At 36.9% G+C, this 72,089-nt stretch overlaps 4 protein-coding genes across 4 annotated transcripts in view; 1 reads left to right on the top strand and 3 right to left on the bottom strand.

The window, feature by feature from the left end:
- Nucleotides 1–1,220, bottom strand: part of LOC149846334 (ethylene-responsive transcription factor ERF069-like) — a 1,676-nt gene extending 456 nt beyond the window's left edge. The window contains exon 1 of the mRNA XM_089997954.1: nt 1–1,220. This exon is cut by the window's left edge and continues 456 nt beyond it. Coding sequence (XP_089854080.1) covers nt 1–551 — 551 coding nt within the window. The 5' untranslated portion in view covers nt 552–1,220.
- An 11,808-nt stretch (nt 1,221–13,028) lies between these two features.
- LOC149846333 (ubiquitin-conjugating enzyme E2 28-like) lies at nt 13,029–19,475 on the bottom strand. Its single transcript, XM_089997952.1, has 5 exons — nt 19,273–19,475; nt 18,547–18,625; nt 17,119–17,246; nt 15,763–15,867; nt 13,029–13,417 (listed from the first exon to the last, which is right to left on the bottom strand). The coding sequence occupies exons 2-5, from the start codon at nt 18,614–18,616 to the stop codon at nt 13,274–13,276; spliced, it is 447 nt and encodes a 148-aa protein (XP_089854078.1). The 5' UTR covers nt 18,617–18,625; nt 19,273–19,475; the 3' UTR covers nt 13,029–13,273.
- A 5,301-nt stretch (nt 19,476–24,776) lies between these two features.
- LOC149846332 (large ribosomal subunit protein eL8y-like) lies at nt 24,777–29,325 on the bottom strand. Its single transcript, XM_089996302.1, has 7 exons — nt 29,242–29,325; nt 26,955–27,002; nt 26,570–26,771; nt 25,699–25,868; nt 25,472–25,600; nt 25,270–25,362; nt 24,777–25,174 (listed from the first exon to the last, which is right to left on the bottom strand). Exons 1-7 carry the CDS (start codon nt 29,242–29,244, stop codon nt 25,043–25,045), a joined length of 777 nt encoding a protein of 258 aa, XP_089852428.1. The 5' UTR covers nt 29,245–29,325; the 3' UTR covers nt 24,777–25,042.
- A 7,366-nt stretch (nt 29,326–36,691) lies between these two features.
- On the top strand, nt 36,692–56,927 carry LOC149846331 (CBS domain-containing protein CBSX3, mitochondrial-like). The gene is made up of 6 exons (XM_089996301.1): nt 36,692–36,828; nt 37,265–37,541; nt 37,636–37,717; nt 56,197–56,270; nt 56,382–56,442; nt 56,524–56,927. The coding sequence occupies exons 2-6, from the start codon at nt 37,284–37,286 to the stop codon at nt 56,664–56,666; spliced, it is 618 nt and encodes a 205-aa protein (XP_089852427.1). The 5' UTR covers nt 36,692–36,828; nt 37,265–37,283; the 3' UTR covers nt 56,667–56,927.
- Nucleotides 56,928–72,089: the final 15,162 nt, after the last annotated feature.

The following is a 72,089-nucleotide window of genomic DNA, read 5'->3' as shown; positions in this document are numbered from 1 at the left end:
TCCCCGATCGACGACGGGAGGACGGACGTCGGCGAGGAGACGAACGGCGTCGGGGGCGGTTTGGAGAAGTTAGTGACCGCGTCGGGGCCTTTGAGCCTCACGGCCGCGTCGTCATAGACGGTGGCCGCCTCTTCCGCGGTGTCGAACGTCCCGAGCCAGAGCCGCTTCCGGTGGGTCGGGTCTCGGATCTCGGCGGCCCACCGGCCCCACGGCCGCCTCCGTACTCCCCGGAACTTCTCCCTCCGCCCTTCCGACGCCTCTGCGGCCTCCTGGCGGAGTTGCGGCCGCCGCCGCTCTATCATCCTCCGGCGCTTCCTCTCCGGCGTCGGCTCCCGCGGGGCCGCGATCTTGATCTCGATCACGTGCTTCTTGACCCGTAGCCTACAGAAGCGGCCACCTTCCTCGTCGCTGGACGAGTCGGTAGCGTCTACGTCGTTGAAGCAGACCCGGACAACCTTAGGCCCGATCCTCCTGCCGGAAGTTGAAGCCGTAGAGAGATCGCTCCGGTCGTTGGCTTCTAGTCCGATCGCCGCCGGAAAACTCCTCGTCATGCCGTCGAGGATCCCTCTCCAACATAAAAAACGAACGCCGTCAAGAATCACAATCCGGAACTTCGACGACGAATCCGGTACTTCTAGAACTCTCTAGACGCCCCAGTTCTCGCTTCGCGGATCGGACGCTGGACGGTCATGAACGGGAAAAAGAGGAAGCTTTCTCTGCTTCCTCGTTTTTCTTCTATTTCAGTGCAAATCGATTAGGGTTTTAGGTCAAAGGAAGTCAAGGCCAGGGTTTTTAGCTCTCTTCTTCCTTTTTTACGCCTCTTCCTGCTTAGTGCTTTAAAACGGAAGATCGCAACCGAGAAAAGTTCTCGGAAATCGCCAAAAGGCTGACGCTCGCCCCCGTGCGTGCCTCCGCTTTCCTGAGCTAGGGAATACGATTCCCTCAATCCTCCTGCTTTTCCTTTCACCGATCTAAGCCTCCTTTGGATCCTAACAAGGTGAGGGAAGGAAAGGCGGGACCTTTATTCTCTCCCATCGAAAATCTTCGGAAAAAAGAGAGAAAAATAGAAAAGGAAGAAACCTTCAGGAAATTTTTTCCAAGGAAGGGAATCCAATGACCGGAAAACAACCGATCGGAGAATCCGCCCGCGGTTAAACAATGAAATCTCTTTCTTTCTTCTTCTACTTTTCTAGAGAGAAGATTTCTTCTTTCTCTCTTTTTTTTTTCTGGAGAGAAGGAGTAAAAACGAAGCCTGGAGGGTGCAAAAAGGGTCAGCTAGTGTATTTATATCCAATCTCTCGGGTCTCGGTTGAGTCAGTACGGCTTCTCAAAAAGGAAAAAATCTTTCACCCTGATTTAGTCTGCAAATCCTCGCCCATTTTACTGCAATACAACAAGGTTATGACAGTAGGGCTGGAAAACAAGATCAGCGGATCAACTCAGTTTGTATAGACTCCTTAATTAATATTTTACATATGTTTTATATCATAGAGTGAAAATAATTGAATTGTTTGGCTTTTGAATCCTATTGTTTATAAGTTGGTAACAAATATTTATTTATTTTATAAACAAGTTAATTCGATCTTGGCTTATAGGTTTAGTGTCCATATACTATTATTTTCAACTATGAAAAAATATATAATTTTTGTAAATGAGAACTCATGCTCCGCTAGCTTAGCTCAAGCTTGTGCATAAACTCGACTCGGATTGGCTCAGCATATGAAACAATCTGAGTTTGTAACACCTTGTTAGGTTGGTTTGGCTCCTTTACCAGCCCTATAAGCCGGGCAACCATTATACTGGTGTACAATTTTTCATTCTGACAAAAAATGTTTCCACTCATTGCTTTAATTAAGAACCTCAAATTTCTCATATACTGTTGTGCATTTAATACTTGTGGAATTTGTTCTGTTGGTTAACATTTGGGGGGGGGGGGAGTGGTTAGAAAGTGAAGTAATTTACTAAGCAGATCAGGTCATGCTGACATCGTGGCCATCAGATTTGCATTTTAAAAAACTCAAAACTCAACAAAACCATGTGGCATTCATCCAAAATACAAACAGACGGCCATGATGTCGGCATGAGCAAAAACACTCATGTTCAGCATCACCTGATCTGCTTCCAATAATTTAGGGTGTCTTAACAGATTGTCAGTAGGAGAGCAATCCCTTTCAAACAACCATTAAACTTGTTTTTTCCTTTTTTTCTCTCAAAGTGCATAAGCAACTCTTAGATATTGTTGGGATAGATATAATTGGTCTTCATTTTAGCAATTAATAGATTAGGGGCTCTCTGTCCAAAGTAAATGTGGCTCCTTTTAGAGGCTCTTGAAAAGTGGCAGATCTGCTTCACAACCATTTAACATGAGTTTCTCCATATATATATATATATATATATATATATATATATATATATATATATATATATATATATATATATATATATATATATATATATATATATATATAAAAGAGAGATTGGTTCCTCCTAACGGTAGAAGGGTATGGACAATCTCAATTTTCATTTTTTTGATACTTTGTTGGAAATCTGACCTTGTAGATGTGACTTACATTAAATTGGCTTTTGAATAATCTAAATAAAAAATATGAGCACGAATTTATAAGGATTCAAAAAATCAATGGCTCAAATTTATTATAAATATTAAAGCTCATAAAATTATATTTTCTCATAAAAAAAAGTATGATCCAAGAGTTGATTCCTAGCAAAGTGATCATGCTAAAGACATATGTGGGGTTAGATTTATTGGACATGGCATGAAACATAAAAGACTCACATTGTTCACACCATATGAACAATTAGGAGGAGCCAATTTCCACAGTCTCTCTTTATATATATATATATATATATATATATATATATATATATATATATATATATATATATTGATGAAAATATCCTTGACACCACTGATAACGAGTAGGACCAAATAATTTGATCGAGAAGTTGCAGAACTGTACCACATAGTTCCAACAACGACGAATGCTGCAAAAAATACAGCAGTGATACTACTAGAAAGCACAATTTCAATATTCTTATATATATATATATATATATAGAGAGAGAGAGAGAGATAGATAGATAGATAGATGGTAATGATAGGTGCTCCCAGAGTACACATTCCCACCTAATAAAAACTTTAGGTTTTCAAATTTCTTAAAACTTTTTTGGTTAATCAAACCCTATAGATATAATCTATAAGCATTATTTAGTAGAAAACAAGTTTTGGATCATGTGATTATAGCATAGATATATGTTTTTGAAGAACTTTGAAAATCAATGGCTCACGATATATCAAAATTTTATACTTTAAAAAAAACTATTTTTATGTCCAAAAACATGATCCAAAGGATGATTTCTATCAAATAAACTATGTTGAGTGTATCGATAAGATTTAATTGAGAATATACAACCTACAACCATTATTTCTAACATGGGAGTAGGTACTCCCATATATATATATATATATATATATATATATATATATATATATATATATATATATATATATATATATATATATATATATATATATATATATATATATATATATATATATTGAGGGAAACATGTTAAATGAATGTACTAAATGGGTTTTTCAAATTTTTTATTTTATTTTTAAATTATGATCATACATATGTGATCTACATACTTGATTTTATAAGGATCAGCTCTTGAAAAGTTTGATTTTAATGCATGAATGTGTTTTTATAACATTCCAAATGTCACATGTCCAAAATCTTTGTAAATTTTCAAGGCTCTAAATATCATTTTTTTTATCGAAAACACGTGGTCTGGGCATCGTTCCATACTAAATCGATCATGACAAACACATCTAAGGGGTTGGAATCGTGAAAGAAGCATCAAAAATTTTGAAAAACTCATTTAGCATGCTTCATTTTAACATATTTCACACACGGGCACACACACACACACACACACACACACACTATATATATATATATATATATATATATATATATATATATATATATATATATATATATATATATATATAAAGCAACAAAATGGCATGATGCTAAATGAAACATGCAAATGGATTTTCGGTATTTTTTCCAAATTTCTACCATACAGATGTGATCTATATGCTAGTTTTTACAGGAATCACTTCTTATAGAGCATTCGATTCCGATGCATTGATATGTTTTTATAAGGTTTAAGAAATCAACAGCTTACAATATATATATATATATATATATATAAGGGAATGAAAACCTCTCCAATGAAAACGATCCCAAACCTATCAAATAGAAATTTTTTGGTATTTTTTTTAAAAAATTTGACCATAGATGTGTTCAGCATGATTGATTTACTAGAAATCACACTTGGATAATGAACTTTGAATATAAAAGATGGTATTTGGAGCCTTGAAGATTTATGAAAATTGTATGTTGCTTATAAAAACATATCCTTGCATGGGAATCAAATGCTCCAAGAACTGATTCCTATAAAATTAAGCATATAGATCACATCTGTACAGCCAAAAATTTGAAAAAATTACCAAAAATCCAATAAAACGTTCATTTGGTAGGTTTGAGATGGATATATATATATATGTGTGTGTGTGTGTGTGTGTGTGTGTGTGTGTGTGTGTGTGTGTGTGCTACAATCATTTGTACCTACTAACGACTTAGTAAAGGCTTCTTTTTTTTCTTTGGTAATTCTGATCTTGAAAATGTGATCTACATGCTTTTTCAATAAGGATCGGCTTTTGGATGCCAAATTCAACTTGTATACAAGTCTCAGTGATGCAAAAATCAATTATTGTAAATGTACAAAATTTTGTCATCACAAAACATAAAAAGAAACTTTTTTTTAATAAAAAACATGATGCAAGAGCTGATCCTTAGCAAATCGACCAAGTTGAACACATATACAAGGTTAGATTGAGTCAAAATAATTTAAATCGTGAGATCCCAAAGTACAATTTCACACACACACACATTGAGTCATGTTGTTTCAACATAAAAACATGTTCTTTTGAATCGTGAAATCTTGGTATAGTATAAGCTAGATGGGTTTGTCAAAATCTTGATAAAAATATGCTATATCACAATGAGATGACCCAAAACGTTTACTAAATGACCAGTATGGACTATATTTGTAAGGTTTGATCAACAAGAACATCTGAAAAAAATAAATAAAATAATTCATCCATATGGTTATTAAGAAACAAAATCTTCACATATCACATACAGATATTTATTAAGAAGCTAAATCTTCCTAAACCACTCTTATCTCCTAAAAGTGTTAATGATCATATTCCATTGCAATATTCACAGCTTAGGAGTCTTTGTTTCTCTCTTTATATTATCCCGCTATTCCTTGAAAAGGAAAAAGAACTTACTGAATTCCTACCTGTTGAATGTCCAGCAAAATCTGGATATTCAACAGCGTCTAGGATCCTGAATTTTCTTCCACGCCTGCCAACCCTATTGTGCTACCTAGTTCAAAGAAGAACGAAAATAATCCTTTATTTTACATGAGAGAATGAAGAAGAAGAATTCATTCTTATAAGTCAAAATTATTCTGTCATGATGGCTTTGACCTATCTCTAACTTGGATCCCACCCATTTTCCACAATGTGTTGGACTATGAGAGTTGGCCGCAACAAGATCCAGATCCATATCCATGTCAAATTTTTGTTCACACTTGGTCAAAGGTCTATGTTCACTTTCATACCTAGTTTTGATACATTTCTAAATGTAAGACTTGAAAATATGGAAAGATTGACAAAAAGGTTGTATTGGAATGAGATTTGGTGGCACAAGATCCAGATTGATATGGACCTAGACCATCTAGTCCATCGGATATGCTTTGCCCAAACCCACAAGCAATTGTTTCAACCAGTCACAATATCAGCTGTATTGTAAATCTCACATTTTTATCGTGGTATTTTCAAATGCCTATAAAATGCCAAGAAAGGTAATATTTTCAAAATATAGCACTTTGTGATAGTTACATGATATTAGTATTTTTTCAAATTAATTTATTCTAGTTGTTTGCCATATTTTTCATATATTTCCCTGCATTTCTAAAATTTAATATATGCAGATATTTTCCCGAGAGAAGTAAATTTGTTAATTTATCGTGAGATTTTCATTTTCTCTTACGGAGTTGGTTTGAACAACTCCAAAATTTGAAAGCTGCATCATTCTTCATGAAAATTCAACGACTGAAAATGGAGGCTAATTTAAAAAAAAAAAACTGAAAATGGAGGCAGGTTTTCTTCACAGGGAATAGTTCTACAAAACACAGACAAAAAGACCTACCAAACTAATTCTTTCACTAAAGAAACAGAGGCAAAATAGTGATTTACAAAAAACTGCCCAATTTATCATCTATTTACAAAAAAAAACCAACATGTGAATTATTAACTTATTACATTTAACCATGCACTTTATGCGAAATGCATTTCAAATACCCATCTAAGGTATAAAAATGACAGTTCCGTGCCTTTTCTACGGAAGAACTTTTTGTCATCATATTGTTTTTTGCTAAACAAATCAATAATAAGAAAGCCTCAAGGGGGTTTGGCATAGTGGGGTTGGGCCTCGGCTATCAGATGGGATGGGTGGTCAAGGTTTGATTCCGGTGGGCGTCACCCCCTTACGCTAGTTGAGGGCCAGCATAGGCCCCGGGAGCGAGAGGGTCCTAGCCTTGGAGAGTTTTACCCTTTTCGGACGATGACTATAGGTATAGCAGGCTGAGCTAGCGCGACCAGGTCTTTGATCCCAGGCATGGTTTTTTCGAATAACAAATAAAAAAAAATCAACAATGAGGGCATTTGCATGGACTGAATTATTTTAAAAAGCCAGTATTGTTGGACATAATAAGTTTGGGTCCAACCCACAAGGTGACCCGGTTTGACAGCCATTAGTGGGCCACATAATGGGGTTAGTGGGTGGGAGTTACGTGAATGTGGAGCGACCACATTCATGTAATTACCTATTTCTCCCATTATATAAGGGGGTAGGCTGCTACAAAAATGATGTGAGATTCGTAATTGTAAGCCTACCCAAATTCCACATTCAGTTTACGTGGTACAGGGTTCTGCTCATCGTCGACCTAAGGCCTAGGCTCATCGTAGGCATCGACCGACTGAAGAGAATGCTTAATACCCTGCACGCGCTCTATGGCGAATACATGTACACTTTTTGTGTTTATTTTACAGAAATTACCGACATTGAGTTATGGGCCCACTAGTTGTCCTAAAATCAAAAGCTTTTATATATGGGTTATACAATTTAGCTTCTGTCGGACATCCTCATATGCGCATATATGACAAAGAAGGTTTTTTACCTGTCCATAATTCGTAAAGAGTCTTTTGAACAGCCTTCGTAGGAACCTTATTCAAACTATGCACTGTTATCCTAAGAGTTTCACCCCCACAAGGTCAAAGAAAGATTTGAGTGATTCAACATCGTTCGAACCATTTTTTTAAGCGTACAGTTTTTTCTTTCAGTTACATCATTCTGGTAAGTACTACTAGGCATGGTATACTGAAGTACAATACCTTCCTCTTTTAGAAACCACGATAATGGCCCTTTTTTTGTCCCATCTCAGTGAAACAATCATAATATTCGTCACTTTTATCAGACCTGACAACCTTAATAACTGCATCGGTTTGTTTTTTTACTTCTTTCTTGAAGTCCTTAAAAACCTGAAAGACTTCTGATTTTTCAAATAATAAGTAGAAATACATATACTGTGAGTAATCGTCTATAAATGTGACAAAATATTTTTCACCCGTATAACACGATGAAAAAGGGTTGCACACATGCGTATGCATTATTTCTAATTTTTCATTGTTGTGTTTGGCATCTTTCTTATACGTGTTAGACTGCTTAGCCTTTATACAATCAACACATGGCTCTATATTCGTAAAATCAAGGGATCCAAAAATTTCCTCTTTCACAAGTCTTTAGACTCTCTCTTTCGAGATATATCTTAATCTTCGATGCCAAAACGGACAGGATTGATCATCCTTTAGGCCACTTTTATTGACAATCATTGTGTTCTCAATGGAGTGAGATTCTTAAATTTGAAATTTGGTTCTTAATTGATACAAATCATCACACATATATGTAGAACCTATATTCATTGAATTTTTCATAATAATAAGTTTAGAATTTTCAAATTTAAATAAAAAGTCAAATTAATCAAGTTTTGAAATTGAAATCAGGTTCCTACTATAGGATGAAACATACAATGTATCGACCAAATTCAATATGAATCTTGACTTCAATACAATCTTGTAGGTCCCAACGTTTTTGACATGTGAACGCATCCTGTTTTCAGAAAAGATGTTTCTCTCATGATCTGTTGATTCCCTCTTGTTTAGAAATGTCTACAAAGAGTTGACAATGTATACCGTGACACCAAAATGAATCCAGCAACTATGTAATGGAACATGAATTAAATTGCACTTATGAGAAATGAATGACTTATCATCTATGTTTATTTTACAGAAATCGCCAACAAGTATGTTTTTTAAACATAACTATTAATGCAAGCAGTTTAGGATAATTACTTAAATGTTAGGTGGCTTTCATAAATGGCTGATTAGTAAGGTGGCTTTTTGTAAATTACTATAAGACAAAGGACCCCTTCCAACCCTATTTGGCACTCTCTACGTTGTCCAACTCACATGCAAATTCTATACCATTCCAAGTTGGCTGACTGAAGACAAAAGTGATTGCATGGGGGGTCCAACAAAAAAAAAACTTAAAAAAGAAAAGAGAATGATGGCCGGCCATTCACATTGAGGGTTACACTTTCCCATGGGAAAAATATTATCCACTTAAGGCATTGTCTCTTTCAAACTAAACGACCTTTCTCTTCTTTTATGGGATCAGGCTATCCTTGTCTCTGCTTTGGAAAAGGTATGCCTCCAAATTCATGTTGTTCCAACTTGCAACTTATGCATGACTTTTTCTTTTAATTTTTTTTTTGCTTCTTTGTGTTCCCTTTTTTTCCCATGGGAAAAATATTACCCACTTAAGGCATTGTCTCTTTCAAACTAAACGACCTTTCTCTTCTTTTATGGGATCAGGCTATCCTTGTCTCTGCTTTGGAAAAGGTATGCCTCCAATTCATGCTGTTCCAACTTGCAACTTATGCATGACTTTTTCTTTTAATTTTTTTTTTTTTTGCTTCTTTGTGTTCCCTTTTTTTTCCCATGTGTCACATGTGCATAATAAAAAAAAATTTAAGGCAAGCTGGGGTTAAGCAGACCCCACCAGTTATTATTCAACGTACCACTGGGTTTTTGAAAGTGCAACGTCCCACTACAAGGAGACGTGCCCCCATTGGTAAGTACAAAATAATTGTATATTCCAAACAGTGTGCAATGTGAAGAAGCTCTTTATGTTCACTAGTCGCTAGAATCGGTTGCCGACCTACAATATTGGACCAAACTATAAAAAAAAAAAATCCCAGTCATCCGTTTGGATTGGATCAAAACTAGCATTATATATATATATATATATATATATATATATATAGAGAGAGAGAGAGAGAGAGAGAGGCAGCGAATTATTGAAATGAAAATATAAGTTCAAGCTTTATCTACTCAATCTGACCATGACCACATAGTATGCGTTCAAGATAGCTTGTTTGCTAAGGATCAAACCTTGGATAATGTTATTTCAGTTTTAAAATATAAATTTTTGAGTGCTAAAGTATTTTTGAAGCCCTTAAAATATCTGCTTACATGTAACAATCACATGATTCAAAACTTATGTTCTAGTAAACAGTTGTAAATCACATTCATAAGGTCCGATCTATAAAAAAAAATTCAAAAAATATAAAAAAGGTTATTTATGCTCAATAGTTATGTGCTTTCAATAGCACCAAATATTAACCTCTATAAATAGGGATAACATTTGCTAAAAATCATTGGCGCAGGTTGTTTTGATCCAATCGGATCTCACAGATGTGTTTAATATATTCCAAATGACACATATAGGCTGTTCAATTGTATTTTTCAATGAAACAACATGATTTTATGACCTGCCAAAGTATCATACACCCATCATTTTTGAAGTCTTATAAAAAATATGCCAATGTATAATAATGTTTATACAGTATAGTTAAGGGTGGGTAATGAGCTGGGCTGCCGGATGGGCCCAGCGACCCCCTCTGCTATGGAACGGGTTTGGGCCTGGGCCCGTTATGTACCAGGCCAAAACCCTGGCCAGTTATGTACCTCGGCCGAACCTAGGCCAGCCTGATGGCCCTGAGTTATTTATTATTTTTAATAATATAAAAATTAAAAAAAAATAACTATTGCACAACTTTGGTAACTATTACTATTTACCTAATTGTTTATATTACTTTTATAGAAACTAAAAAATTAATTAATTGAGTGCAGGATAAATTGACAGTCTTTTCAAAGCTCAGTAGGCACGTGGTAGGCACAAAAAGCGTTAAGCAGGTACCCATTACTCTCTCTCTCTCTATATATATATATATATATATATATAGTATCATGTGCATTCTTTTCTTTATATATTATATATAATATAAAATATTTTATTTATACAAGTACACCGAGCTGAACATCCTGTCTTTGTGGTCGACTCTTTTAAGCTAAACGAGCTGCTCATGGCTCGGCTGACCAGTTATATGAACCAATTAGGAATGAGCTCGTGACGAGCCAAACCGTGCGAAGTCAGAAGCTGTTCAGTTAGTCACGAGCCCAACTTGACCCAACACTACACCAGAACTTGCTGCCATTGTGTTTGCCTAATTAGGTCCTTTTTCTGTCAGAAATATACAAGGTACACTCAACCTTTCTTATCTTATCCGTTCATACGAAACGGCACCCGGAAAGAAGGACTGATGTTTTTTTTTTTTTTTAAAGGCAAGATGGGGTTAGGCAGACCCCTACCAGTTATACAACTACACCATTGGGTTTTGAATCTGCACCGTCCGAATACAAGGTGACGTGAACTAGCTACTCCTACCAGACAAGCGGGACGGATGTTGCTTAATATACACCGCCTCGTACTTGTAGCCCTCAATTCAATGTTCAACCTGGTCATTAGTTAAAAAAGCTAAGGGGTTAGCGTAGTTGGTGACAGCCTGCGGCTGTCAGACTGGCAGTCGGGGTTCGAATCCTGTGGATGCAAGCCAAAGCTAGCATAGGCCCCAGGGTTGAGGGTACTAGCCCTGGCGTTTCCTGCAGCTGGACGGCGATTATGCCTCCGTGCCCGTGGGTGGCTTCCATGGGCTAAATATGGGGAAAAACCTAGTCATTAAGTTGGTTTCCTTTTTTCAGGTGGTTGCCCAAAACAAAACTGTGCGCTCCAGGTACGTTTGGATATCACCTGAAACAACCAATTTCATGAAGCCCCTCAAGTTGTGAGAATGCACAAAGACCGCCGTAGACTGCTATCCAAAATAAAACTATGCACTCAAGGTGTGTTTAGGTAAACCAAATTCATGAACTTCGGTGATTCTCTTTTTATTAATAACACTAACCAAAATCAGCATGATGAAGAAACAAGATGAAGATATACCAAATTGTAATAATAAATCCAAGAGTTAGATTTAATTGAGTATCGCCCCTCTGCGCAAGCCAACCCGTAGCATAGGCCCCAGGGGCAGGGGGCATAGCCTCAAAGTTTTATGCTGACAGCATGATGACCATAGGTATGGCAGGCTGAGCCAGAGCGAGTGTGGTTTTCTAGGGTTATAAATTCAAAAAAGCAACCACATTGAGCATTGGATGCCAACTTCACATTCACTTAAGTTTGAATGAGAGAATAAACTTCTTCACAAAACACTTTTTTTCCATCGAGTGAGACAACCATAAAACTGGAAACAGCAGCCCACAAGGGTTCTGCTCATCTGGTAGAGGCAACTTGTGGAGATCAACAAATTGACAGGATGTCACAAGTTCGAAACCATGGGTGGCATCCCTTGCCCCAAGGTCAAAGCTGAGTTTACTCCCCAGTGGGCAGAGCGCCCCCCCCCCCTAACTATAAGAACCCAAGTCAAAAATTATATAAAAAAAAAATACCAATTAATAAAGGCTGATAATTATGAAATAAATAAAATTAAGTGGAGTATTCAGAAAGCAAGAAAAAATAACAAAATATAACATTGCAATTATTAAGTTTAATTGATCGTGCAAAAAAAGAGGGAGGGGGACTTTTTGTTCAAGAAAAAGGGAAATTTACTATAGAAAATCTTTGATTCAAGGAAAAAAATACTATACACCTATCGGACAATAAATTAAATACATTACCAATAATAAAAGGAGGTTGGTCGTGTCCGCCACTTTTAGTGGGCATTAACAAGTTCACCAAAACTACTGGCCTCAGCAAAATTAAATAATGCTTTTTTAGTGCCTTCTATAATTATTACCAGAAAGAGTATTTTGCTATTTTTTTTAAAAATAAGCGTCAAAGATTTTTTTTCCCTCTTAAACTATAATCACTAAACGTGACATACATGTATTTATTAATCTATAACAGTGGCCCACAAAAAAGAACCATCACGAAATTTGGTATTTTGGTAGGAGTGAAAATTATCAAACCTGTTAAAATCCACTAAAAAACATCCGTGAACATTAACAGCATGCATTAGATTAATATTCCTATTTGGCAAATTCTGTAACATGGGATGACCAATTTCCACCTCCCAATGGTATTAAAATTGCCCAAACTATGCAATACTCCCAAATGGGTCATTTCACTTTCAGATACCAGTCTTACCTTTCACCACCCCTTACGATTTTCCCCGACTGAGCCAACCACTAACCAACGCCCAAGCCTATCCAAACCTAACTCTCCAAAACACACACACAGGCGCACGGGCGCACAATTAGCTGTTTACAATAAACGCATTTGATTCACTTCTTAATCATATTAGACTTACTAGGATTCAAGTCAAAATCCCCAAACTAGATATAGCCGTCTAGAAAAATTCTCCTCGAAGAGGTTGCCTAGGTACTCCAGATAACAAGAATGATCAAGGGTTCAGAAATAAGGCATGATGCATATGTAGATCTTTGTTAACATAATGAACAGACTAAGGCTATGGGCTGGAAGCATAGTGACAGGTTTAAACAGAAACAAGCACCCCAGAAAACAAAGAAACAACATATCATCCCTTTTTTCCAGTTCAGAAGACTAAGATCTGCATAAGAGGGAAAGCCAAGGGTTTCTCATTTACCATTAGAAACAAACCAAGGTTTTTGCTTGTCTACAAAGAAAAAAGCCCATCAGCCCATGGCATACTTCTGTGTCCAGCTCCGAGCAGTTGACTCGTACTTGGTCCGATCAGTCTTGTACATGTGAGCAATCTCAGGCACCAACGGGTCATCTGGATTGGGATCTGTAAGCAGCGAACAAATAGAAAGCAGAACCTGCCGAACAGACATTGATTTCAGTATGCAAATCATATAAACCATTGATACCATTAACTGCATTAGAAAACATATGTACAACTTGATGATCTCCATCCACCCTGTGCAAGGTATAGACTGAATACAACTTCAGAGCATCATATTATCAAATATATACCGTTTTCCTTATTTCATCTGTAGATGTTCTAAGTCAGACTTGTACATTTCAGGCCCCATAGTGCATATCATGATTTTTTATTCTTTTTTTTTTTTGTCAATCAGTAAGCCACATATGTGAGGCTAGATAAACTAGGCCAAGTTCCGATCGTAATAAGCAAGCTGGAGGATAGTGCCCAGCAGAATTCAAACTGAATGAAACTTCAGCTAAGTACAACTTTTACTAAGACAGTGGAGTAATTATGAGAGCAGAAGTCTGCAGCAACACAGGAAGACATAGGATGACTAGCTCTGCGGTTTGGCACCTTTTGTAGTTACATATCAGTAATGGGACCAAGCTGAGTGTGTATGGTAGTGAAACAAACAAATGGACAATGTAAGGATAAAAAATCAAAACTAGTAAAATATATGATAGTACAACTTTTACCAATCCACTGGAGTAAATATGATGGCAGAAGTTTGTGGCAACACAGGAAGATAGAAAATGCCTAACTCTATGGTTTGGCATCTTTCGCATTCAACTATTAATAACCAGACAAACTGAGCTTGTACAGTGGTGAAACAAACAAAATAGACAAGATATCTTTCAGGAAAAAACACAAAATGCACAATGTAAGGTTAAAAAAGCAGAAAACGAGTAAAATATATATGATGATCCAATAGATATGGCTTAGACCAATTTAATTTGGGTGTAAGTATTAAAATAGGAAGATGGTTTTCTGTACACGTTAGAATTACACATGGTAGAGTAACAAAATATACCAACAAACAAGGTATAAGGAGGTTTGAATTCCGCCAGGAGCTATTACTCAGCTTGGCTAATATGAAGTGGACAAGGGCGTTTATGTAAAAGAGAACACAAAAGATTATCTAAGCACCTCCCTTGATACAAATTCTATGAAGCTAAGCATGACCACGCCCATTTTTGCTACATCTCACCAAAATCGTACTTCCAAGGCCACATCTATTAACTTCATGATATGCTTTTCCAAAGTCCAGATTGATCTTGAACGTACTTCTTATTAGGGATGTCAACGCCCAACCGAACCCGTTTAATCGGGTTTGGTAAAAAAAATTGAATCCGATTAGTTAATCGGTTCGGATTGGGTTTTACATATCAACATCCGACCAGATTCAAATTCGGAGTCGGATGCAGACTGATCCAATTAGATTTTTTCTGTATTGAAAAACACAAGTGCATATAAGGAGGATCGAACTTGAGACCTCCTTCATCCGACACTCTTAAATACAACACCAGAACCATCCGCCCACCTTCACAATTGTTGCAACTACATGGAACGATATTTCTAATAAACACAAAGCATATTTCTAATACACGATATTTCTAATGAACCCAGGCACCGTTTGCAGCGTCTTCTTCTTCTTTTTCCTTTTGAGGGAAAGTAAAAACTTTCACGAACAGAGGTTGCCCAGAGACCAACCTCAAACAAAATTAAAGCAAAGCTGAAAGTACAAACATAGTAAAGCTCATTAATCATACAATAGAAAATAACAGTCAACCACAGAGAATCAAAATCCTCATGAAGATCCAATTCAACTTAAATTTGCCAAAGAACAACTCTTTTCAGATTGGATTGGGTGGGTACTTCCTCAGCTGATACTAACCACAAGAACAGACTAAACCACGGATTTGGTAAGGCACTGTTTGGAGAATAAATAGCAAAATACCATAAGCACTGTTCTTGAGTTTCATAACCAACCGATCAGCTAATCAACATGATGACAGATGAGCTATTCAATAAATGATCACTCAACAAGGGTCTTAAGAAAGTAACAGATGGTTTTTGAGAAGGTTCTAAATTTTTTTTTAGAGATTTGAAAAGATGGACATTGCAGAAAAAAATAATAATGAAATCTCTTAGAGAAACATTTTCAGCAAGTTAGGGTTTCAATTGTAAAGTGCATTGAAGAAGCTGCACATGAAACTGCAAAGTTATACAGCATGACCTTCCTTCTCTTAGAATTTTAAGTGGTTTTGCATTTTCTAATATTATAAATGTGTGATATTTAGTGTTTGTGCATGTGCTTCCATTTTTTGCTTTCATTTTAAAGTGAACTACAGGACCGGGCTGTTATATTTTACATAAAAATTAAGAAGCAATATAAAAAATAATGATAATTTCAAATACAAGCTGGCCAGAGACTCATAATTTAACATGAAAGCAGACCTTTGAAATAGTCAGAGCTGGGCTCCATTGTTCTTTCAGGATATCAAGACAAATGCTCCCATTGCTGTTGATATTTGGATGAAAGACCTTAGTACGAAATGCTACCTGAAATTCAAGAAATGGAGCCCTCTTACACCATGCATGATATAAAAAATGAATCCAACAATTGAGAAACGAAGAGAAAATATAGCAAACTAGAAAAAAAAGTATCACCATATGTGAGTGTTTTTATGCTTGGGTGAGTGTTTTTATGCTTGGGTTAAATGTAAACCTGAAAATATGACTTGCATGCATGTTTTTATGCTTGGGTGAATGTTTTCCTGTGGATGGCCAAATCTGTAAAGATAATGAATAAGCTCATTTGATGGCTGACTTCAAGCATTCAAAGTTCCAGTTACCAGCACAGAAAAATTGACCCCAATTCTCAAGAGTAGGAAACAAAAGCATTGCCCAAAAAGTTCCTGGGTAAAATAATTCATCATTCACACTAACAAAGTCCAATTTACCTGAAAATATGACTTGAAATCTCAACAGTCATATGTCATACAACTGTTCCAGAATACAAAATTATGACAAAAATCAAATTTCTCAAGTTTCAGAGTTTTAAGTGATTTTCTTTTCTAATCAAAGAAAGCTGAAGGTGAAGCCTCAGTGATGCAAATGGGTTGGACACAGGATGGAGGTTTTGCAATTTTTGGCTGTTCTGGATCCGATTCTAATCCGAATCCCCATGTATTTAGCTGCTCCAGATCCGAACCTTTTGCATCCCTAGAAGCCTGGATCTGAACAAGCACAGCAGGGGAACGTGACTACAAGTAGCTAGCACAAAGGGGCCAGTAAGAAAGGCGTGGGAGCTCTGCCATGCTTTAGCTGCCACAGGGCTTCCATGCCAAGCAGAGCCTCCAGAACATTGACAGTGCAGAGCTGAGCAATCAACCTATACAATAGCTCTTCTTCAGGGGCTACATGATCTATTGGAAGGCATAGCTCCAGCCTCCAGGAAACAAACAGGAGACTGTAAAAGGAGAAAAAATGCTTTTTATGAATGCATGCTGGCCTTTCGTAGGGCTGTGTGTAAATGTGCATGATTCCACATAGGACAACTGAAAATTGTAGGAGTTCATCACTTTAACATCTCTTAAATTTCACTTGGCTTAAAACTACCTAGAAATTTTTGTCTCAAAGGGAGAAACATTGCAGTAAAAATTTGCTTCTTTGCAATCAAATGCCCCTCATGTGTAAATATAAAATACGTTTAAAAGTTTGATTGGCTTTAGATGATTGTGTTTAAAAATCTTGCTCAAGGAGACTTAATAATCATGCATCCAAGCAGCGCAAGAAAAAAAATTATATAACCTTGGGAGGCTTGAAAGGATAGTCTGGGGGAAAATGAATTGTAACGAGAAACACGCCTCCAGTATAAGGGCTATCAGGAGGACCCATAATTGTTGCTTGCCAATGGAACATATCTTCAGCCACAGGACCTACAGGCAATTGATAACATGGCATCAGGACGTTGAAAGAAATGCTAATCATCAGTATAATCGACTCTAGATATGGCTCCTGAAAATTCAACTATAAAAGTGCTAAACAAGAATTCTGGATGCATGACCACGTTAGGGTGCACATCCAACAAAATAAAACCTTTCAGAAGGCAAAGGAGCACTAGTTTTCATATACAGTATGTACACTAGCAATTTACCAAAAAAGAAACGGGAAAAAAAAGGTGATCAGCAAACACCATTACAAATATGTATTTCCAGGTTCTCCACCAAGCAGTATTATTGATGCCTTAAGATAACAAAGCATAACTTTTGCAATATGATCTTATCCTCCATTGACCTTCCAGCAGTACACGGTTCTAATACTGATCTTACCTTTAGTTTCTAATTTAATTATTTTTATGCAATAACTCACTAAAATGATAACATCTAACAACCATGATGTTCATAATTCTTCTTTCCTCCATATATTATCATGTTATTTGTACAAGTTCATTGGGCATCCTGAATTTATAGTCCCCGTTTTTCTAGTTCCTCTTCATTAGAAACCAAGGCTTCCCTCGCACTAGTTAGTGCTAAGATAAATGATTCATAGTCACTTTCAAAATATGCACAAACTTGTGAGTAGGAATCTTGGAGCTGAGTTTCCAATGAGACGTTCAAAAGACAATAGTGTAACTCAAATAATCAGTATTTAATATCAAGACATAGGCCTTACATTTTCAGGAATTTTATAAAAATAAACCTACCACATGAATAACTTGTATCTTCAACAATAAGAACAATAAATTGGAATTTGTTTTCCTCTGAAGACCGATATATAAGATTTAATAAAAATAAAAAGCATGTAAAGAAAGAGCCACGAGTACTCATCATGCCCAAGAACCAACGGGCCAACTAATTGAGAAATGCAAACTGCCTTCGACATCTTACTAATAATTAATGCTAGAAAACCATAAAACTATATCACCCACACAAAAAAAAAAAACAATTTTTCAGAATCGAGCTTCATTCTACTGTCAGATGCAAAGGAAGGGAACGATTCTTAAAGAATAAAAAGTATGTACACAAGACAGCAGCTCAAAAATAACTACGACGATCTAAACCTACTCTTCGTGCACTAATATTCCCGACCGAAAATGAAAAAAAAAGAAACAAAGGACAAAGAAAAACTGTTCTGAGCAGAACACCTAACAAGAAATGCAATCTGGTGCCTTCAGAACATTTCATATTCAATACAGAAGAAACTTTTGATCATAATATACGGCTGCAAACCAAATACCTGCGCTGCATGAGGTTGGCGGATCCTTCTGGAGGTCCTTAAGTTCCTTCAAAATCCGTTTGGACGCCATTGAATTAATCTAAAAGAAAAACGCGGTAAGAGAAAATAAAAAGAAAGACATTCAATTCGCATTAAAATAAGGAAAAATAAAAACAAAAGCTCATCTAAAGAGCAAATTTGCATCCATCATATATAATCTTTTGACAATGAACCAATGGTAAAAACAAAACAAAATAAATCAGTATTCTTAAGTTGGGACTCAAAACCCCTAGAAATCAACAACAATCTTGCAAACTGAAGATTCTAAATCCGGGGGGGAGGGGCGGTGGATCCCTAGAAATCAAACAAGATGGCTCGTCAAAAATCACCACGAACGGCGTAAAACAAAGAAATCACATCCCCATCAAGTAAAAGCCACACAAAACAAAAACACAAAACCGAACCGTGCACCTGATCCCAGAAGAGAAACACCCCCAAAATCCGATCGAAGATCCTACACACAATACCAACTAATCGAAGTCCCAATCTCCGATATCCAACCAAAACCAGATTCCCTTACTTTTAACACCCAAAAAAATCACAGTACTCTTATTACACAGGAATTGAAACCCTAGAGGAACTGAACCCAAAACTCACAAAAATCCCCTCTATTCGAAACCCAAATCAAGCTCTACTCTTTATTCTACAGATCCAACACATATTTCACGGAGAGAGAGAGAGAGAAACCTAGATGATCGCCGATCAACAGGGAGAGAGAGAGAGAGGAAAAGGGGTGACCCGCGATCGATGATAGGCCTCTGCCTTCGATCTTTTGGCCACCGCCCACAAATTTTTTCCCCTTGGAACGAATTTTGCAACGCACGCAAAAGCGGAATTTCTAATGGAGGGACAGGTTCACCTGCTCGTTTTTGTTCTGTAATGATAGCCATAAACTTTTTTTTGGCGTCTGTGCTTAGCCGTTCATTAAACCGGTAAATGTTTGGTGCCAACGAGGACGTCCGCACTATCGAGTAAAATCCGTTTTTTCGTTTTCTTATATTTTCATTTTTCTTCTTTTTCTTTTTACATCGGATGTGATTTATATTGTTCATTTAATAGAAAATAGATTTTTCAAGAGCTTTTTACATCAGATGTGATTTATATAGATACACGAGAACATATTTGCTACTAATGAAAGTAATAAATTAATGAGCTAGAAATCATACGCGCAAAGTTGTATTGACTCAATCTATGTGTTCAGCATAGTCTGTTTGCTATGGATAGTGTTTTTTTAATGTAAAAATGTGATTTTTTGAGTTATGAAATTTTGGTACATTATAGGTTATTATTTTTTGGACCATTTTAAAAACCTGATTGTTTGTGATAATTACATGATTCTAAATAAGTTTTCTACTAAACAAAACGATGTAGATCACATCCATAACATTTGACCTACAAAAATTTATAATTTTTGAAAAAAAAGTGATTTTACTCGTTAGTTCCTTACCTTCATTAATATAGCCAATATTTTTCCTATATATATCCAATACCTGGCAAACAAAGTATACTAAAAGCATTCTTTTGGTCAAATTGAGACTAAACACGTCGTCCGACAATTTACCTGAAATTCTATGTCACACAACTTTTTCTTAAATTCTTGAACAAACTTAGGGTTTTTTTTTACAATGGCCAAAGTGACCTTGAGACAAATCTCGCGAGATTTATGAAAATCTCATGAGAAATTGCCTAAAATTTGAAAACAGCAATTTTTCAATTTTTCATGATTTTTTGTCAAAAACACAAATGTCTCATTTTAAACATGATATTTATATTTTATCGGCTATTTATTGTAAAAAAACTGTGTTTTTTAATCTTTTTTATTTATATTTTTATAGAAAAAGTAGATTTTTAATTTATTTTTCATTGCTGAGATTTTTATAAAAAAACTTTCAATTTCACTCGAGTTTTTGGCTGTCTATATTTTGCTGTTTTAAATTTTGTCATTATGCATCCCTCACACACAAAATCGTGGAAAAGTGAGAAACGATTTAAAATTCTTATTTTACCCTTATTCACTAAAATCAAGGTTTTTAAAAGCGTGAAGTATAACAAAAAGTACACTGTTGGAAAACAATTTAAAGTGTTTTCTTATTTTATTCTTATTCACTAAATTTCAAGGTTTTTAAAGGCATAAGGTGTAACAAGGCATTTTCGAAATTGCATGGGCACAAGCCCCAACATTTTCAAGGTATAAAGTTAGGGTTTCACAAAGGCAAAATTTTGATTTAGGCAAATTTTTTTTGTGAAAATTTTTCTTGCTTCTAAACATGCCATAAAATGGTAGGAAAAATACCATTAGAAAAGAAAAATGATAACTTTTTCAACCATTTCAAGCGATAGAATAATTTTGAAAGAATTTTTTTTAAAAAAAGTGTGCTTTTTTAATAAAAAAATATCCTCCACATTAAGGAGGTGAAAGAATTTTTCCTATCAAAAAATATTTTTTATTAGGGCAACCCACCCATTTCATCCCATGGGCCACCACAATAAGAGGTTTCTCCATCTTCATCTTTCTCTTTCTCTTGCCCACCATCATTTTCAAGTCTCTTCTTATTTTTCTCTCATTTCATACTCTTGATTTGCCCTCCATCTTCTGTTGGGCCTATAGGTTGTACCATAGATGAAGGGAAAATTAGGTGCAGCGGCACACTCAAAGTGTGCAATGTGAATGCATGATCGGCCCTCATCCATCTTGGTGTTTCTTTGACATGGGTGCATTAATCATCTCGATAAATGTTGAGATGGATGGACAGTAATAGTGGAACTTCATGATAATCATGTAGTAGGCACTAGGCCGGGCAGCCCGCGGACTGGGCTCATTCTGAAGAGGGCTGACACGGGCTGGTCTGTGGGACTACCCAATCTAACCTGCTATTATATATATATATTATATAACATAATATATTATAATACATTATATATAACATAATATATATTATATTATATGATATAAAAATATATGTTATATTTTATATATAATATAATATATACTGTATATTATATAATAGGCCCAACCCGATCTCAGATTGAATCTAAAAACTAAAAAATATTTAAAATTTGAGTAATTTGAGAAAAAATAAGAATTGATATTTTTTTTATATAATTGCTTTAATCAATGTCATATTACGTCTAATTATGAAAGTTTATCATAAAAATATCAAATCCTAAAATCAAATTATCAAACCCTATTAAATCATAAAACCTTAAAATGCAAGAGAATAAGTAAAGAATAAACCAAAACCCCATGAACTATAAGAAAAAATAAACTATAAAGTTAAATAAAAAAGCCTTAATTCAAACCTTAATAAATAAAAAAACTCTAATCAAATTAACTATAAAAAGCCTTAATTAAAAAAAAATGATTCAAAGCCTTAATCATAGAAAATAAAAAAACTTTAATCAAATCAAAGAAACTCTAATCAAGTTAACTATAAAAAACCTTAATTTAAAAGATTTGATTAAAAGCCCTAATCATAAAAAAAATCAAATAAAAACCCCAAATCAAATTAACTACAAAAAGGCATAATTTAAGAAATTTGATTCAAAGTCTTAATAAATGAAAATTAAAGAAAAAAAACTAATCAAAGCCTTAAAAAAAAGAAGGAAAAACCAAGAATGAAGAAGAACAAAGAATAATAATAATGAACAATGAAAAACGAAGAACGGAAAAGAAGAGGGAGAGAGAGAGGAACAAAGAAGGAGAAGAAATAAGAAAAAGAGGAGACGGAGAGTCTAACAAAGAAAAGGGAAAGAAAGAAAGAGGGACTCAACGCTAGCCTTGTCGGTGGCCTAATTACAGGTGCCAGTGACCCTCGATGCTGCCTCACCCTGCACCGCCAGCCTCACCCTTGATTGCGAAAGAGAGAGATAGAGAGAGAGAAGGAAAATGAGAGAGTCGGGAGACCCTTCCCCCCCTTTTTTTTTTTAAATAACGTCCTCTGCATCCCTGTTCTAACCATACCATGGGGGTTGGAGCAAAAATTACAATAAAATAAAGATGCATCGTGTTCTGCGTGTCCGCCATCTAAGGTTTGTTACATCCCCACGTTCCCAACGTGATTTTCGTCCGAAATCATATGGGGATGGGGGATCAAACAACCACCAAGTGCACCACAGGAAGAAACATGGGATTGGGGTTGGGGAGGGGGGGATATCTAAAAAAGTCTTTGGCATGAAATATAATATATATGAGAGTGTAACGTCGAACACTTAAAGTGTCTGACATCACATCGAACAAACGCCCACCATTGATTGTGCACACGATCGACGGCACGCACTAAAAGTGTGAACCACATCCAAGGCATCTCTAACGTTGTTACTGTTATAGCTGCCTCTGACGTGAAAGATTGTGGGACCGACAGGCTACGACAAAAAGAAAGAAGAGGAACGTTTGCAGGAAGAACAATTCCAGACATATCAATTGCCAAATCTGGAGCATAAACAATATAAAATATTTTTATAGAGGTTTAAAATTCCGTACTTGATTTTACACCATTAATATGGGTCAAAATGTTTTCCTTCTGAATACCCAGAAAAACACTAAGGTAGATTTGACCAACGTCGGGCAGGAGCAGTTAGGTTACGTTTGTGTGTCACGGAAAATGGCTGTTTTTCATCAAAAAGCATATCTACTGGTGTGCATTTCCGTGGGAACCACCGTGACAACACAAACAGCGAAAAGGGCCGTTTCTGCGGAAAACCCTCAACAGGCAGTCTCTTGGGGAGGTCCTATTCCGTTTCTGCGGCACCCCCTCCCGTGACATGCAAACCCCCCTTTGGTGCAGGTCAGCCTGTGTTGGGACGTTGCAAGTTAGAACCCCAAATGGTATGGTTGCATAACTGGAAGAGTTCGGACTAAACCCAAGCTTTCTCTGTCGAAAAAAAAATTAAGGTAGATTTAGATTAAAGTCATTCATTGAGAGAGGTTTTTCTTCATTTGATGATCCTGACCATTGAATGAGATTCTGGATGCATGAAGAGCAGTTCATGATCAACAGATGGCTAGTGGCGTAATGTAAGGCCGTTAGCTGTGATTCAGAAAAAAGAAAAAAATCACGAAACCCAAATTAGGAGACCTTTCGTGTTTTGGTTTTGCACTCTCTGCGACAGTAGGGTTCCTCCAGCTGCAGACATTGCTATCCTTATGCAATAAGAACACCCCAAAACAGGAGACCTTCATCTCTCTCTCATTAGGATTCCTCTATCAGAGACTCCCGCTGCAACCATTGCCATCCTCCGGCGATCAAACCCTACTACGCTTACAAACCCACAAGATGGTTGGCAAACATGAAAAAGCTAGAATCGAGCATGTCTAATCCAAGTAGATCCATAGCTGGAACAACATTTCATATGCACGAATCTCAAACCCATGAAAATGTCCAGCTCTAACTAGACCAATCAGATCAAATGTAAACCGCATGCACACCCTCTTCCAACCCTAACCACAACAATTTGTGAGGTCCGGTTTCTTGAATATGCCCCTTTTTGGCCTTGGTTGTTCCCACCACTCGTTTTCCCAGATAAACCATATTATCAAAAAGAGAAAATCATCTGAAACATGAAATCTTAACACTACAACTTGTATATTCGGTTTATGCTTTGCAACATGTCTGGAATTGAGCCTGCAAAAATAATACCAACACGACGATCTTAGCATACCCAAGCGTTCAACAGCCAAACAGATCATCCAAAACAACACATACAATGCATTCCACCAGGAGAAATTCAGTGCCAAAGTTGGGCGAACCATATTGCTAAGAATTAAGCTTCAAATGTATCACGGAGAGGATTCCAAGCCATCGATACCAAATTGTCAAAATTGATTGTTCTCATTGTGTAATAAAACATAAGGATAATGAAATGCAGGTTTGTTGAAAGTTGAAACCAGCCAAGTGAAAAAGTAAACCGTTTGTGATTTCCCAAATCCATGATAGAACACATACCAAGGGAACTGGCAATCCCCAGTAGTAGAGGCAATCAACCGATGGGTTAAGTACAACGTAATCCATAACCATGTAATCTGCCAAGCTAAAACCTACTGCAACCAGAACAAAGGCACAAAAAACAAAGATATGACTGATTAGCTAAACTTGCAGTCGGGCTCCAATCCTCCTATCAGATTTCCTGTTCGTCAGACTAGGCCAGCAAAAAATGCAGAAGTGAGAAAACTATCATATCCTCAGCATCAATGTGTGAAGGGTCCAGAGAAAATGTGCATTATAGATAAAGAGCACAGAGTCCAATGTTCTCAATCTATTAGAACAGGAAAAAACGGGAGACAGATGGGCAATTCACAAAGCGATTCAGAAAACACAAAATCAAACCAAAACTCGTTTAAAAGGACATAGACAAAGGAAATTCTCTTGAGCTATATTCTCCTGGAAGAAAAACAGCTCAACTACAAATTTTCCTAGATTTATCCGCTCATGTTTATTATACTATCCGCTCATGTTTATTCTCAACTCATCCTCTGTGCGGCTTCCTTAGCCAGAAGCTTTTCTTTGGCCTTAGTCTTTGCCTGAGATTTAGATCCCATAATGCCACCGCCCCATTTCTTCCTGTGCTCATCATATTTGTCATTGAAATTGGCCTGCAGCACAACATTGAGTTGATAAAGCAGATTAAAGTTGGCTCCAGATAAATCCTTAAGAGACATCATCACCATATGTCCTACTAATAAGTTACCTTGACTGCCTCAATGATCTTGCTGAACTCCAGCTTGTCTTCATTCTTCACTGAAGTAAGACAGAGAGCTGTGGCAGTTTTCTTGTGAACAATCTGAAAAAGGCAAATACACATATAAGCAGGTATTAAGATGAAAAACAGATAATGTACGAAAGCATCAGATATATCATGGAAAACTAGGTAAAGAGCATTTGTGGATTACCGCTCCAAGACGTGCTTTGCCTTTCACAATGCAGTAAGGGATTTCCATTTTCCGGCACAAGGCAGGTAGCCATACAACAAGCTCGATTGGGTCCACATCATGAGCAATAACCACCAACTGGGCCTTGTTCTATGGACGACATGAAATATCAAGAAACAAAGGAAATCAGATACTATCTGATGGAGCAAAATCAACTCAACAATAAAAGGAAAATAGCATAGGCTTACCTGCTCAATAAGGTAAGTCACATGATTGATACCATACTTGACAACAATTGGTTTCTTGACCTCCACAGGCTTCCCTTCAGCCTCCGCCTGAGCCCTTTTCAAAAGCCTTTCTTTCTTGGCAGCCTTGTCCTCTGGACGATATTTAAGCAGCATCTTAAAAAGATTTGTTGCTGCAAAAAAATAAAAGAAAGAGGTAAGATATTGTCATAAGAAGCAAGACTAACAACTAAACGGAAAGCAGAGGAAGATATTAAACAAATTTGAAAAAAAAAACGCATTTCTGAACACAAAAATCCATTGATTCAATACTAAAGGCTAAAACATGTGATCATAAGATTCTGAAGAAGAAATTATGAAATCAATACACAAGATGCACCACTTTGAACAAAAGAAAAATGACAGAAATTGGTACATCAGGACAAAAAGAATTTAGTTATATGGACTACTGTTAAAAAAAGCACCAAACTACAATTCAATAACGTTAGAGAAAAACAAAAGAATCATAGTTTTTACTAGTTGATATCACAATTTAAATATCCATATATTTAGTAGCAAGGAGGCACATGAGATAATAGCACAAGCATTAAATGCAAGGCTTAAAGGGAGCTTGCAAAAAGAAGGGAGATACAAAGCAAAATAACTATTTCTACTGAAACAAGTTCACCAGTTTTTTGCAAGTCTCAGGACAAATTAAACATAAATAAAACTAACAAATAATACAATGTCTCTAAACAAAAGCCAGATGCCTAACTTAACCAGGAACTCAAGATTCAAAAGAGCTCCACAAACAAACCATTGAAAGATGAACATCAGAACTTGCTACTACATATGCATGTGGTTCAGTACTGCCACGCATGCAAGCTAAGCTTACCAACATTCTTGTCAAGTGTCTTTGTGAACTGGTTCAAAGCAGGAGGAACCTTCAATCGTTGTCTTAGAATCCTGCGTTGCCTTTGAATACGAACAACTTTTGGCCATTTCACGAACCTATGCAAATCTCTTTTTGGTGGTAATGCACCACCAATTCCAAATTGTTTGGGCCGTTTTTCAAACAATGGATTCACAACTTTTTCCTGCAGGAAAAAAAAAACAACCTGGAGGATCAACAAATGATATCTCACAAATGGAACACCGTATAGTGGAATTAATGCCACGGTTGTGTGACAAAGAAACTATGTCTTTACCAACCAAATATCCAACAATGACATTGGAAAATAAATTAAATTACTTAATCAAAACAAATGAGCAGTCATTACCGCCTTCTTCTTAGCCGGGACTGGTGTTTTTCCACCTCTTTTGGGGGCCTGAAAGGAACATTTCAGAAAACTAGCATCAGACATGAAAAGTTAAAATTTGCATGCTTACAATCCAATTGCTTTCCCCAAATGCTAGATGTTTCACAAGACATTCAAAAATCCATTAATATTTCAGGAACACTTTCTTCGTGGAGCAGCTACTTCTCTCTTACATGTTATACAACATGTCATGGATTTCCAGAACTCTGAGATAATTTCAATAAATGCAGTGAATCCATAATGCTAAAGTCAGTTTAGCCACAGCACCCTTCACAACCACACTCTCTTCTCCTCCCCCCCCCCCCCCCCCCCACACACACACACACAAGGGCCAACCCATTTACCCAGTGCAGAACAGTCATTAACACAATCACATTCATTGCCTTTATATACAGAAACACTAATGCATGGTATCAGGAAGTAACAATATGAGTGATTTATCAAATTTCTAACTAGACTCACAGAAGCATTATGTTATTCTCATCAAGCCATCTTGGATGGCAGGTCACTAATAATATAAAGTTACACTGTTTTAACTAGTTAGTGCATAGCATAGTCACCGAACTCCGTTTTCGGAGTTTCCTAAAAATAAAAACTTGACACAATTTGAATTTTAGAAAAAACTGTGAAATTATTGGCACATTGGAAAATGAAAGATATGAAAATTTTGTCAAGAATTTATCATTTTTTGTGTTTATTGCCATAAATCATGATAAAGTCAATATATAGTGATAACACCATTCTATTGGGTATTCAATTGAAAAACCAAGAGTGCAACTTCTGGTGAACATCAATCACACTAGTGACACCAAGAGTGCAACTTCTGTAATTAGACTAAATAACATGAAAGTATTTGTAGTTGCTGTCTGGCAATATTACTGCTAAAAGGCAATGAAATTTTAAATTACCCATGTTAGATTTCAAAGAAATCAACAAGTTCTTGTTGCTATCAATTTGGTATTCACAGTTGAATCATCGCTTACAAACTGCTATGGATTAGCCTCCACACATGAATCCTAGGAAACAAACAAGGCCATGTCCTTACTACCTACAAATAGTAATCAGGGTTTCTAGGCAAACTGTCACACATACATAATGTATGGAATATCAGACAACCACATGCCCGAAATCTTAAGATACACTAAGATATTTCATTGTGGATGTTACAGAAGAAAAAAGGAAAAAAATTCAACTTTCTCTGGATGTGGACATATGAGAAGCATTGCATTGTGAAGCACACCATAATGCATTTCAGCTAAACAGAAAGGCGTAACCAGACATCCATGCACACCCTACTGGTGTGTTTGAATGAGCAAATAACCTAAAAAAGCAACAAATAGCTCGCATTGTGGAGCATAATATGATACCCCACGTCCCCAATCATTTCATCTATCTGGATAAGTGGGTGAATACAAACGACTCCAGATGGTGGCCAGAGGAATCGGTTTATTTAGATTAATGGGACATATCGTAAATAGAAAGCTCAGAACCAGCATAATAGCACAAGTTGTCTTGTTTTTAGAAAGAAAAGCAGCCGCATTTAAAACACATCAAACAGACTCTTGGTGCTCTCAATCATTGTAATGCACAAAGGAAAAGCCCTCCATGTTATTTTCCATCATTCGAGTCGTCAATCAAGAGCTACCGGAATACTTAAAATAAATGAAGAAATATCTGTCCGAAAGGCAAAACCTATATAAAAGATCAATGAGACGAAAACACAAAACTCACGAAGAAACCGTTCAATACCAACGCAGAAATGAAAATGGAAGGGGGAGGAGGGGGACAAAGAAAAGAGGTTCCCTTAAAGCCTCAACTCTGCAACAACTAAGCTCCAAGGGGCATCATCACCAAATTCAACCAACAAAAAGCAACACGATCGACCAAAAGTATAACAAAGAAAGCGAAATAATGTGAAAAACACAGATCACACAATGCCAGAAAATGAATATCAGAATTATAAAAAAAAAAGAAATGACAAGAGAGAATGTGTTCTAAAACCCTAATTCTGCTACAACCAAGACCCCACAAGAATCACCACCAGAATCAACCAAAAGACAGCAACAATATTGACCAAAATTATCGCCCAGAAAACGAAAGAAGAGAAGAAAAATAACAACTGCGGATCAAAGGAAGATGATAAATGGAGATATATCGACTGGATACTATTGCGGAAGAAGAAATCTTAGAGATCTGGGAAACTTCAGCAGGCTAGGGTTTCTGAGACTAAAGAGGATGAGTTACGTACCATTTCTTTGTGGTAAACTCTGCTCTCTCTCTCTTTCTCTCCGGCGAGGCGAACGCAGAGTGGTGATCGCGACGCCCGGCCTTTTAGATTGATGGTTTTGTAGCTTGTACGAGATAAAAACCTAAAAACCCTACACCTCTATGTGATGGACGGCTCAGATCTAAGTATCGGCAGAGAGAGAGAATTGGGAACGGTTCGGATATAGGTTGGTTCACATTTTGAAGAGGGTTTGGTTATGAGTCCGGTTCAAACTGGAACCGCACAGTAAAAACCAGGATCCAGTTATTATGTTAGTGGCTACGGATGCACAACGAACCGAATCGGATCGGTCTCTGCTCAGGCTCGGCCGAGCTTGATCGGCCTACCAGACTCGATAAGGCTCGGTTTATTTATATTTTATATAATATAAAATACATATTAATTATAAAATATTGCCCGCCCCTTCTACTTTTTAGAGACCTATCCTTCTCGAGACTTGTTTCTTGAGCCCATGCTTCTCAAGCCACGTGAACCTTCTTCTCTTTCTGAAGTCGGAAGTCCCTCGTTAGGGCTTTAAAAAAAAGAAGGAAGAGAAACCATACTCAAATCCTATAAAAACTACATGAACTCGGCCATGACCATACCTGGTAAAATAATATTTTTTAGCATTTTTATATTGAAAATTTACAGGTCTTAATCAGGACTCTGGTCTGGTATAAAATTTCACAAACTATACCCGGGTGCATATATTAATTGGACCTTCGGGTCCAGACCCAGGTCTTAATCGGGTCTTCTTATTTGTCACCATACTCGAACACTATAAAAGCTTGGTCTGAGTCTGGTCCGGGTAAACCCAACCCGTTGACACCCTTAATTACTTAATCCTGCTTTCAAAAGACTTGGTCAAGTTGATCAATTTAAAAAAAAACAATTATGGGTTGGTGGATTACCTGGGGTTTACTTAAAGAAATAGTAAATTACAAGGCTTTCGTCTAGCTGAATGCCAGTCTTACAAGCTTTCTTCACGGGTATGCAAACTCTGATTACATGACACAAACGGGCCTTCAATTTGGACACACAGGTCTTTGTACAAACTATATCGAATGTGCAAAGTTGCAGGAAAAATGCACACGGAAATGTATCAGACCCTTTTGTAAAATTGGCATTCAGTTGGCCTGTCATAGCGTGCACACGCCGTGCACGTCTGTCTTAGTGCAGCACACGGTAATGTGCGCGCACAAGGGCTGTGTTGTTGTGCACACAGAGGATGAATGGTACACAGTGATTGTGCAACAGATTATACACCAACAACCTCCTCAAGAGAGAGATTTCGAGCATAACGCACCAAAATTAGATCTTGGGCCTGTTTACCCTCTCCAAGGCAAATTCAAGAACGATGCATAGGCTTGAGCCGGACGCTTGGGCACAAGTCTTGTGAATGCTGCAGTTGAATCGACCGTGCATGTACATTCACAGGTGACATGCAGGCTGTGCGCAGCACGTTTGTTGGCGCCTTCAAGGCACCCCCCCACCCCCCTCACGTGAATCCTAGCTACGCCCCTGACCCGATCGTGACGAACTTGTAGTCGTGAACCTCCTTTCACTGTGCTCAATCAAGACACGGTGCTTAAGCACCAAGAAATGGCTGAATGACCCAAGAGATGCATCCACCCACTCCAAGAATGCCCTGAGCTCCCAAGAAACTGAAGGATGATGGTGATAATCGAATATGATGAAGTTGAAATCAATGGAATGTACAAATACCAAAATACAAACTTATTAGAGCTTTTATTACATCAGAAGTCTTCAAAGATTCCACGCTCACTGCTCAGGACATGTTCTTTCTTTTTTTTTCACATTACAGAAAATGAACATTATTTCATTTTTTTCATCATTCCAAGGTTGCTTTTGAAGTGACTTTCAAGTAGCATGGGACTTGCATCTGAATTTAAGGACACTAACCTGCATGATACTTGATAGATTTTTTGATTTATTACTTTAAGAAACTAAATCTAGGATCAAAGTCTGGGTCTCACTGGGTCAGCCTGTTGATCCATTGGCGTAAAACTCCGATGCTAGGACCATCGCCCCCACAGCCTATGCGGGTATTGGCTTGCCCCGCTTCATAGATTATGGATATATGCATGATGAGGGCAACCTGAATACATGATACAGTTCTGGAACTACGTCCAAACTGACAAACATATATAGCTCTGTGGTGCAAGGTACAAAACTATTTTCTTCAGGTGACTTCCAAAAGTCTTAGATTCACCTGTGTGTAGATTGGGCTTCGGGCATTTTTGTTTGATTTTGTGCAGCCTTCGCTGAGCAGTTTCGAAATGCATCCACAGCTCACTTGTCACACATTGCATCCCAAATATCTGACCTGATAGTAGGAAGTTCACGGCCCTTCCACTATAGTGGATCATCTATCCCGTCAGATGCTTTTCTTGCTGCATTCTTCATATTGTGCAACATGTCTGCAAATCGATTGACAGTTACCTTCTGTCACACCTTCCTTGAATCACATTCCTCCATCGTAATCGCGAAGCCTACAAATATTTTCAGAAAGTTAGTATACATGACTATAACAAATAATTAAATATAAAACACATTAACTATGACAAACAACTGTATACAGTGAATGAGGACCACAATCTATCTATCACCTCTTTTAGATACTCTTTTCATTAAGCGATCGGTCCTGGTAGATGTTGAAGTAGTGAATTCTTAATATCGCATACTATTTCTTGTGGCTCAAACCTCGTGCTGCACATGAATTTGTATATAGTAAATATCAATATACAATATTTATAAGATATGCAATAAGTGGAAACAAAATATTTGCAGTCAATTATCGATATATACTATTCGAATGAGTCTTATTGTGCCAGACTGAGAAGACCCTGCATCCTGTGTTGACTCCTGACTTGTATGATCAACTGGTGTAGGTGGGTCATGTACAAGCGAAACATCATCTGTAAAAAAATATGTTAGAAATTTTTAGGATGCGCATTTCAACTAATCAAGCATCCAATTAGTTAAATGATATACCTATCAAAGGAGCCCGTGAAGATGAAGACTGAGATTAGCTACTACTGGATGAACGACCATTGTAAGGTCCACGAACTATATTCTAACAAATAAAAAATGTTATGCAATACATTCAAATTGTTTCAAATCATTCACATCAAGTATTTCAATACATTCAAATAATTCAAATCAAGTATTGCAATACATTCAAATAATTCAAATCATTGGAATACCTGCAAATCATTCAAATTATTGTAATACATTTTAATAAATTCAAATCAAGTATTGTAATACATTCAAATCATTAGAATATCTGCAAATCATTGCAATACATTCAAATCATTCATATCAAGTATTGCAATACATTCAAATTATTCACATCAAGTATTTCAATACATTCAAATCATTCACATTAAGTATTACAATACATTCAAATCAATGAGGCAGGGGGGCGACCTCCTGCCCGAATAAGAAAACGAGGCAGAGTGGCGCCCCCCTGCCCGAATGAAAAAATAAGGCAAGGGGCTACCCCTGCTGGAAAAGCAAGGGGGTGATCCTCCCTGCCGAAAATAAAAAATGAGGCAGGGGGTCTTCCCCCCTGCCAGAAAAAAAAATGAGGCAGGGGAGGCGACCCCCTGCTCGAATAAAAAAATGAGGCAGGGGGCGACCCCCTGCCGAAAAAAAAAATGAGGCAGAGGGTCGCCCCCTGCCGAAAAAAAAAGAGGCAGGGGGGCGACCCCCCCTGCCGAAAATAAAAAATGAGGCAGGGGGCGACCCCCTGCCGGAAAAAAAATGACCCACTTACCTGGGAGACGTCAGGCGGCGGGCGGGGGGCGACGAGCAACAGAACGGGGGGCGATGGGCCGGGGGAGGGACGGGCGGCGGAATGAGGGGCGATGGGCCGGGGGAGGGTTGGGTGGCGGACTGGGGAGCGACGGGCGGCGGGCCGCTGGAGTGCGTCGGACGGGAGAGACGAAACGGGAAAGAGAAAGAATGATTCTGATTAGGGATTTACGGGAAACTTAGCGATGAATTTGGCGACGGCCTACTTCCGTCGCAACTCCATCATAAATTTACATGACCAGTTAGCGACGGAATATTTTCGTCGCTGCATAGCGACGAAAAAATCTCCATCGCCAAATCTGTTGCTAAATACCATGGGTATTGCGACAAAAAACTATTGTTGCTAATTAGCGACAGATTTGGTGACAAAAGTTTTTTCGTCATTATTTTTGTAAATATTACGAAAGTTTGCGACAGATTTGTTTCTCACGTTAATCCGCCACAAAGTTGCGTCGGAAAAAATTCGTCTCAAACTTCTGTCGCTAATGGCCAGTTTTCTTGTAGTGTTAGATGATGTATTGGATTCAATATCCATATTAAGATAAGTTTTGTTTTTTAATGGGTTATTAGATTAGGGATTCTATTAATATTAAAATTATTTTCCTATAAATATGAGAAAGGCCTAGGAGATTAGACAAAGTTCATATTGAAGTTGAATTTCATATTGTACTGTTTTTTGTTTATTTGAGTTATTTTTGGTTTTTGGTTTATTATCTATAATTTCTAGCTATTTTTCGTTGTTTCGAACATTTCCTAGATAATCTAGCAGTTGGTTAGAATCTCTTATAAATCAGTCCCTCTAGGTTTACATCAATTGGTATCATAGCCGCTTTCTCATAATCCAGCTCTTCCAATTTACATCAACCCCTACCCCAAGATAAACTGGGTTGAACCTTGGACTGAATTAAAAAGAAAAAAAAAAACTAACTTGCCAAAACCTAGTTTTTGGCATCCAAACTGGATTTTCACCCAAAACCTTTAGCCTGGTTTTGGGTGTGGCACAAAATTTGTAGTTTGTCTTACATGATAGTTTGTTGGCTCTTGCCTGTGCCACTGATGTATTTTTAGCCCCTGCTTAACATGCCATAGCTCTGATGTTGAGAACTCATAGCTTAGGTATGGCACTATGTTAGATACAACTGAGAACTTTTGATCTGGTCTCATGATCCGTTGGTTTCAAGATCAAATAAGAGGTACCTAATAAACCATGGCACTGCATGCTCAACATGCAACATCTCCATGTCGGATTTGAACTCGAGACCGTATTCGATACACGCAAGTATATCAGACATACCAATTTCAGATATAGGTATGAAACTCGTCTCCCAAGCCATATAGGCCCAAGTACCAAATGTTTAAGAAATTGTCTCAATTACTTGAAAAATGCCTACCATCCTATATAGAAACACATTTTTGTTACATTATAAATGAGTATCAAGTTTGTTTTTATTAGCATTTTTGCATAAACACATCAATTTTATTTTATAAAGACATGCTTTTTATCAATGCTAATAAATATTATAATTTGTGGAAATTTATTTTATATTGATTATTACATATAATGTTTAACCATTTTAATTTATAAGTATCTTTATAAAATATATACTCTGTATCAACTTCTGAAAAAGCTCATATCAATTCCTTTAGAAACCGTTTCAATGTATATTAGAAACTCATATCGATATCTTTCAAAACCGTTTCAATGTAAGTTTGAAATAAAAATTTGCCTGGAACTTTTTAAGCTCTTACATCTATTGATAATTTATCCATGCTGCTAGCTTCATTTATGAGCCAGACTGAATCTAATCAAGGTTGGTTTTTCTGTTTGGAGGGGATCCGAGAGATTTTCTTACCGATAGCTGAATAAGGGGTGTTTACCTTGGCATAACAACAAAAAAAGAAAGAAGAAAGTTGTTTTCTTTTTGGCAAGGAACCCTGGCCAAAAACCAAAGTCACTTAATGTGCCCCCCTTCCCTGTGAGGTAAACCCATAGTGACAAACGTTTTTATCGGCAATTTCTAGTTTTTCAAAAATTCGTGAGAAATTGAAATTTTTTCATAAATCTCGCATTTTTTGGCAAAATATCGGCAATAAAAAATAAATTAAAATTATATAAAAAATATTTTGTTTTTCGATTATTTTGCAATTTTATTTGTTTCGTTCAAACTTATAATATTTAATGCTAAATGTTATTACTTGTATTTTTAATGAGACTGACCCGATTCTAATTTAGCCTATTAAATTTAGAGCTGTCAAGAGGTATCAGGTGTAAGTCCCAGCTGGGTGCTTTTAATAAGCCCACTCAAATGACACGTGTGTTCATGCCGAGAAACTGGAATCCCAAACCCGATCTACATAAGTTATAATTTAGAGGAAATGTAGAAATCTTTTTTCTATACAAAAATATATATAAAAAGGAACTCTGGTCAGTGGGGTTGATTTGGATATCTACCAAAATAATCATAGCTCAGACCTGAGCCGCATGTTACTTGGGTCGGCATTTTTATTCCCGAATATCTGGGTTTGGGTCAGGTCGGGTACTTGAGATAAACCGAACCCATTAATTAACATCCCTACCTGAAGTTCACCACTACTCTCTTCTTTTTTTTATTAAAAGCAAGCTGGGGTTAGGCAAACCTCCACCAGTTATTATTCAAGGTACTATTGAGGTTTGAACCAGCAACGTCCCACCACAAAGAAACGTGCACTGACAGCTCCTACCAACCACCCTAAGTCTACCACTACTCTTGCCCTCTCATTAACAAAACTGTTAGCTCTAATCTGTCACAGGGACGACATTTTGGGTGTCTTCGATGATACTAGCAGACACGCTCCGTCACTGCGACATGGACACTGACAACAACTACGCCTTCGTCCCAAAACAAGTGGGGCCGGGGATATGAAAAAAAAAAAAAATCATTCTAGGTCAGCGATATATATAAGATTTTATAATATGTATAAATGTACAATAGTAATTTCTTTAAGGATGACCAAGGACAGGCAAAAGTAAGACCATCTTTACCCCTATCTCCTCCATGAGTTTTGATTTTAACTCCATTTCCTGTTTCATGTCCTCCATCCCTTATCCACTATCATCCCTACCCACCAAGCACAACCACAAACTGTTGTACACCGTCCATCTTGGAGATAGACAATATTTACCCAATTTTTCTTTTAGAAAACACTTCAATATTTTGTTGCTTCCAAGAACATCCAAATCAGTGAGATCAGTTCAAACAAACTACAGTAACAACCGCTAACTCTCTAAAGCCAAAACAGTAAGATCCCTGAGATCCCTGAAATCCAGGGGTCTGGGATTTACATACTTTTTTTTGTGGGACCAAATCCTTCATCCAAGATGAAAACACGTGGAGTCTCCAATGGTTGAGATGATGAGGCTTTCCAAAAGTATGAGACTACTTGAGAGTTTAACAATTATTTGCTATTAATATTATTTATCATATTATTGCTATTAGTATTAATATTATTAATGTTATTAGAAAGTGGGGTCACTGTCTATCCCTCTGCTCCAATAACTCCATTAACATGATGCTGTAGACTGTGCATAAAGAAAGACAAATGATAGTATAAAATGAAAAAATTATCCTAACAAACCCTATCTTCTCTCTCTCTCTCTCTCAAAAGAGCTCCAACAATCCTTTTCTCTCCTATCTGGCGGCGGAGGAACTCCGAGACTGGTTTTCATCTTGGACAGATTTTGAGCTCTTTAGAGTGAGCTTCACTACTACCATCTCTCTCTCTCTCTCTCTCTCTCTCTCTCTCCACCATGAACTCTGTGTCTGTCTGCATTTGTCTCGATGAAAAAGTCCAATATAAGGAATCATCAATCAGAAGTGCTACCCTTCGATGGGATCAAAGCAACAACTCTCTCTCTCTCTCTATACATTTGATCATCATCATCATCATCTTCTCTCCGTTATGAATTTGTTTGATGAAAATGATCAATATAAGAAATCATCAACCAGAAGCACTACAAACCTTCTTTGGAATAAAAGGAATGACCGATTCTCTTTCTCTGTCTCTATGTGTGTGTTAGTTTCTCTGAATCTCGAATCCCTAAAATTCTGATCATGTGTAGAAATTGGAGTTATGAGGATTTCTTACTTTGCGTTCTTCCCTTGGTGGTTTTCTTTATTTGGTGTTTCAGCCAAGACTAGCATCCAAAAATGCAAGGAGTGATCAGAGCGATTCAATCCCACGGTGGGGTTTTCCGGTGCGCCGTTCTGAGCCATGTGCGTCTCGTCCAGCCAGGCGTGCGCCCGGCCCTCCTTTCGCAGGCGGAGTCACTCTCTTCGGCTCAGTTGGAGGAGCAGGGGTTCGAGAGCACCATCATCTCGGATATCCTAAAATCCAAGGGCAAGGGTGGGGATGGTTCCTGGCTCTGGTGCACCACCGAAGACACCGTCTATGATGCGGTGAAGTCGGTAAGTTTCCGGGTTTTCCGCATCGTTGGCGTTTCATGGTCTTGTTTGTTTTGGTTGGAGGGAGGGGGAATTGATAGGCTTTGATTTGTTGCAGATGACGCAGAACAATGTGGGTGCTCTGGTGGTGGTGAAACCAGGGCAACAGAAATCAATCGCAGGGATCATCACAGAACGAGGTACTTCAGATTGCTTTTCACATGCTTCTTGATTGACATGAAGCGAGTGATTTAGTGATGCTGTATTTCAGAGTCTCTTTTTGTTGATGGATGCTGAGTTTTCATGTTGGTACCCTGTTCTTGTTTTGGCAAGAAATAAGAAACTAATGATAGTTAAGGAGATCAGCATTCTTTAGCTCTGATGAAATTGTGATCATTTGGATAATTAACTCAAGCATTGTGATTATTTCATTCACATCTCATTCAGTAGTTTGTTTCTTTTATAGTAGTGTTCTTTTTTGCTTTTCTCTTAATTGTGATCTGGGAATTGAATTCGGTGTTTGGTGGTCTGATTGTTGGTAATCGTAGGTTTGTATGATATGCTTCCAACTTGTGTTGAGAAGTGCTTGGGGATGAAGATGCTTCCAGATGAGGTAAATGGAACCAAAATAAAGTTATAAACAGAACCAAGGACTCCAGCAAATAACCATGTAAAAGATTACTTTATAAACTTAGTTCTAACACCCGGATCCGAGACCTCTGGAGTCCGGGTTAGTGGGTATTACTTTCCAAAGGGAAATACGGTACCAAAGTTGCACACATAAACATGGCACCATTTTTTTTTTCAAATGAACATCATTAATTTGAAAAAAAAAATTTATAGCAATCCCACATAAGCTATAAAGGCTACATCATCCAAATGAGACATCGCCTCTCAAGTTCAATAAATAAAAGAAAAGAGAAACTGTTCTGCTGAAAGACGATTCCACCTACGTCTTGAAGAAGGTTGGCGACATCTTAATCACCAAAAAAGGTTGGCGGCATCTTAATCACCAAATCATGTCTCAAGTCACCTAGACAATTGTAATAATTAAAAAGGGTGTGAGTCTAAAACTCAGTAAGGATTGAATTACAAGCAAAATAAACTCAAATTACAATTGTAGTGGACTCTAAGTACCTAGTCTTATTTTAGTTTTCGATCACACATCACACAAAGGTGTGTGTATTTTAATTTCCTCCAATTTCTCACTTGATTCTCATAAGTTAGCATACTCTCAATACTAACCACTAACTACTTTGGCTATACCGATAATAGTCTACTGTGGGCGTAGCAACTCGTGTAGAATATCTTAATTCTATGGTGTTAGCCAGACTATGAACCACGCTCACTCAGTTCACTGTAGTGTAGGACCTCCGATAGCAAGCCGGTAAGTCAAAAGTCTACAACTATACCTGCCCCATGGTTTTTTGTGGTTCATGCTATATCTTAATCTAACTTTAGAGTCCCAAATCTCTCGGTGAAACCCTAAAATTTCGTAGGACATGTACATCTCACGTGAATTCTCACTCGAGCTCATTTTCACTGTCTCCCCGACAAGTATTCTCAAAGGACATTCTCATTTAAGTATTCTCAAGAGACAAGTCCTAGGGTTTTGAGGTTCACCCATTTTTTAAGCATGCATAATGTAGTCTCTCTATATCTAGGCTGACACGATTTCGTGAACCGGTCCAGCCTGTTCCTGATTGGGACAGAATTGAACCAGTCTAGTCTATCCTTAATTGAGACAGAACTAAACCCAGTTGAAACAGTTTGGGTCCAATCCAGTTACACCAAACTGGATAAGGATCCACATCGGTTAGTGAGCGGACCCATTATGGATGTTTGAGAGTTCAATCGAGTTTGAACTCAAAACCATTTGGGGCTGGACTACGACCAGTAAACCTAGTGTTCTAAACTCATAATGAACCTGGTCTAACCTTAGCTGAGTCAAGTCAAATCATAGATAGTTGAAATGATCAAATTACCCTTGTTTATGTGACCTGATATCAAGATAGTAAAATGAGCATAACTTCTCTCCCTGAACTCAGAATTGAGTGAGGTGTGGTGCATTGGGTTCATATCATAGAGAGGAATTTGTCTATTTTATGGCTTTGACCAAACCAGGGGTACAAAAATCGAGGTATGACAGACTATCACAGGAGGAGTATTTTGTTAAATTTGAAAAAATATAAATAATGTCTGATTATCAATATAAACACAAGTGTGATGATTAAACACTATTATTAGAGCCACTTGAGACTCGACTGTGACTAGAGTGCAACATTCGCATTCGAAGTAAGAAAAATTATAAGCATTTTAATTAATAAAACATTGTATGTTGATGCCTTTGTAAATTAGACCACATGAAATCATGTTTGCTTGAGATCATGATTGAATTTTAATGAGTTTGCAACTGCATGATAGAAATACAATTTCTTTGTGATTAGAGAATGAATGCATGCGAATTAGTTATGCCATAAATGATTTCATATATATGTGATATTTCAGCATCAGTTGCATGTATTGAATTATTGTATGTTAGATGAAATGCATACATGAGTTTGTTAAGAACTTAGAAATACATGCATGAGAAGAGAGTTCTCAAGACGATATTTGAGTCCTATACTGGTTACAAAGGTGTTACTATAACTTGAAATACTATAGTATGCTAAGAACCTCATAAATCACCAACGAAGATGGTGGAAATGGCCGCCTAATGGTCGTCTGCATGCGAGTCGCCATTGTTGGGGTCCTCAAGATTTATATATGTAGAGACAAGATCTGGTGAACCTCAGAACCCTAGGACTTATCCCTTGAGAATACTTGAACGAGAATGTTCCCTGAGAACACTTGTCGGGAGACAGTGAAAATAAACTTGAGTGAGAGTTCATGTAAGATGCATATGTCTTAGAGAATTTTAGGGTTTCATCAAGAGATTTGAGACTCTAGAGTTAGATTAAAAAGTAGCGTGAACCACAAAAAAACCTTGGGGCAAGTATAGTTGTAGACTTCTGACTTATCGGCTTGCTACCGGGGGTCCTACACTACAGTGGACTGAGTGAGAGTGATTCATAGTTTGGCTAACACCGTAGAATTGAGGTATTCTACACGGGTTGCTACGCCTATAGTAAACTATTACCGGTATAGTCGAAATAGTTAGTAGTTAGTACCGAAAATATGCTAACTTGTGAGAATCAAGTGAGAAATTGGGGAAAATTAAAAGACACAAACCTGTGTGTGATGTGTGATCGAAAACTAAAATAAGACTAGGGGCTTAGAGTCCACTATAATTGTAATTTGAGTTTATTTTGCTTGTAATTCAATCCTTACTGAGTTTTAGACTCACACTCAGCATTATCAAAAACGCGCCTTGAGGCGCAAAAGGCGTGCCTTGAGGCACAAAAGACATGCCTCGCCTTGAGGCGCGACCCTCTATGCCTCAAGACGCAAGCCTGAGGCATGAGGCGTAAGGCGCGGAGAAGAAGATTACAACTGTCACAACCTTTTTAATTATTATAACTGTTCTAGATCCATTAGACGACCATATGGGGTTCTTTTCAAGTTACAATAGCACCTATGTAACCAGTATGTGACTCAAATTTCATCTTAAGAACTGTGTTCTCATTCATGTATTTTTAAGTTTTTAACAAACTCATATATGCATTTCCTCTAACATACAATAATTCAATACTTGCGACCCATGTTGAAATATCACATATAATTGAAATCATTTATGGCATTCAGGACTAATTCACATGCATTCATTCTCTAATCACAAAGAAATTGTTTTTGTATCATGCAGTTGCAAACTTATTAGAATTCAACCATGATCTCAATATAACATGATTTCATGTGGTCTAATTTACAAAGGCATCAACATACAATGTTTTATTAATTAAAATGCTTATAAATTTTCTTACTTCGAATGTGAACGTTGCACTCTAGTCACCGTCGAGTCTCACGTGGCTCTAATAATAGTGTTTGATCATCACACTTGTGTTTATATTAATAAATTGACATTATTTATATTTTATCAAAATTATCAAAATACTCCTCTCGAGGTGGTCTGTCAGACCTCGATTTCTATGCCCCTAGTTTGGCCAGAACCACATGATAGGCAGATTCCTCTCCGTGATATGAACCTAATGTACCAAAACCTCACTCAATTTTGAGTTTAGGGTGCGAAGTTATGCTTATTTTACTATCTTGGTATCGGGTCACATATACAAGGGTAATTTGGTTATTTCAACTATCTATGATTTGGCTTGACTCAGCTAAGGTCAGATCGGGTTCATTGTGAGTTTAGAACACTAGGTTTACTGAACCAAGTCCAAACCCAACTGGGTTTGGGTTCAAACTCAATTGAACTCTAAAAAATCCATAATAGATCCACTTACTAACTGGTGTGGATCCTTGTCCAGTTTGGTGTAACTGGACTAGACCTAAACTGTTTTAACTGGGTTCAGTTCTGTCTCAATCAGGGACAAAATGGATTAATTCAGTTCTATCTCTGGACTGGTTCAGTTCGGTTCCTGTTAGAAACCGGAATTGATCGAATCCAGAACAGACTGAGCTGAATCCAGTTCAATTCCAAACTAGATCCATAATTAATTACAAACTAGATCCAGATCCAATTTTGATCTGGATCCAAAACTGATCTATCTAGCTATGGACTTGATCTAGATCCAGTTATATTTTGGATCTAGAATTGATCAGAATAATCTTAAACTGGATCTAGATCAAATTCTGATATGGATTCAGGATTGATCAATCCAGATCCAGACTCAGTTCTGTCTGGGTCTAGTTTAACTTGGATCGGTCCAGATCAACTAGATCGAACTAGACCTAGACTCAGTCTAGTGCAGCTCAATCCTGACCCCAATAGGAAATTGAGACCCTGTTAGACTCGACCCGGTTCGGTCGATCGAGTCAAGTTCAAGACTCGCTGACCAGACTCGGTCTGGACTGACCCGAACCGAGTTGGTCTTAGTCAGACCCGACCTCGTCTGGGTTCACATCCAAACCGGTTCGGTCATACCGAGTTAGTTCGGACTGTTTGGTCGGTCGAGAACTTCTTTTTCTTTTTATTTCTTTCTTTTTTCTCGAGTTAGTTCGGTTTGGGTGACCCAAACCGATGCAACTGAGTCTCAAGAGACCCGACTCGGTCTGGTTTACCCCTAGATTGACCACGATTTCTGTGGGGGGTGAGGCTTATCCTCACCTACCGTGACGACTCTATAAATAGCCATCACAATGGGTCTCCCTACCCCATCGAAACAGTGAAAGAGAATTGCAGTGAGAATAGAGAGAGAGATTGAGAGAGCAAGGGAGAGGGAGGAAGCTGTCAGAGCGCTCGACGGCCACCAAAGGTAAACCCTCCCCCTGTTTTCTTTCTTCCTTAGTTTCTTTGTGTTTTTCTTTTTAGAAGGCCGGCAGCCATGGCTCCGACGTATTTGAAACGAGGAAGCTGGCAGCCATGGTTGCCGGCATGTTTGAATAAGAGAGGCTAGCAGCCATAGCTGCCGGCATCGTAACAGAGAGAGAGAGAGAGAGAGAGAGAGAGGAAAGGGGAGGAAGCCCGGCAACCTCGACCCCTCGGTTGGGTGTGAAAATGTCTACGAAGTGACAATACACATGCAAGCACAAATACCTCACAAGAGATGTGCACAAAGGCACTCAAATAACACTTGAACAAGTACGCACAAAGGAGTAAGAAAATATAATCATGCACAAAGGCATGAAAATGAAAAATATATTGAAAATGAAACAAGAGCTTGAGCTCTCAAGCTTGATTATTTACAAGGGGAAACACCCCTATTTATGCATAACAAGAGGAGCCACATAGGGGGCTCCCAAAGGAGTCGTTGGGAGCCCCCAACGGTCACATTTGTGACCGTTGGGGGCTCCCCAATGACTCTTTTGGGGAGCCTTCCCTAGGTGGCACAATCCACAAAAAGTAAAAAAAGAAAATAAGAAAAGAAAAAATAAAAGAAGAAAAATACAATCATATTCCAAATGGAATATGCGTAAAATAAGAAATTACAGAAATACCCTTTTCGGGTTATTATGAGCAATATATATATATATATATATATATATATATATATATAGAGAGAGAGAGAGAGAGAGAGAGAGATATGTATATGTATCTCTATATATATACAAAAATATATATATATATGTACATACAACGAGATTAATGATTACATTTTAACACCCCCTCAAACTTACGGTGCGATAACCGCAAGTTTGCCAAGAAGAAAATTAAATCTAGGCGAACAAAGAGCCTTACTGAAGAAATCAGCCAGTTGGTACTCATACCTCAGATACGGGAGATCAATGATCTTCTTCAAGTATTCTTTCCTGACATAGTGACAATCCATCTCTATATGCTTCGTGCGTTCATGAAAAGTATGATTCTTGGCAATATAAATTGCACTTTTGTTATCGCAACATAACTTTGTTGGCTTTTTAATATAGACTCCCATATCTTCTAGAAGATGCCAAATCCATACAATTTCCATGGTTGTGGATGTTATGGCTCGATATTCAGCTTCGGTGGAGGACAAAAAGATCTTTTGTTGCTTCTTGCACCTCCAAGAGAACAACGATTCACCTAAGAAAACACAGAAACCAGTGGTAGAGGGACAGTTATTGGGGTCACCTCCCCAATCAGAATCAGTATAGTCAATTAACTTTAATTTAGAAGATGAAGACAAAAATACTCCCTTATTTGCAGTTCCCTTTAAGTATCCGATGATGCAAAGAACAACACTTATATGAACCATTGTGGGAGCATGTTGAAACTGACTAACAATATGGATCATATGTGATAAATCAGGCCGAGTGATGCTAAGATACATTAGTGAGCCTACCAGTTGTCTGTAAGGAGTAGGATCGGTCAGAGGAATTCCGTCGATCTTTATTTTCGAGCCCATTATTTCAGGAGTTTCGCAAATTTTGTCATATGAGATTCCTGACCTGCCAATAATCTCATAAGCAAGTTTAGTTTGAGATAGAAAATAACCACGTTGGGAGTAAGCAACCTCAATTCCCCAAAAATATGTCAAAAACCCTAAGTCTGACATTTCAAATTTCGAAGTCAAGACGAATTTGATATCCTTGACTCCTTTGACATCATCACCTGTTATTAACATATCATCAACATATAATAATAATATCACAATACCTGCATCAGATTTTCTGATAAATAATACATTATCTGTATAACAAGAAGAGAATCCATTTTCTAACATAACATTGTTAAATCTGTCATACCAGGCTTTGGGTGCCTGTTTCAAACCATAGAGAGCTTTCCGAAGATGAAGAACTTTATCTTTAGGAACTTTCATACCTGGTGGGGCATCCATATAAACTTCTTCATTAAGATCACTATTTAAAAAGACATTTTTAACATCCATTTGAAAAATGTTCTATTTTTTAATAGACGCAATAGTGATGAGACATCTGACTGTAACCATTTGTGCTACGGGTGCAAATGTCTCTTCGTAGTCAATTCCATATTTTTGACCATACCCTTTCGCGACTAAGCGGGGTTTATACCTCTCTAGACATCCATCGTTCTTAGTCTTAACTTTAAACACCCAACGACAACCTATAGTTTTCTTTTCAAAAGGTAGAGTTTGAAATTCCCACGTGTTAGCTTTCCTAAGAGCTTTAAGTTCATTTTCCATAGCTTCTTAGTTCTTACCATTAGACATATTTTTTAGCTTCCTCAAAATTTTTTGGTTCAAAATAAGAATAAATGGCACTAAGACAAACTCTATACTTAGGTGGAAAAGAGTCAAAAGAGACAAATCTTGTTGGAGGCTTCCTATTTCTTTCAGATCTTCTGCGATCATGTGTGGGAATAGAATCACTATATTGCTCAATTGCACTTCTGAAAGTATTTCTATCTCTACGAGTTATTGGGTCATTTGTTGTTCTGTCTTCTTGAGTACCGGGTGAGTTGAAGTCGTTAATGTCTACTTCATTATCATTATCATGGTTTAATGATATTTCATCATCACTAGAGATATCATCATTACTAGATAATAGGTCAAATAAGAAAGAATAGTCAACATTTTTGTGGTGAGAGTCATTTTTTCCAAAAATGACACATTTCTTGAAACATATAACTTATCATTTTTAAAATCGTAACAGCGAAAGCCTTTTTGAGTCTCGGAATATCCAAGAAAGACAAAATAAATTTAGGTGAAAGTTTGTCATTCTTATCTGTAAGAACAAAGCGTTTGCAACCAAAAATTCACAATCTGTTATAATAAGGTTCCCTTTTATATAATGTTTCAAAAGGAGAGAATTTACCCAAATTTTTAGATAATAAACTATTGATAAGATAGACAGATGCAAGAGCCGCTTCGGCCCAATTTTTTTTTTAGAATATTTTGAGCTATAACAAGAGTTCGAGTGGTTTCAATGATATGCCTATGTTTTCTTTCATCCAACCCATTTTGTTGAGGTGTTTTAGGACATGACCTTTGATGAACAATACCACTATTTTCAAGATACTTCTTGAATTCATTTGCGAGATATTCTCCTCCAGAATCGGTTCTAAATATCTTTAAATCGCTATTAAACTGATTTTTAATCATCACATGATATGATTTAAGGCATGAAAAAACTTCATGCTTATGTATAAGAAAATATATTCAAGAATACCTACAAAAATCATCTACAAAAATCACATAATAGGCAAACCCTCATTTTGAAACAACAGGTGCCGGTCCCCAAACATCCGAATGAACAATTTCGAAAGGTTTAGAAGTAAACATGGATCTTTGTTCAAAAGGCATACTTCTTATTTTTTTCAAGAATGCAATCAGTACAAGATAATGTATCTTTACAAAGATTTTTAGCAAAATACAAATAAGATAACTTGGTGATATTGAGATGACTAAGTCTTTTTTGCCAAACATTTATATCTTTATGTTGGGCAACATTACAAAAAGAATTTTTAGGAACTTGAAGAGAGTCCATATAATATAAGTTTCCCTTCCTAGAGCCTTCCCTAATCAATTTCTCGGACTGGCGATCCTGTATTAAACATTTATAAGAGAAAAATTTAATATCACATCCATTGTCCAAGAGTTGAGAAACAGAGAGAAGGTTCAAGTTTAATTTTGGTATAAATCTAATTTTGGGGATGAAAAAGGTTTGAGTTTCAAAATTCCCAACACTTTTAATTTCAAGAGAAGTCCCATCCGTAGTAGAAACAAAAGATGAAGAACTATTTTTTGAATATTCAGAAAGAGAATACATGTTTGGGGACATATGAAAAGACGCACCTGAATCCAAAAGCCAAGAAGTTTTACCTGGAGGAGAGAAAGAAGACACGATGGCTCCTAAGATGGCTCCCTTGAGGAGAGGTTGAAGTGCCTCCACAATTTGGTTTAGTGAAAGAGATCCACTTGAAGAGGTCTTCTTCTTTTGCGACTGAGAAGTGGTGGCCATGGCTAACAACTTCTTTCACTTGGGACAAATGGGTTTGATATGCCCTGGTTCTTTACAAAAATGACAAATAATTTTGCTATAATCCTTTTTTTCACCTTGTCCACCATTTTCTCCTTGATTTTGATTTTTAAAATGAGGGGACAATAGGCTCTTAAATTGTTTCCAGGCTTAGACACCGCATTGACCCCATCATTGTCTTCGAAATTGGATGAAATCGCAAGCACATAAGACCCTTTCTTACTTATACCCATACGGGTTTCTTCCCCACTTAATTTGGTGAGAACATCCTCAAGAGAAGGGGGAGTGAAAGATGACAAAATAGAAGACCTTGTTTGCTTAAATTCAGGCCTTAGCCCATTCAAAAAATTGAAGAATCGATCTTCTAATTGTTTGTGACGAAATTTAATCTCCTCTCCACTCCATTTTGGTTCGAGCATAGCAAGCTCATCCCAAATGGAAGAAAGTTCGGCGAAATATTTCCTAATGGCCATTTCGCCTTGAAGAAGAGTTAGCGCCTTCTTTTGAAGGTAATATTTATGGGACAAGTTCCTAGAAGTATACGTTTTCTCAAGATATTTCCATGCTTGAGAAACCTTTTTGAATTTGATAATATTCGCGTTGATTTTGGTCTCAACGGAAGAAAAAATCAAAGACAATATTTTGAAATTCTTCATTTCTCATTCATCATGCTTTTTCGAATATTCCTCAAGGGCTTTGGCTCTTTCCTCTCCTTCAAGGATCTTAATTTCACCTTTCTCCGTCAAGGTGATTTTTGGTTTCGGTTCCGGGATTGTGCTTTGCATATAACCCCAAAGACCTTTTCCTTTTATGTGAGCCTCCATGTTTCCAGCCCAAACGTGATAGTTGGAGCGAGTTTAAATCCAAGAGAGAAATGAGACTCCTTTTCACCTATTAGAGAGGAAAGATGAAAGAAGAAATACGTACCACAATAAGATTTTTAAGTCTTACTTGTAATGCCCTTCTAAAATAATGAAGGAAGAGAAGCCCCCACTCCAACCTCTAAGAAACCAAATGCACGTTTTTTGAAGCAACCAAAAAAATGAAGAATCACACGATCTTTAATCTTTAACCAAGCTTTGATACCATGTGAAAATGTCTACGAAGAGACAATACACATACAAGCACAAATACCCATGGTTGTCAGTTGAGGAAGCGATACGGGAAGCGGGAAGCGAGGCACTTTCAAAATTTTAGGAAGTGGGAAGCGTCAGACCACTTAGGAGCGAATCGGGAATCGTCTCGGAAGCGAGGCGGAAGCGAAAAAAAAAATACAAAAAAAATTGAAAAAATGGAGGAAGCGAGGGAGAAGTGTAATGGGAAGTGCGCTTCCCATAAAAGGGAAGCGTGTTTCCCATTAAAGGGAAGTGTGCTTCCCATAAAAGGGCAGCGTGCTTCCCATTAAAAAATGGCACTTCTCCGCGCGTTTCAGAAGCGCAAAGTTTCGCGCTTCCAAAGCGTGCTTTGGGAAAGTGCGCTTCCCCACTTACCTAGGCGCTTCCGGTAACTCTGCAAATACCTGACAAGAGATGTGCATAAGGGCACTCAAATAACACTTGAACAAGTACGCACAAAAGCGTAAGAAAATATAATCATGCACAAAGGCATGAAAATGAAAAATATATTAAAAATGAAACAAGAGCTTGAGCTCTCAAGCTTGATCATTTACAAGGGAAAACACCCATATTTATGCACAACAAAAGGAGCCACATAAGGGGCTCCCAAAGGAGTCGTTGGGAGGCCCCAACGACTCTTTTGGGGAGCCTTCCCTAGGTGGCACAATCCACAAAACATAAAAAAAAAGAAATGAAGAAAAGAAAAAATAAAAGAAAAAAATACAATCATATTCCAAATGGAATATACATAAAATAAGAAATTACAGAAATACCCTTTTCGGGTTATTATGAGCAAAATATATATATATATATATATGTACATACAGCGAGATTAATAATTACATTTTAACACCATCTTCGCCATTATTTCAAAAATCTATTTTTTTTAATGTTTATCTTTTCCCACCTGACTCTGTTTGGTGGGTTTTACACCAGCAGTTGCATGGACCATTAATTGTGGGAATAGAGTCGGGTGGGTTTTACACCAGAAGTTGCATGAATCATTAATTGCAGGAATAGGAATAGTGTAGAAAACATGTCACACCATTCTTGTGCAAAGCACCTGTCATGTGGTGTATTTTATGAAGAAAGATGTTTCCCTCCCCAATTTGCATCTTTCAGAATATTCTATCCCTGATTTATGAAAAATACCATAATGCTGTAATTTTTCAAGGGCAATGGCGATGCCTGAGAGAGAAGGAGATGCCTTGTTAACAGCAAAGGATGAGCCTCAGGCATTGTACTTAGAGTCAATACCTCTCTATATTTATTAACAAGAGTATTGTTACTTCACCAAAATATTCTCATAAATCAATACTTTTCTTTTGCTAATAGTCAAGCTGGAGGGTGGCCCTCTGGGATTAGTCTTTTAGGCTTATACATATTGTACAAAGCACTACAAAATACATGAGATCCCACTATGGATTAGAAGTATTTCATTTAGCATGAAATACTAAGAATACTGGATAGGTGAACCCCAAAACTCGGGCTTGACTCGGGCTTGACTCGGCTTGACTTGGCCTGACTCGGCTTGACTCGGGCGAGTTTTGGGATGTTTGAAATTTGTTTTTTGAGTTTCAAATTACAGTTTCGAAATATATAAGTACATATATTTTAACAAGGGTTACCCCCAGATTTTGTATAAAAAAGAAAATAAAAATCATTTAAAGATAAAAAAGCATTTAAATCCATAGAATAAAATCACCATGTTGTTCGAACTACTGTTCACCCTGTGTTATCAACTTATTTTAGCAAAATATTTTAAAGAAATGATTCTCACTATATATGGCGGGTCAACTGTGCCTATGGGAAGTCACATTTAGGTTTCATCATCCATTTGTTATGTGAACAAGCATTGTACATATTCAAATATTAGTAGTCTTTTTATAGTTGTGTCATTAATATATTTCCTGCATAGTTTTATACATGAGAAAATTGCTTATTTATGTTGATATTGGGCATTCTGTAAACTTTCAATATGCACATATATCCCTGTTTTACATTTATGGATTTGTTAGAGGGAATTAAAACTTTTAAAACAAGCTAGCATATATGATTGGCCATTTTAGGAACCTTAGGTAGTAGCATACTGAACTCATGGTGACCAAATCCTCTAATTCAAGTCATGAATTAGTCAAAGTGCTTGTATAGATATCAAATTCAATTATTCAAGCAAACCTCTATAGCTCTTCGCAGTTGTTTTTATATTCTTACAGACATTTGGAGACTATGTTTACTCAAAAACATGGTTTCAGACAAATTATATATTGTTTTTCTTTTAAAATCAAAAGTTAACAAAACCCGGTCCGAGTCACCGAGTTGACCTGCCGAGTCACGAGTCAATAAAGAACGAGTCGAGTTCCGAGTCACGGGTTTTAAAACCTTGCATGAAATGACAATAAAAAAATAACTATTTTTATTAATAAAATGTACATGACATGCATGAATTTAATATAAAGAATCAAGTACCTTCAATTATGAACCAAAGTGCCCATCAATATCAAGTGAACAATACACAAGTGTTTATTTAAGGAACACACTCATAAAACCCACAAAGAGTCCCACACAAAAGGACTAACAATATAAAGAATAAGATTATTATAATTATTGCAAAAATGCTTGGAGATTTTATCAATAAACATTTTTCATAAAAACAAGAAGTAAAAGTTTAGAAATTTCAAAGAGAGATTTTAAAAATCTCACATATTGATATTTGCAAAACAACATCGATTTGCAAAAAATATGAAGAAATTTAAATTCTTACAAATATCAAGAAGTGATATTTTGCAAACTTCAATAATAGTTTGACCACCACAAACAATCATCTCACTAAGCCTCCAAACCTCAAAAATCAAGTGTATCAGCGACTAAAACAATAGCATAGACATAATGCCACTAAAGGGCTAGACACACACGAAGGTGTGTATAAACATCTCTTGTCTATATATAATAACACTTAAAAACAAGTGTATCATCGACTAGAACAAGAGTATAATGCCAACAATAGGCTAAAATCACACACGAAGGTGTGAATAAAAAAGTCTTGTCTACATATAATGACACTAAAAAATCAAGTCTATCAGCGACTAAATCAAGAGTATAATACTAATTATGGGATAAAATCACACACGAATGTGTGAATAAATATCTCTTGTCTATATGTAATGACACTAAAAAATCAAGTGTATCAGTGACTAGATCAAGAGTATAATGTCAACAATGAGCTAAAAACACACACGAAGGTGTGAATAAACATCTCTTATCTGCATATAATGACACTAAAAAATCAAGTGTATCAGTGACTAGATCAAGAGTATAATCACAATGCCAACAATGGGCTAAAAATATACACGAATGTGTGAATAAACATCTATTGTCTATATATAATGACACTTAGATAGGGGGCATAATATGAGGAAACACAAAAGGGAAGACAACTTGTAACGAAGACACTAATGTTATAAAAAAATATTAATTTAATCATTTTTTCGAAACACCATGGTTTCAAAAATAGATAGCCATCACGGATAAATAGAGTTACAAGTATCTATAATAACAATGACCATACAAGAAATGAGTGATACAATACACTCAGATTTAGAGATTAAACAATTACCAGTTAGAGCCAAACCATAAGCTGACAATCTAAATTGATATAAAACGAGGTGCACACAACTCACCCCAACATCTCTAAATAAAAAATAACAAGGCCAAGAGAAATTATGCATCACATAAAATTTTGTGATGGACACAATAAATGTTATAAGAAAGCAATAAATACTCACGAAAATCATTTTTCAAACAAGTGTTTAAATATAACAACTGATTTGAAAAAACAAAGTTTCAAATCAAATCCAATAATGGTAGATGAAAAAGTTGGACAGAATATAATATGCACATGCAACTATAAGCATCGTTAATATAAACAAGTTATATAGAGAGATAGCTCAATCTAGATTACAAGTCTACTATGAGACAATCAATGCCATTAAAGAGGACCAAAACATATATAGAGATTCTCAAAGAACCATACAAAAAACCAAGTACATACACAAGTACAACGAATCATGGATTCTCATAAAAAGATAAAAGATGATAGATTTAAGTAACTTAAAGCCACATATCTTATAAAAAAGACATGCATGAAGACAAATTTAAGCATATATGCAAGTGATAGATTTAAGGAACTATGGGCACAATATAAAAGTTTATATTTTATAAATAACAAGTATGCAATGAATCAAGAGTCTTTAATCAAGAATACACATGTCCACCAAAGATCTAAGTGGACAAATACGTCCATCATTAATGGACAAGTACTAAGGTGAACTATGAGAGAAACACATAACTTCCAAAAGAATTTTCTCATGATTCTCATCTTAATATTTTATTAAAAACTAAGTATGCAACACAATATTTTAAATCATATGCAAGGTATGTAAAATAATACCACGAGACTAATAACATAATCATAAGTACCACAAAAAGGATCAACAACATAAACACCTAATATCATAACTATTGTCCCACAAAAGACCCATAAAATACATTTATTAAAGTGAATGACTTCCCATAAGAGCACAAGCAAACAATCTTATTCATCATGTAAGGCAATCATAAGTGCATAAAGATCAAATATTAATAATAAAAATTATTTATAAGCTAGATCATAAATTTTAACACTTCATATGTTACACTTTTAATACACCAAGAGTATAAAAAAATATTAAACAAAAGTTTAAGCAAAATTTCATAAAATTATACTCGTGAAATACACACATCATTATTTTGAAATATCTTAAATTATTTTAAAATATATCACAATTTATCAAAAAAGAACAAAACCAAGTTCAACAATACCAACATGAATTGACATTTATAATCATGACTTGTTCAAATAAAACATGTTTTGAAAAATTAATATTCAAACATGATTTCAAGACATACATATATCTAATTTCTCAAAAATAAACAAATAAGTCTTATAAGATATTTAATAAAAAACAAGTCCAACAATGAAAAAAAACATTTAAAGAGATTTTTTTCTTTTTAATAATAATAACAAATATATATATATATATATATATATGTATTTATATATTTTAATGATAAAAAAATAAATGTTTTCTCATGCATAATGCATGAAATAGATAACACGAGAAATACTTAATGATGTGAGATACATACCGGGTCTATATTTTTCTTGAATCTAAGCCCCACGATCATGAATCCTTTACGAAGCATGAACTCGAACTAAAGAATCCCAAGACCCAAAAGCGGTAAAATGCCAAGAAGAATTTCTTGGCTCTAATAACATGTAATGAAATAGCGGAAAATACAATAACAATGTCATTAAGGGCTTTACATGATTACGATCACAAAAGTGAATAAGCACAAACTAATGCCACTAAGGATTACAAGATCGCAATCACAATGTGCACAAGCACATGTCTACTATAGAACAAAACAATAGCCAACAAGGGACAACAACACAAGTACTAAGTATATATAAAACATTAAGAAATTAAATAAAAAAACACAAAATGTAAAAAATATTCATCTTTATTGAGCATAAATGCTTAAGAGAAGCATTGGTTACAAGAGAGGGGATCAACCCCTATATATACACAAAGGGAGAGCCTGGGGCTCTATTTAGGAGCTCCCAATAGAGTCATTGGGAGCTCCCAGTGGTCACAAATGTGACCGTTGGGCACCCCCAACGACTCTATGGTTTTTTGACCATAGAGACCATGCTCTTTACAAAAAAGACACTAAATAAAAAGATTAAAAATAAATAAGAGAAAAACTGTTCCTAATGAACAGTACTATTACATGAGTAAAATGATGAAAATACCCTTAGAGGGTATTTACCTATTGCATCATTATATACATATATATGAATATATGTACAAAATAAAACAAATATGTATGTATGACAATATATATTATATATATACAACTTACAACTGGATGGAGCCTTAGTGAGATTTTTTTCAATTGTTAAACCTGTTTTGCTTTTCTCTTCAATGATTTAGAATTACATTAAACTTTTTGCAAACTTCAACTTTGTGTATAATCTTCCAAAAGTGAATATCTTGAACTTCTGGGAAGATTTTTCATTAACATTATTTTGGTTTACTAAGCATTTCAAATGAACGGCAAATTAAGAGATGTTAATCTTCAACCTTGTGGAAACCATCCTGAGAAATTTTCTTTCACATTCAAGCATTTGTGCTTGTAAAAGTTGCTTGTTATGCCTTAACCTAGATGAGTTTCAGAACAGTGGTGATGAGATCTAACATCCTTCAGTGGAATTTAGATGAATCCAATAACCTTAATGTTCTGAATATCTTAAGCCTGATCTGAGGTTGACTAAGATAGCTGTGTACTTATAGTTAAAGTTTAATATCCTCAATATAATTTGTGGTTCTTTTCTCCTAGATAGTTTTTTATTCTGCACTTGCACAATCACCCATTATTACTGTATCCTAGTCTTGCAATGGTCCTATCAAGCCACCTATCCAATTGGTCCATCAACATTTCAGTGTGATACTGATGGACCAACTGTTTTGGGATCCAAGCACCCTTAAAGTTGATTATCAATTTCTCAATGAATTCCCCATCCTTACCCACAATTTGGCGCCCAATTGGTCTTTTTGCTTTCCGAATATTTCTTCTATTAGTGTGCCCCATCAGTTGTGCCTATGTCCTCTCAACATGATTATATTCTGGTTCACCAGAGAACCTAAAACTGATGCATGGAAATTTTGCAGCTTATGCTATTTCATCCAGGATCACAACATTCTTCCGTCCTTAAGCCCCTTCATAATCTAGGAAGTTGTTCACTTTCCCACTAGGTTGGTTTGTGATTCTGATTTCAACTCCTTTCTTCCGACTCAGTCATTGCCTCTTGCTGGAAAATGTTATGTACTGCCTAATCCTTAAGCCACTCCAATAAAGCACACAGACCGACACCTGAAAACAATTCTTTCAATACATTGATATTTTCAAATCAACTGATTTTCTACAGATAGCTGCAGTCCTATATTTTGCTGCATTGCTGACCAGTGACCACTCAATGTAATCAGATTGATGAGCTTCCCTTCAGTAGAAACTACTCAATCTAGCATGCCTCTATATATTTCCTAACAGTACTCCCAGTGGACAGTGCAGTCACTTTACCCAGTGCCCTGGACTACAACTTTGAATTTTTGTTTAATTGACCACAAGATCATGGTTCTAGTCTCTTATTAGGGCACAAAGCCAATAAGGCCACCGATGAAAAGAATTATAAACTTGTAGGACTTTAGGTTGCTCTAACTTCCACCACAATGCACATTTTGGATAAGTTATAAATCTCTAGTTTGTGGCAAGTGATGGAAAACCAAAGGACCACCTTTGTGGGTATTCCAAGTTTCAATTCGATTGGCTAGGACTAGGAGCCTAGAACACGCTCTTGGTACAAGTGAAAATATTTCATATCGGAGATTCAATCATGTCACATGTCAGCTCCTTCTGATGTCAGACCTAGGTTAAGTATCTAAAACACAATATCTGCCTAATTTGAGTGTATTGAGTTTAACTGAACAGTGTTTCCCATGGTATCGGTCTCATTAAACTGATACATGTTATATTGCTACTGGTTGTTCGCCCATCCATGCGTTTCTAGTATATCCATGCACAGCCTGATAACTTTCATGTGTTGCTTAGTACTATAGAACATAGGTATGTCAGGAACTTATCTGACAACCCTATCCTTTCCTCACAACCACAAGAATTGAACTTAATATGCTTGGTTGCAGATGTACAACTTGGTAAAAATACTACAAAGAGTAATTATGATTAACATATAATTTTTCTTTATCTTCATCTGCTTGCAAGTGTGGGTAACATGATGAAGGAAAACATGCTATGACATCCTATACTGGTATGTTCTTATTTCTCATAAGTTAGGAGACCAAAAAATGTTTTGTCTTTGAAACGTGTTGTATATAAACTTTTAATCTCAAAACTAATAGTTAACACTGATGAGGTGATATCTAATATCTCCTATACTTGACTTTGGTTCTTGACAGATTATCTTAGGAAAATCATTGTGCAGGGAAGATCGTCCAAGACTACCAAGGTTGGAGACATCATGACTGAAGAGGTATAAAATGTTGTGTACTTCTCAGCGCATTCGTGCTGTCGCTGCCAAGGATTCTCTAGATATTCCTTGCTGATTATGCATTCATAATTATTGGTGTTTTGCCTTGAACAGAACAAGCTTATCACTGTTACCTCTGATACCAAGGTTCTTCGGGCTATGCAGCTGATGACAGGTGCATTTTCAATTTCATCTGCTCGTATCTTTTCTTTGATAACCTGTAATGGTGAGAGTATTGACTGTCTTGTGTCAACAGATAACCGTATCAGGCACATCCCAGTCATTGATGGCAAGGACATGGTTGGCATGGTCTCCGTTGGTGATGTTGTTCGAGCTGTTGTGAGTGAGCACCGTGAGGAGCTGGAGCGCCTGAATGCATACATTCAAGGTGGTTACTAAACTGAACATGGTTTCACTATTTTCTTATCAATCTCTGAAGGAACTTTGGCAATATTAAGTCAGGTTTTCAGATTGTGTCTTGGGTTTGTCCCCAAAATGTAGGTAATAACTAAAACCTGTTTTCTGTCTGTACATACCGGGTCATGTCAGTCCTTTGGTCAGCCAACTCTGGCTGTGCTGCAGTTATGTAATAAGAAGATGATAACACTTCCAGGTTGACTAGTTTTCTGATGTAAATCTTGCATGTGTATTTGCTTCTTCTCCCTTGGAGAGTTATCAATGGCAGCGACTAGCTTTCTGGCTAGTAACAAAGCTCTTTAGGACTACCCTCATGGGATTTGATAGAGCCCATATCAATAGCTCAAGTAGAACCGATGGATCAACTTTGAAAGGCTCATTCTTACCGGGATTGGTAAGAATTGCCATGCAAGTCTAGGAATCCTGGATTGTAATAGAGTGGAAGGTTGAACCTCCCAACTGGTTTCCTTCTGTTTCTTCTATTTGAATATAATGCTTGACCGGTAATCTGATCGGGGTCTGCCTAACCCTAGCCTTGCTAGTCCATACAATGAAAAGGTATTCTCATACATTGTCTTCTTTTTACAGCTAGCCGTTGTGAACTGGATACTTGACAAAATTATGAACCACTTGGCTGTTAGTGTTATTGTATAAGGGTTGTCTTGCTTACCTACCAGCCTCACTGAATATTGCTGTGCATTATTTTCACATTACAACCACTCTTTCTGAATTGGATTTTTGACAAAATTATGAACAGCTTGGCTGTTAATTCTTTTCCAAAAACAGTACCTTTTAAGTTTTCTAACCCTTGTTTTCTATATCCACTAGTGCACCATTGCTTGGTTGGCAGCCGGGCCAGCTGCAATGCGGGGGCTAAACTTGCAGGGCATGCTGCCCATCCCACACCCGTGAAGTGTTCCATAGTGGTTGCTTTCTACTATTTTTTGGCCTTTAAATTGAACTTAGTGCACATGCAGTGTCTTGATGAAGTCAATTTTAATACATGAAAATAGCAAATTGAATATGATAAACATGATTCAAAAGTTAGATTTTGTTTATGGATATCAAGTGAGCCCACCATAAAGAGTGATTGTACCCTACAAAATGCTCTCAAAACTGAGATTTTTGAGTATTTTTTCAGTTTTTTGAATTCTAACAGAGGATGTGTTATATACGTTTGATTTTGTTGAAATCGACTCTTACCTTGTCTGATTATGACATATAATCTGGTTTTTTAAGGTTGAAAATCAGCAATATAATTTTTTCATGAATATCAAACTTCATATTTTTTCATAAAAAAACTGATTCAAGCGTCAATTCTTAGCAAATGCATCATGCTTAACAGTGGGGTCAGATTTGCTGAGTCCTGGAAATACCTGAGAAATACTCAGTTTTGCTAATAGAAGCTTTGTATATATATATTCATTCTACGCCCGAATAGATGTTTGGCCAACTTCTCCTCTTTCAACGTCATTATCATTGTAACGAAATACAATAGAAGCGTAGAAGTGTAAAGAGTGTGCAAGCACAAGAGAGACAATAACACAAGCCACTAAGGGTAATATGCAAGCACTAAGGCACAATGAGAGAGAGAGAGAGAGAGAGAGAACATCGAGGAGGTGATATTGTAACACCTCAATCCGGGACCTCTCGAGTCTGGGTTCGTAGGTATTACTTTTCAGAACAATAGAATCATAGCATATTTTTTCTTCTTCAAACAACATCATAGTTTCATAATTAAAAATCCCTCATGGCTCTATCATTTATACGTATCATGAGTTCAATAAAATGAAAACGGAAAAGAAAGTCTCATCTCCATTTAGTTGCCTATGGTTTTCGACTGAACAACGGCTACTTCAATCAACCTTAATTGATCACTTGAAACTTATAGTTATAATCATAAAAAGAGAAGGAGTCTACGACTCAGTAAGAAATATTTATAAGCATGAGAACTTTGACTTACAAATGTAGTGGGTTCTAAGCCTTTAATCTTAGTTTAGTTTTACATTATATAACATACATATTTATTTCTTTTAAATTCTCTCATTAATCTTCTCAAAACTCATAAGCTAGCACCCACTTGACATTAACTACTGTACTAAATTGGCTATACCGATTATAACCTACTATGGGCGTAGCAACCCGTGTAGAATATTTCAATTCTACGGTATTGGCCAAACTATGAACCACTTTTTGTGATCTCATGGGAGTCACGAGACACTGCAGTGAAAGAGGACTTGCTGGTAGCTAACCAGAGAGTTAGACTAGAGAGTTACACCTGCTCTTCAAGGTTCGTGGTTCATGTTATATCCTGGTCTGCTTAGAGTCTCAAATAATATATGAAACATAATCCTTAGGATGCATTAAGCAACTCATTGATTTCTTAAGTTCATTATTTTCTCTGTAATATCTAAGTTTCTCGAGTTCTTCATAAAGTTCTGATATTCACCAAAAGATTTAAACATGCAGAAGATGTAGTGTCACTACCTCAATAAATCACTGGTGGCCCACGCTTATGGCGGCTCTCACTCTAATGACCATCAAGTAGTTATTTTCATTCATTGCCTCTTCTAAAATTTGAGGTTAAGTCTAGCATGCTAAGTTGACTTAATTTTTCAGTAACCTAACTAAAAGAAGGGACTCAATAAACTTTACTTAAATACTCAATTTTATTTTCATGATGTAGTTCTATATTCTCTGTAATGTATTTTTGTCTAAAATACAATATCTCTTTAACATGCAATTTATATTAAAACCCGTAAATACATTAAATTATTCTTGGCATTATACTAAACTCATGCATTCTCTCATGTAGCATACAAGGTACAACTATGTTTTTAAACATACATGATTTCATGTAAGCTAACTCATACAAGTAATAAATAAATTATGTATTATTAACTAAACATGCTTATAATATCTCTTACCTTGAATGCAAGCACTGAACTTCTAACCTGCAATCAAGTTTCTCATTGATCTGCTCAGTACATAAAGACTCAATTGCTAATCAGATATTTCTCATATTTTATAAAATTATCAAACTACTCTTCTCAAAAATGGTCTATCAATACTCATTTTTCTGTGTTATGTGTTTAACCATGAAAACATGGTAGTTATATTCTTCTTCTGGTCTTGAATCCAACACATCAAACTTCATTCAATTTCGAGCTCAAAGTGAAGGTTATCCCCACCTTATCAAATTAGGTAGAACAAGGGCAAAATTGTTATTTCACTTCTCAAACAGGTCTGGATCTTTCAAATCTTAACTTCTTACTAATCCTAACCCATAACTAGTCTAGTCTAAGTTTAATTTATGGTGAACCTTTCTGGTTTAGTTTCTGATTCCCCAACTTGGATCCAAATCCAAATCTACTATATTGTGAATCCCAAACTGGATAAAGATCTAGTCTAGGTTTGGGTCTGAACTGGATCCAAACCTGCTCCATTTTGGTTTGGTCCTACTGGATCCAAATCTGATAACTAGATCCAAACATGATCTGGTCTTGATTTGGTCCAATAGAATCCAAATCCAGTCAAGTTTGACTTGATCCTACTGAATCCAGTTTATGGTAGGAAATCAAGACAATCTCTGTCTCAATTTCCTCCATATATATATATATATATATATATATATATATATATATATATATATATATATATATATATATATATATATATATATATATATTATTACTTAAAGCAGCAAATGGTCCAAAACTAATGCAAACCGAGTCGCCAGGTTCTTTGCTTACTCAGTGAGGTCAAACCCGAACAGAGTAGGTCCAAAGACCCAAAAATCGAGACAGAGCCATGCTTTGTTTCATCTAATTTGCTGGCCAGACTCGGTCTGGGTTACCCCCAAACCAAGTTGGTTTCCACAACTGACCTAGAGAGAGCTTGACTCTCTGCCCCACCCCTTCTCTTGTGACCAGACACGGTATAGGTAAACCCAAACCGAGTCGGTTTGCTAGCAGGTCGAGGCAGCGTCTATCTCTTGACCTGACTCAGTCCGGGTGATCCTGGACCGAGTTGGTCCCATTTACATATCAGAACAAAGAACTTTGGCAATTTGTCTCGCTTCCCTCAGACCTGACTCGGTTTGAGCAAAAAAAACAAACAAACCGAGTCAACTTGCTCATTAGCTGAGATAGAGAGTTTTAACTCTTTGTCTCACTCCTATCTGATCCGAGTTGGTTTAGGAATGCTCAAATTGAGTCGGTCTAAAATATTGCCAAGACAGAGAGCAAAAACTTCATGTCTTGCCACTATCTGACCCAACCTGGTCTGAAAAAATCCAGACCGAGACAATTGGTGCTACATGCCGAGACAAAGAGCCCGACTCTCTGTCTTGCCTAGCATAGGCGACTTGGCTCGGTCTGGGCGAAGCCATCTGGGAAGCCCAAACCGAGTCGGTCTGCAAACACCAACTAACTTCGTGTCTCTCCTTCCTTTTTGGCCCGACTCCAGTCTGGGCACGCACAGACCGAGTTGGGCTCGAATAGCCTGCCATCAGCATGACTAAACTTGGTCTGAGCGATCCCAAACCAAGTCAGTCTCTTCTCACTCCAATGGTGTTGGCAACCCTTGCGGCTGCCGACCCTATCTTTATAAAGACCAGGGTTGCCGCTACCGTCTTTCTCATCATAAAAATGAAAAGAAAAAACATGTGAGGGAGCAGGAGGCTTACCTCTTGGTAGCTCGCCTTGGCCAAATCGTGCCCGATCTCCTCACCACTCACTTACGTGGGAAAAGGAAAGATACCCCTCTTTGACCCAGCCGAGCCAGGTAGGCTTGAGCTCACTTGCCTGGCTAGGTCAGGTTTACAGGTATCCCATGTGGTAAGCAGGGTCCTGTTTCAAGCTCAGGATCGAATCCCTTTGCCACATGCGGTGGCTGTTGTTCTGGTAGGGGTTCGCCTAACCCCAACTTGCCTTTTCCAAAGAGAGAGAGAGAGTAAATAAAATTTTATTAATATAGTTCAAGAACCTAACGGGCAAGATGTCCATTTAAATAGAGAGAAGGGAGCAATCAACTAGCCCGACTAGAATATCTAGCCTCCAATAGCTAGATACCTAATGATAAAAATACCCTTTAAAAAGACCAAAATGATACAAAATTTAAAATAAATAAATAAACACAAAAGATAGACCTAAATACATTTTAAAATGTATATGTATATATATACATTTATAAAATGTGTATATACATATAGAGTACGGATACACATACACAAATACAGGTATATATGCCAAAATCACACAATCTGTACCTGAACCTATTTTGTACCCAAACTGACCCAATCTTGAACCGGGTATGTACCCTAACTGACCTAAACCCAAACTACTTTATATACAAAGTTATACCCAATCTAAGATCCGAACCTATTTATTTTGCTTCATTTTGAATATGATATGACATTGATGCCTCTTTATTTTAACTTGATATAATTGATTGGTTTTGGAATAACATTTTTTTTATATTTAAATTTTGTCATACTTTACAATAGTGATTAATCTTCTCAATTTAAATATTCATAGTAAAGTTTGTTAACATATAATCCTCTTAAAGAGCACCTCACTCCATTCATTTGCATATTTAAATGTTGATTAGAGGGTAATAAGATCTACACTCAAACTGAAATCTGAACCCATTAAGACCTGACCCAATCATAACCAAACCCGTTAACCTATATGTGTCTGCATTTTCGGTCATACTTTAACCAAATTCAAATGGATCAGATCTGGGTCTAATTCTTAATCTCATTTAAAAAATGGCTCTATTTAAGAATCAACCCGTTTATACCCGACCTGATATGTCCTCAAACCTGTTAACTCATATGTTTCAACTGTACACGAATCAGATTGCGTTTGGGTTTTACCCATTCGGAAATGGGTTTGAGAGAACCTGAACCGAACCTGACTTAGTTACTACCCTGGGCTTGGCCCAACCCAACCTTTGGTGTGTGTATATATATATATATATTAATCCTGATCCTAATTCTAAATATTATAAAAGCGGAATCAGAGGTATTAGGTGCCAAAAATTACATGCTTTATAACTTTTTTAAAATAACACTCTTACTATGTGTTGTAATGGTGTCATTGAAAATTAGTTTGCCCTTCCTCATGGAATTTTTCAAAATTTCTTTTTTTGCTACTATTGTAATTTTTACCAACAGCTACAAAAACGTTTAACCATATCTACCTCTCTCTTAATACCTATCATAAATTAAAAATACAAAATAAAAAGAATGGTGAAACGCCCCTCCCCTCCTCTCTCTCTCTCTTTATATATATTAACATGTCTCACGTTTTTACCAACGGCCATCCTGTTTCTTAATAATTGTCATAAAAAATAAAAAAAATACTAAAATACCCCCTCTCCCTCTCTCTGAAACTGAAAGGTAGGGATGCACAACGAGCCGAGCTAGCTTGGGCTCGACCCGTTTAAGCTCGGCTCGGGCTCATTCGTGAAAGTAAATGAGTCAAGTTTGTACATAAGTCTAGGCTTGATCTACATAAACGAGCCGAGCTTGATCAAGCCACTAAACTCGATAAAACTCGAAAAGCTCAATTTAGCTCATAAAAATAGTATATATAAAATATGTTTGCAAAAGTTTAAACATTTAGTGTTTCTCTAATGGGCAGGCTTTCAACTTTTCTTAGAAAGTTCATGAACTGTGAGTATAAGTTTTCATGTTTTAGAATAACCTAGCCCGTGCTTTTAGAATATGTATTATTTTTTCATCATAACACCTCAAAATAACCAGCCTGGCCTAATGGTGAGGATTTTGTACACATATCGAAGAGGCTAAGGATCAAATCCCATCACCTCTTCAAAAGTGAAAGAATTTTTTTGGGCAAATGATCGCAATTTCTGCTATTCTCTCGATGTCCAAAATTGTAAATACTCAACTTCACTATAACCTTTTTAACCCTCATATATTCGCTCCGCTCCTCGGGTAATGCAAATAACCACTTAAAAGGAGATCTACATGTTTTTTCTTACGGACATCATGAAAGTCGCATAAAATTTATTGTGCAAACTTTCTGTTAATCTCGAACTTTAGAACATCGTACACATGTCACAAAGTTCGCACATGTCACAAAATTCGCAAATAATTTTATGTGAACCTTATTTTACTCTCAATCTTCAGAACATCATAGAAAACTCATGAAGTTTGCAAATAATTTATGTGCGAACTTCATTCAAACTTTAACATTGCAAAGAACTCATGAAGTTCGCAAATAATTTATGTGCAAAGTTGTGACTATAAAAACCAAAACACCGCAACCCATAATCATTTCGCATAAATTTTTAGAGTTATCTGTGGTCCCCAACTAGTAGTCCCCAACCTGATTCCAGACAGTGATTCTGAAATCTTCGATGGTGTTTTTTTCCAGTAAGCATATATTTAACTTCTGAACCAATTATTTTTTTAAACATATTTTTTCTTTATTTGTTTCGACGATTTGTATGCTTTTATTCCATCCTTCAGTTTTGTTTATATTTTGCGGATCTTGTACAATAAACATGGTATGTTGGCACAATGGTTGATTTTTTTTGTTGTTTCTGTACATATTTTGGTTTTTTATCCACGTTTTATTTAGGACTGTTATTTTCTTTTCTGTCAATTATTTAGGATTGCTAGTTTATTTTTCTTGTTTTTTAATTAGGATCGTTAGTTTGCTTTTGTATTTAGGATTTGTACAACCATGTTGCTTGCTATCCCTAAAGCCAAACCTACTTTTTTTGCCCGACCCACCTAGTAAGCTACCCTTTTATAGGTGATTGCGCATGATTGATACCTTGCATATAGTTTGATTTTTGTAAAATAATTGCTTGGGTGCAAGTGTGTGGTTGTAGATTTTCTACTTTCAGTCTTTATTTTATTTTTTGCTTACTTTCATGGTGTGGTTTGATCATGATTGTGCGCTAGGTAGGTAGAAAACCATCTCTAGGATGGTTGCTACACCGGTCTCTACTTCAGGTGTATGCAAGGACGACACTCGCTTGACCTCGAGCTTGTAGAGCCAGTAGAGGACCCCGAGTCCATCATTAGGAGAGCCCGTAGATCCGGCCCCATGGATGAGGATCAATAATTGACTCATCCTCTGAGAGAGTATTTCATTCTCAATGCTTATATTCCTGCCTTCTGCATCGCGAGACCAAATGTAGGAGCAAACCAATTTAAAATTAAGGCCAATGTCATACAAATGTTACTCTATTTCTATGGCCTTAGCAATGAGGACCCCTACCACCATCTTGACGAGTTCCTTAAGATCTGCTCTACGGTACAGATCAATAATTTTGGAGATGCTACGTTGAGGTTAACCTTGTTCTCATTGTCCCTCAAGGACAAATTCAAGCACTAGCTAAAGTCTTTAGATACAGTACGAATTGCCACTTGGGAACAGTTGCAAAAAGAGTTTCTTAAAAAATATTTTTCCATTGGAAAGACGAACCAATATTGAAAGGCAATAACCAATTTTATTAAGATTGAGAGCGAACAGTTTCACGAGACCTGGGATAGGATTAAAGACCTACTCAGGAAGTGCCCCCACCACCAGGTGCCCCGATGGCAATAAGTGAAGTATTTTTATGATGGCCTGACTGAGAAATACAGGCAAATGGTTGATTCTGTGTATGAGGGCACATTTATGCTCAAGAGCGAGGATGAGGCATAGGATTTATTCAAAATGTTGAGTGAAAACTCTATGCACCATGCCCTATCCTCGAGATTTGATAGAACCACGTCTGCTCCTAGTGGTCCTAAAAAAGGAGGGATTTTTGAAGTTGGGTTCAACCAAAAATTGCAAATCAATGGACCAGTTGACTAGAAAAGTGAACCAACTGCTAGCCAACCCAAATTCAATAAATCAAGTGAGTAAAGTGTGTGAGATATGCGTTAACCCTGCACACTATGTTTCTGATTGTCCGACAGTACCGCTCTATCTTGAATTCATTCAGAAGCAAGTGAATGTTGCCCAAAGTTTTGCCAGATCGATGCATGATTCATATGCACCCACCTATAACCCGGGCTGGCGAACCCACCCCAACTTTTCATAGAGAAATCTACACGACCCATCCTTCATTCCTTCTCAGACACAGACCAGACCAGGTAACTTCCTACAAAGTTACCCAAGACCTACATTCCCACAGACCCCTTCCCAACTTAGCTTGCTTTCTCCCCAAAAACCCACATCGAGTTCATCCTTTCAAGAGAAGCTCCTCGAGGCCTTTTCTGACATAAATGCCAACCTTAATTCCCATACATAGTCGATAGCCAAGCTAGAGACTCATATGTGACAGCCAGTCTAGTTAGGCTGTCGTCAACCCAAGGGGTAAGGAACCCATGCACCATGACTTGCACATCACATAGTCTCATCATAAGCAGGCTAACTCTGTTTTGATCGTTCAGAGTGAGAAGAATCTCCACCCCATTTAGGAGAAGACTGAAGAATCCAAAGAAAAACTTATTGACCAATTGATCTCTCCTACTAGGCCCAAGGAAAGCGACATGGGCCTATGACCTATGTCTTCTCCTTCGTATATTCCTAGAGCCTCATTTATTTAGGTCTTAGAAAAATTAAATGATTTTGGCAAACATAAAGCAAGAATGCAAGAAATGCTTGAGATATTCAAGCATGTTCACATAAACCTCTCCTTGCTTGACATCATCCAACAAGTGCATGCCTATGCAAAGTTCTTTAAAGAAAATCAAGATCGCTGCCCAGGAATATCTTCTTGACTGAGCAGGTGAGCTCGGTGTTCTGGCACCAAGCTCTACCTAAACTTAAGGATCCAGGAGCACTGATTACCTCTTGTGGCATCAGGAACATGACCATCGAGTGTGCTTTGCTTAATCTTGGAGCCCGTGTGAATATATTGCCAGGTTCTCTTTATGACATTTTTTGGATTGGAGATTTAAAACCCACCACGACCATCTTGCAGTTGGTAGATAGGTCTACCAAGCTTCTCTAGGGAATCTTGGAAGATGTGTTAGTTAAGGTCGATGACTTTTATTTCTCTATTGATTTTCTTATTTTGAATATAGAATGCACTAATATCGCCCACTAGACCCCCATCATTCTCGACAGACCATTCTTGGCCACTGCCAACACGTGTATTAACTATTGTACTAGGCAGATGGACGTTTCTTTTGGCAACAAGCAATTACAGATAAATATATTTGATACTGCCATGAGAGCGACAAAAAATGATGAATGCTTCCATGTGAAGGAAGTTCAATGAAAGCAATCCAATCCACAGTTGGATACTTGCATAGATAGATATTTGGTTTATGGCTCACCATCATATGAGAATAGTCCCCACGAGATTTACCATGATTTTCAATCAAATGTGGAGATTAAACTTGTTCTTAGCAAAAAAAAAGAGTCATTTTAGGGTTCAGAGGGGTCAACTTTTAGGATACATAGTAGATAGGGCAAAAAATGAGACCATTTACCTCAGACCTCCTGATTGAGCATGATCTGGAATCTATTGATCTCATGCACGATGAAGGGTAACCAGAGATCCATCTGGCTGAAGACGTAAAACTTAGCATTTTTTGGGAGGCAACCCATATTGTTGTTGTAATTTTAATAATCCAGTAGTTTTTGCTCCTTTTTGTTTTAAGAGCATGTATGATAGATCATGTATATATTTTATTTTTTGGATATGATTTATGAGTTATAGGTGACATGACAACTTCCATAACGCGGATTAGGTGACATCTATAACTTTCTTTGTGTGTCTTTTGTTTCATAATGTGCATTCATCTAGTTGCATCTAAGCATGGGAGACTGCCATTGAGGACAATGTTATTCAAGCATAGGGGAAGGTGTAGTTTGCACACCCAATTTTTTTCTTTATGTCCATGTATCTGCACTAATGAAAACTCATAAAAATTGGACTTTTAAGGAATAAGTTTTAAACTTGATATGAATGCTTTACATAATCAAACGTTTTAGAGAATTTTTAAACCCTGCAAAAAAATTTTGACACTAATATGGAAAAATGTGGTTGCTTATGTGGATTTCAAAGAAATGACAATAGATGCATGTTAGAGTTTTTTTGAACCACAAGTATAAATATGCATAGTTTATTTTTGAAAAACTAAGCAAATAAACAACATCAAGAATAAGAGCTCAAAAGTGAAAAAGAGCATACATTTAGTTGTTTAATCTCTTCGTATTCCATAGTAGTTGGGCTCAGACACAAGTTGAATTGTTTGATTCTCATGTAAAAAAGGATAATGAAGAAAATTACTTCTTTGTCTAAGTTAATATTTGTGGCCTATTTGGTTCGAGCACGTAGAGCATGAGGGGTGTTTACACCTGGTTCCCTAAAGCCATATGCTTTGGGAGCCACCGGATCGAAAGCCCGTTACATGGACTTTATAGTGAGCCTAAGAGATGTTGGCATTGCACATGCCAAGAAGAACGCTATACATAAAACTATAAAAATAGAAGGTCTAGTGACTCAAGCAATTAAGTTCGAGGAATACTTTGTATCTGGTGCCCTAAGGTTGTCTGCTCTGGGAGTCATTGACCCAAAGCTCGTTACACGGGTCACAAAAATTAAAATTTGATATATTGCTCAATTAAAAGGAAAATAAAAAAAATATGAAAAATAAAAAAATTGGAAAAGAAAAAATAAAGAAAATCAAGAGCGTAAAGATAAAGTTCACTGCTTAAGAATAATTTTTGAGAAATCTGTATAGAAAACATATAAGTGAAGATAAATAAACAATGACATGTGTATTTGATTTTTCAAGAATATATGCCACTACAGGGTAAAACTTTTTCCTTTACTTTTCTAAATATTGTAATCATTTATGCTTTATTCTTGAAAAATCAAATACACATGTCATTGTTTATTTATCTTCACTTATATGTTTTCTGTACAGGTTTCTCAAAAATTATTCTTAAGCAGTGAACTTTATCTTTACGCTCTTGATTTTCTTTATTTTTTCTTTTCCAATTTTTTTATTTTTCATATTTTTTTTTATTTTCCTTTTAATTGAGCAATATATCAAATTTTAATTTTTGTGACCCGTGTAACGAGCTTTGGGTCAATGACTCCCAGAGCAGACAACCTTAGGGCACCAGATACAAAGTATTCCTTGAACTTCCTGCTAACTACTACCATGACTAGCATGAAATCCAACTCAAAAAATAAGAGGACTTCTATTTTCATACATTCAAATCATGCTCAGCATAATCTCCGAACTCCAGCAAAGCAGTCCTAGATATCCACAATTAAGTGAGTGTGTGAACAATAAAGTATTACATCCAAAAAAGTAAATAATATGGGATGTACTTGCATCACTTACTCACCACGGGTATTTATCCGATTTGCATGTTATTGCCTTTGCATTTCTTCTTCTTTTTTTTTGCATTGTATTTTTAGACGCATGCGATGCTTAGCACTAAGCATCGCACAATTAGCTCAGTTACGCACTTGCAAAGCACATTTATATATAACAGGGGTAGCAACCCATCAAGAGGCAGCAGAGGCTCCCCCACCGCCCGACAGAGAGAGAGGTGGTATACCTGCAAACTCATCGGTGAAGGGGATCTGGTTGTGGGTCGGCTGCGGAGTGAGGCAGAGGCTAGGGTTACATCAAGCAAGCAAGGTAAGAAAGAGCAAGAAAAAGGGCAAGGGCGAGAGAGGGGCAGAAACATCGACCCCTGCCAGAAATAAAAAGAGGGGCAGGGGCATCGACCCCTGTCAAAAATAAAAGAGGGACAAGGGTTGATGGCCCCTACCGGACCAAGAAGAAAAAAAAAGGGGGGCAGAGGCCAAAGGTCCCTGAAGAAAAAAAAACGGGGGGGGGGGGGGGGGGGGAACCCCTTATGTCGGTCTGCTGAGAGAGAGAGAGAGATGATAGGAAAGGAGAAGGGAAGGGGGGAGATGTACATGGGGGAGGAGGTCGCCGATGTCGGTAGACGAGCAAGATGCACAGGCAGAAGCACGTAGAGTGCGGTAGGGTTGCACGAGGCACTTTGGGAAGCACGTGTGGGAGCAAGAAGGAGTTGGTGTGGTAGTGCGTGTGGGGCACACATGCAAAGATGCCCACGCGTTGAGGCACGCGACAAAGGGTGTGCAACGTGCGTGGAGGTAGGAGATTGCAACACTTGCAGGGACAGTCACACGTGAAGTGCGCAACATTGCGGTGGGCATGGTGTGTGTCGTGCGGCAGAGGCAGAGTGAGCGGCACGGTAGCAGGATGGATGCATATTGAGGCACGCGGCATTGGAGTGGAGGGAGCGTAGGGGTATGCGGACAAGGGGCACATAGGCTCGACGGTGAGACGCAACTGTGCGGAGGATGCGATGGGCGGTGAGGCAAGTGATGCAGGGTGAGCAATGCCTTGAGGCATGCAGTGTGATGCAGACGGTGGGAAAAGGGAGGGTAAGCAACGGGGCAAGAGAAAGGGCAGGGGTGTGCGATGAATAAAACAGAAAGGGAAAAGAAAGGGGGCTTGCATTAGGGCTTTACAGAAAATTTAGCGAAAGATTAGCGACAACAAAATTCTGTCGCAAACGCCGACACTAATTTATGATAGAGTAGCAATAGAAAAATGGTGTCGTGAAATTGCGACAGAGTGAGACATAATTTTTGTCGTTGTTAATCCATCACAAATTTGCGATGGTGTTTGTGACAAAAATTTTTTGTCGCTAATTCTATAACTAATTTCAATTTTAGGGACAGATAGTTTTTTCTTGCTAATCTGTCACAACTTTGTGATAGATTATTTCTGTTACAAATTTCTGTCGCTAAATAATATTTTTCTTGTAGAGATAGTTAAATATACATGAGACCTCGTCCTAACCCAGTTAGGGTGATGTATCCCATATACGTATATATGGCAGATATCATAACTCATTGTACTCTCACTTTTTGAGTTATTAACCCATGATATCCCCAAAATCTGACATGCTTATTAATGTAGTAACCCTGGATTTTGTTATATCTCATCTCATATGTGCAATATGCTATATGATAATCATAGAAAGAAATATGAATAACATTAGCATATCAAATCTTACAAATACCCATAGATTTTACATGCTTGGCATAAGAATCCCTATTAATCGGCTTAGTAAAGGGACCTGCCACCATATCTTAGGTATTGACATATACCAAGGCAACCTTGCCTTTAGATACAATGTTGTGCATATACTTGCATCTCGTATTTATATGTTTGGTTCTATTATGAAACTTGAGATCTTTGGCAAACACAATTGTCACTTGATTATCAAAGAATAAAGTCACTGGCAGTTTTGCATCAGAAGTGACTTTCAAATGTTTGATGAATCTCCTTAACCAAACACATTTTTGCACTGCCAACGATTCTGCAACAAATTCAGCTCTCATTATAGACAAAGTTACACACGTATGTTTCTTGCTACACCAAGATATAACACCATTGTTCATCAAGAACACATAGCCATACGTAGACTTATGCTCATCAGGGTCCCCGCCTCAATTTGCATTTGTATAGCCTACTACATGCATGTTACCACCATGGTAGCAAACACATTATTTGAGATAAAATATCTTTATGCTGAAATGTTTTCTTCAAATCAAACGTTTGATTAGTCCACGCATGGATGCATCGTGAACATGCTATCCACTTGAATTAGGCGTAGTGTGATCTGATAATCCGCATGTTTCTTTATCATCTATTCATACACAATACAACTTTTTTAGCAGATGGCATGATCCAAATTTGGTTCTGCACCTTTGCTGCACTCATCGTTAATCATGCATTTTGACGTGACTGACGTTGATCGGTCCAGGCCTGTGCAATTCCAATGCTCTTTGCGTTTCATAGTTAGCAAAGCTTAAAATCTTCTTTATTGTTTAGTTACACCATTAGATTGTTTTAGTTTTTTTGTTTTTGTTTATGAGTAATTAGTTCATAATTAAGTTTATGTATTCTTTTGTTTATTTAGTCATTAGTGAATATTCAGCTAGGTTGATTAGGATTGTTAATCACCTTTAGTTAATTAATTGGTTTAGTATTTCGAGTGTAGCTCAATTTACAATTACCATTTTTTTTAGTTTAGTTCATAATTGGTTATATTTAATTAGATTGTTTCAATTAGTTAACTCTAGATTCAACGTTTCTCTTAATTGCAAGCAGTTAATTTGCTTTAAGTTTATTTTAAGTTTCTTAGATTTTTGTTTTTTGTTTTGGATTTGACTAACATTAGATTTTGGTATAGTTTTTGTGGTTTGTTTTATTTTGTCTTTTTGTGTTGCAGGGAACATTTGCATGTGCGATCAGCCCTAAAACCCACCCCCCTCAAAAGTACCCTTGAAGAACCCACAATTGTCTCTAAAAGTCTCCTGAAGGCCCCTCCGAAGAGCCCTCAAGAAATACTAGTAGCT

The sequence above is a fragment of the Nuphar pumila genome, chromosome 2 (genome assembly GCF_984573655.1).
Source record: "Nuphar pumila chromosome 2, dmNupPumi1.hap1.1, whole genome shotgun sequence".
NCBI classification, from domain to species: Eukaryota; Viridiplantae; Streptophyta; class Magnoliopsida; order Nymphaeales; family Nymphaeaceae; genus Nuphar; species Nuphar pumila.
Note: the sequence above shows the minus strand (reverse complement) of the source record. Positions and strands in the feature narration are given on the sequence as shown.

Excerpts from the sequence above, each read along its gene's own strand:
- LOC149846331 (XM_089996301.1), top strand. The coding sequence starts at position 37,284 with ATGCAAGGAGTGATCAGAGCGATTCAATCCCACGGTGGGGTTTTCCGG. Across the intron at positions 37,718-56,196 it reads AGGGATCATCACAGAACGAG|ATTATCTTAGGAAAATCATT; the intron begins GTACTTCAGATT and ends GGTTCTTGACAG. Across the intron at positions 56,271-56,381 it reads GAGACATCATGACTGAAGAG|AACAAGCTTATCACTGTTAC; the intron begins GTATAAAATGTT and ends TGCCTTGAACAG.
- LOC149846332 (XM_089996302.1), bottom strand. Across the intron at positions 25,601-25,698 it reads TGACTTACCTTATTGAGCAG|AACAAGGCCCAGTTGGTGGT; the intron begins GTAAGCCTATGC and ends TGTCGTCCATAG. Across the intron at positions 25,175-25,269 it reads AGATCATTGAGGCAGTCAAG|GCCAATTTCAATGACAAATA; the intron begins GTAACTTATTAG and ends GTTGTGCTGCAG.
- LOC149846333 (XM_089997952.1), bottom strand. The coding sequence starts at position 18,616 with ATGGCGTCCAAACGGATTTTGAAGGAACTTAAGGACCTCCAGAAGGAT. Across the intron at positions 15,868-17,118 it reads ATCCTTTCAAGCCTCCCAAG|GTAGCATTTCGTACTAAGGT; the intron begins GTTATATAATTT and ends CTTGAATTTCAG. Across the intron at positions 13,418-15,762 it reads CAGCTCTGACTATTTCAAAG|GTTCTGCTTTCTATTTGTTC; the intron begins GTCTGCTTTCAT and ends TCTGTTCGGCAG.